General features: G+C 44.7%; 1 protein-coding gene across 2 annotated transcripts; it reads left to right on the forward strand.

Annotated features, from left to right (window-relative positions):
• Window positions 1-26,564: 26,564 nt before the first annotated feature.
• CXCL12 (C-X-C motif chemokine ligand 12) lies at window positions 26,565-44,486 on the forward strand. Of its 2 annotated transcripts, XM_041461239.1 has the most exons (5): window positions 26,565-26,692; window positions 31,702-31,819; window positions 35,163-35,249; window positions 38,677-38,774; window positions 40,594-44,486. In XM_041461239.1, exons 1-5 carry the CDS (start codon window positions 26,632-26,634, stop codon window positions 40,623-40,625), a joined length of 396 nt encoding a protein of 131 aa, XP_041317173.1. In that variant the 5' UTR covers window positions 26,565-26,631; the 3' UTR covers window positions 40,626-44,486. The 2 variants fall into 2 exon arrangements, with proteins under 2 accessions (XP_041317173.1, XP_041317174.1); XM_041461240.1 differs by lacking the exon at window positions 38,677-38,774.
• The last annotated feature ends 27,076 nt before the right edge of the window (window positions 44,487-71,562 follow it).

A 71,562-nucleotide genomic window follows, 5' to 3' on the forward strand; every position in this document is an offset into this window, starting at 1 on the left:
AACCATTTTCTAGTTAGTGGCACAATTGAGAAGAGGGAAATCATAGCTCCAGCTAAAATAGGGCAGTTCATAGAGGGAAAAAAATAGAAGTGCCACACTGGTATATCTAAGAGATTGAGACAGGCCTTTTGTAGAAATATGATTAGAGATTCAGTTTTAGTTACTAGCAACTGTTTCTCCTTTCTGTCCTGGAGTCTTTCTGTTCCTGTATCTGGTTTAGTTTCCCTTCCTGCAACACCTATTAGGTTCACCAATGACAATATAAAAGATTTGCTTGAATGAAAGAGTGAAGAAATTGGTGGACCTAAGAGAAGGGGTTGGGGCAAGGCAGGAAATGAATGATAGGAACAATCTGTGCTATTGTCATGTTAGATCAAAAAAAAAAAGTCACAGAGTGTTCTAATTTCTAACGAGAGATGCATATATAGGACAGTTTTTGAGGTAGGACTGGGTCCCAATGTAAGTGAAGCACTCTCCCATTGTTTCTTTGCATCTCCTGCCTCTCTTTATGGAAGAAGAAGAGAGCAGTACAGATGCCCACAGTGGGATAAGATAGGAGGATGGAGCAGCACAAAGAAGCAGCCAAAACTCTTCATGTTGTTGCTGAAGAGGTGTGTAAATGTATTTCTTATTTATCCTCAGCTTTATTGGTAGCAAACCCACTGGAGAGTACTGAGTTAAAGCCAGTCTGGGAGGAAAGGCCAAACAAAAGACCACTACTGCAGTTCTAAATTAATTCCTTACAAGAAACAAGATCCAGTCTGATCATGTTTTCTCAGGCCCTACAGGTTTGGTTTTTTTCAGAGTTTAGATCATAATTTGCTGCTACTTCAGGTGTTCTGAACTCAGTGAAGAATAAAATGCTACAATGAATCTCCTTGACCTTGTATTATGTGTTGTACACAGATATTGGCAAATCAATGTGTACATTAAGCTCCTCAATTTCTAGAATGCACACCAAGCCTTTTCTTCTATTTAGAGCTGTCTTGACTACAAGTTCCTTCAGGAAGGAGGAGATACAATTGGTTCCTTCCCTGTCCAGCCTTCTCTTCCCCATGGTAGAAAAACCCGGTTCCTTCAGCATCTCATGTTTCATGTGCTCTAGACTCCCAGCTGTCTTATCAGCTTTTCTTGGGACTCCCTACAGTTATCAGTATCTCTCATACAGGGTGGCACACAAGTGACCTTCAACATAATTCAGCTGTTGATCCAGACCAAATGATATCTGAATTTTGCAAAGTTTGCCCAGCACTTGCTGCATGAGGAATTCTGCCACACTATTGTCTTGCTTGTCTTATTTACCTTATGTTCTCCTGATAATAAAATGTTGAGGAAACCTAAAAAAGATAGATCTATGTGATTTTTTTCAAGCAACCACTGCCCTCTGCACTGATAGTGTCACTATCTTGCATATCTCTCCTCCCTGTGGAAGGGGATGAACCCTGGTGTTGCCCTGAGATAAGCAAGAAGATTATCAGGCCCATAAACTGCATGGGAGACCAGGAAGCTGTTTGGTCCAGGCATTCCTCTTCCCCCAGGCTACTTCTTTCTGGAGGAAGCCATTGATCTTTGGCAGGCAGACATGGTTGGGCATTCAGTCAATCTATCAGTGACAGACTAACATAAAACAGTGGCAAACAGCCTCCAGTGGTTTTGGGGAAGGGCTCCTTGGCTGGAGAAGCACAGATTCAGCATTCATTCAGACTAACTTTTAAGGAATTTTTTTTTTATTACAGGAAGCAACAATGATAATAATCTGGGGAATCTCTGTCAAGAAAGAGCCTTTGGATAATCTCAAGAAAAAGATATCTAGGCAGGAAGTCCCACTTGGTTTTGTTCATTTAACAAGATCTTATAGGTCTCCAGAAATATCTTCTCATTTTATTCTGAATGGAATTTATGGTGGAATACACAGTAGTAGCTCAATATTGTTTAATTCAACTTTGCATGAATTTGAATGAGCACTCCCAGGAGAGCCTGAAATTTCAGAGAAATCTGGAGATGATAGACAGCAAAGTCTTCCTGAGATCTTTGTCTTTCCACCCTTGGAAGCTGAGTCCAGAATGCTTTTATTGCTTTTTCTACTGTAGATTTTTTTTTAAGCATTTTATCTGGTTTAGTTTTATGTGTTTGAAGCAGGGAGATTATTCCTCTGAGTAATATCAGCAAATTCCTTCTGACAGCCATGATGTCTTGTTAATTTCCTTTCTTTATCCCTTTGTATTCATTTTTCTGGCACCTCAGTGAATTTGCCTGTCCTCCATGGTACTTGCACAAAGGCATTCAATATCTGCAGATGACTCCACACCTTCCCTAGATCACTTTGTTAAGCTAAGCAGCTCCAGCCTCAATCAATCTTGCTGCTCCACCACAACCACCCCTGAAGGATTACAAGATGAGTGGCTTTACTAGTTAACATCTTTTACTTCCTACAGTTCTGGATTGCTTTTACTGAAATTTAGGTCCATCCTTCAGAGGAAAGCGCTGGTCAAGTGTGCTGAGCTGTGTGTGGCCGTGGGTTGTCCCTGCTCCCACAGCTTTGGACAGACTGCACACACAGAGGCTTTAGGGAGCTGTGCTCAGGTCTGAGCTGGCAGGGTGAGGTTATGTGATGTGTCTCCAGATGATACAGCCCACGTCTCCCATCCTTGGGAAGAGTTGCAGGACAGTGACTTTGAACCACATTTGTGCCTTCCCAGCCTCAGACTGTTCCAGGACCTGGAGAAAACTGTGCTACAGCCCAGGCCAGAGTTGAGGCAGCCTGGCTGAACGCGATTTCCAGACTAGCACGTAGCTCAGAATCATCTCGGCGTTGTAACCAGAAGTTGCACACCAGAATTTGTCTGTCATCCCCAGGCTGAAACCCTCTGTGGCAGATCCTGGAGGCAGCAGGTGTCCTGGGACCACAGGCCTCCACCACTGGGATGGTTATTGGCCCAGCCACACTGTTGTGATCCTCTGTAGGGTGTAGAGTTTAGCACTGGAGAAAGATCTCAGAGTTATTCCTGCTTTGGGTAGATACTGTAAAACATCTGTATAAAACTCACCATACTGTAACCTGGCTAAAACTGGTATTAATTAACTTGATTTTCCCTCTCTCCCAATAGCAGATTTGCTGCTTTATTCCACTGAACTCCCCTTAGATCTTTAGATTATGACAAAAGGCTACAAACATTGTAAAGCCATGGCTGGCCCAGGACATTTAAGGAGATATTGCTGCCCAGCACGCATTTCTAATATCACCAAACTCATCTGAGAAGTCTCCGTTGCAGGAGCAAGGAGTTTTGGGGCTTAGCCTGATTGTATAAGCAAGAACACAGTAGAAATGTGTGTCTGGTGGGACTTTCTGGCTAGAAGGAGGCTGTGTTCTTGGGACCAGCTGAGGGGCCAGTAATGCAGCCCATAAGGCAGAGGGTGAGGGAAGCTGTAAGAATTTGAGCATGTTTTATGCTTGCTTTTCCCTCAGCAAGCAAAGGCAGGGGATCAGTAGGATGAAGGCTGAGGAATTCCCTCAGCTTTAATTTGTGACCTGAACAAAGACATTTGCTGGTAAATTGACAGGTTGAAGCACCCTCATATTTTTGGAAGCTTTGAGGAACTGGACTAATCCAGAAAGAAATTCCTAATTAACAAGCAAAATCCTGCATGTAATCGCAGTTTCAGCTGGTGGTACTGGGCAAACAGTAATTTTATGTCTTGGCATGTTTTTCAGCTTTTGACTGAGACAGACACTCATTTACATATTGATTAATGTTCTCTGCCTATGGACTGAGTGCCTGGTGGCTCTTCCCCATCAGGTCAGAAGCCAGTAAACTGCCTGTGCCTGTGATCTAACATCAGAAATAAAATGGTATCACATTCTCACTGCACATTTGCAGGAAAGAAACTGGCTACATTACATGGACCTATGGGATCAGACTCCTTGGAATATGAGATGTGTGTGGGTGAACTTGGCCAGTGAGGCAGCCAAGAAGACAATTTACTAGCCCACCCTTGAAGAACATGATGGGACTCCAGAGGATGGAATCAGGGGCCCATACATATACTTAGAGAAGTTATTAACTTTTTTGGGGTATTTTGGTGCTAGAATTTTAAGCCTCATATCAATTATCCTTCAGCAAAGAGCGTTTTACTATGGAAAAACAATTACATGCATAGTGGGAGCTCTCCTGACTCTAAACTGAGGCAGCAGGAGTGTTAAAATTTTAATGAAGACCTTTGTTTCATGCAGGGTTTCTCAGGTGTTGAGTTAAACCTCTACTAATAAAAAGCAAACAAAACCAAACACAAAGTAAAACTGTATGCCAAAACTTAAGTCCACCTAATTTCAGAGACTAACAGGGCCAAGAGACAATATAAGTCAAGTGACTTTGACTCTATTTGTTTTCAGTGAAGTTTAGGAAGAGTTGGCTGTCCACAATGCCTCAATACCACTCAGGATCTAGGACTGTAGCATCTACAAAAGTGTATATTAGGCCTTACAGTGTCTAGTGGAGACTTTAAACCTCTGGGCTGGTGTGCTCTGCTTGCCTGATCTTGAAATTCTTGTCCAAAATTCATATTTCTGATGTACCATCCCGGTCATCTTGAAGAAAAGATGTATTTTCCCTTTGGCTCTAGTGAGGTGTATATGACATTCCTTACACAGAAACAAACTGGAGAAATAACTCTAAGTCCAAATATATTTCAGGTCTAATGTATCCATAATAAGGAACAGGAAAAAAAAATAGCTATTATATGGTTAATTTGTTTGTATTGTTTTTCCTCAGTTATTTCCTCAGTTATTTATTTTCCTCAGTTATTATTTTCCTCAGTTATATTATTTGTAAGCAATAGGCTTCATTAGCATGCTTTAAAAACATTAGCTACTTCTGATAAGAGTCTGCAGAAAAGATTCAGAACTCTGAAAGCTGGGGCACTTTTGTCATATACTCTGGGTCATTGGCTCATTGAAGTGCCAAGGGAAAGAGCAGTGATTTTAAAAGGGTAATGCAGAAATAACTCATGGAAATAAGTGCTGAACTCACTTCACTGGGATTCAGACAGAGACATTTCCATTTCCGTTTCCTCCCTAATCCTAAATGATGATTCATCTAAAAGTGAGGCTGGAGCTGATGGTGGTATTTGTCAAACAAATCTCTGCAGTCTCTCCAGCCACTGTGTGCTCAATATTTTTAAGTTTTGCCATATCCAAAGAGAATTGGGCAATTAAATTAATCACACACCTCTGGGAAGTAATCTATACCTTGAGGCTTTTGAGGAAGGGAAAATTCCACAGTTGCACCTGGTCAAATGGTTACACATGAAGGAAATGACCCCTTGACCCTTTTAGGTGCTCTGAACATAAAACTTGTTTAACTCTCTCTTACCTGCAGAGCTATAAACAGTATTACTGCTCACTAATCTATGCAGCGCCATCCCCCCAAAAAAGGGCAGTATTTGACTGACCTTAAGCAGCAGGGATTCTTCTGGGTGGCATGAGAAAGAGCTGCAGACATTAAAATTGACATTATCTTGGCTGTACTATACAGTTAGAAAGTGCCTACTCTGTTTGTGGGTGCAGGATTTAGCAGGACCATTCGGGAGGTCTTTGGGGTGAACACAATACAAAGAGTGCAGAATCAGCAATGCTACAGCCATGCTCTTTGTCATGATGAGAGTTCTGTCTTACTGTGTTTTTCCTGTACCTTGTTGCCTTATTGTCAGGGTTTTTTGTCTTTATGTGACTGAAGACAGCAAGCCAAATGATTGTTCCATTCTGAATAATTTCATCAATAGGTTATAGCAGCACTATAACTATCTCAAAGCCTCTGCATGAAAAAGCATTGTCACACTTTTTTTATTGAGAAGATTTGCAATGGTAAAGGAAGGTCCCAGAGGGAGCTCAGATTTGTGTGTGTCACACCTTCCTTCTGGCTCCTGATTGTGCATGACATGGGAGAGGGTTCCTCTGCACTCTTCCATCATTACTTCCACTTTGATTCCTTTGTATGACCTCTGAATTTGACCTGAATTTTCTGTGAAGTTAAGGGTAAGAGTGGTATCATTCATAGCTCAGTGTAATTCACCACCTGAGTGTGAGAGAAGTAGAGAATAAAAATAAAAAATAAGTGAAGCATGCAAAAGATATCTGTCAGAGACAGGTTTTCTATCTGAAATGATGCTTTGCTTTGCTCTAGATATATAATGAAAGGTTTCCATATGTGCCTAGGACTGTAGATAGGTGATAAGAAAATCATAAGAAGTCGGTCTTATACTAGTTTGTACATCAGTCTTTGAATTTGGCCTACAGGAGGTATAGGAACTCTAATTACTGATTACTAAAAAGAAAAAAAAATGTAAAGAAAAAGCCCATGTTCTCCCACCCAGCCCAAACATATACCTCAGAATAAATATGACTAATGAGGTATGAAAGGGCAGCAGTGAGGCTGGGAAGTTGTGTCATCCCATCACAACCATCCGTAAGGCTGGGCACTTGCACATCGGGGTTACAGGTCTGCAGTTTCCCATGGGATGTGCCATGTTCTCAGGCTGCAGGGAAGAGCCTGCCACTCTGGCACCATCAGTCCTGCCTGCTAGATGAGGGCCCTGTCACTATGCCATTATTTCTATTTCAGAGCACATTCTGTCTGCTGAGATGACTTTTCCAGCACAGGCGATCTTGAGCCAAAGGCTAAACTTCCTGTCCAGGGGAATCTTTCATGGAACAGATTTTTTCAAAATCACCATCCATTCCCACTGCAAGGCTTTCCCCCTATAACCTGCAGTGACACCAGCTGTAGTACTGAGAAGAGCACTGGATTATAGGAAAGGCATCAAAGGTGAGGGGAAGCAAAGTGACCTTTTTTGTACATGGCAAGGCTTGCAGGGCAGATGGCACCTGCTGGGAGCTTCAGGCTTTAGCAGATCATTGCCAAACCTCCCCGGTGCTCTCTTCTAGCTGGGGATGAGATTACTGGCTGAATTTGGAATGGCCACAGGGTAATGGGCATGATGAGCAAAGCTGCAGCTGAGCACCAGAACAGTGTGGCTGGGCTGATCCTTACCAATTACAGAGTTCCCAATGCTCTAAAGATGTGTAGCCATTTCTTCCCTGGGCAGCCTGTTCCAATGCTTGACAGCCCCTTTGGTGAAGAAATTGTCTCATATCCAGTCCAAACCTCCCTGGCATAACTTGAAGCCGTTTCTGTCTGGGGCTGATACATCTTGATCAAAATCAAAGATCATTTTGTTGTAAAGCATTATAAAGTTATAGCTTGTTTCATACATACCTTTCAATTGCATCAGGGAGATGCAATTGAGCGAAGATGTGAAGATTGTGAGAGTGGTAGAGATTGTTGCATCTCAGGTGAGAACCAGCAATTTTGCCTGTCTCAGGGCTGAACAGTGTCAAATCATTTTACAAATCCTTGTGTGCCTCGGCACAACATTGTATAAGAGGGAACGAATACAATCAATTAGCCAGAGAAATCAAGAGCTGTGCAAAGAAGTGAGCACCTTTATGGAATGGCAACATCTTGGGTGCCTTCATGGATCTCCTGTTAGACAAACACCCCTTCTTCATTCCTAGGGTCAGCTGGGGTCACTGCCGGTCCTGCTTCAGCTGATGTGCACTGTCAGGCAGCAGAGAAATGGCGTCAACTAAATGGCTTGTCATCTAGTAACAGAGAGGAGAATGTGAGCTTTGCACAGCTCTCATTTGTTCAGCATTTCTATAGTCCAATATTGCGGACTTGGAGGGGTTTGGAAGATTTGGAAGGGTTTGAGAGGTGGTTTCCCAGAATTAATTCCTCTCTCAGTGGGAGGGAGGAAGATTGAACTCTATCTTGTGTTTGCTATTATTAAACATCTTTTCCCTTTGATATGCAGTTTCAGTTCAGAGGTGAGGGGGTATCTTTCATGTGATAACAAAAAAGAGCCCAAAAAGAGAGAAAAAGAGAAATCTGAAGACTGGCATTTTCTGCTTAAGTGAACCCAAAGCATCTCAGCTTTCATAATCCCCACTCTTAGTGCAAGGGGAAAAAAACCAGCAGCAGAATATTACATACCTGAAACCCATACCAGGTTCTGCTCTCATAAAAGCAAAATTTGAAAGCAAACACTCACATTTCCACCAGGAGACACTAGCTGTGGCAGAGACAGGCAGCCAGGCTTCTTCACAGCCCCTGTTTCAGTATCATTTTATTTTGCTGACCAGGGATCTTTCCCAGTTTGGAACACAGACACGCCAGCTGGCCGGGCTACCACTGTGAGTGAATACATTTGGAAATGGCTGTGCTATCTCAACGCCTTACGAATACATCAAAGTGTGCTACAAGCACAGCTGGGGTTTGTCTCCCTGCCTGCTGCCAGGAGAAGTTCCAGCTTCTTCTCCTCACTCCCTTCATCCATATATTCTCAGTCCTTCCTCCTCCCTTCAAAAACAAGCTAAATGGTGTATTATTAATGATCTTTGGTTTAATAGCCATGCTATTACAGAAAATCTGAAAAGAGATAATTCCACATGCCAATAATCTGTCCACTGATTCTTCTCTTTTAGTGTCAGACGAGCATGCAAACTATTACTATTCTGGTTAAATACGGTTCTCAGGAAAATAAGAGGCCCTGACTAGAGCTGAGGGATTGTGCTGGCAAGCAAAATGAGAAAGGACGAGGCATTTCAATCCCAAACTTCATACTTAGCAAGTGATATCACCTTGGGCTCCTGGCTGTATTAGGATTGGTTCAGCAGCCAGGCCTGGGGAGGAACAGGATAGCTGAGCATCAGGGGATTCTGTTCTGGAGCAGGCATGGAAATTTTCAGGTCCCCTGTAAAATCTGTTAGCACTACATTGCAGAAGATTTCCTGTAATCTTTGTGACACAGTTTGTGCTCCAGGCTCTGGAGAATCTTTGTCCAAAATGCTTCCCTTGGTGGATTTCCAGTGGTGCAGCTGGGAGGCAAACCCGGTCCATCTCACTGGTAACAAAGATAATTGCAGTCTCTCTTAATTCATGTTTCCTGTGTTAATGATTTCTTTCCGACAAAGTGCTCTGAGAATTTTTTCTTGTAGCATAAAGAGAGAAAAAATCACTCCCCCCACTGCCTTGGATCTGCTGCCGGTTTCTGCTGAGACAGAGTGAAGATGGAAGCAGAAGGTTTTTGTCATTCTGAATTTCTTGGACAGTGGTTTTTTAGTTTTGTTTTGCTGTTCTCTGTGTTGTTGTAGGATACCTTTTACCCATTTGGAATTCAAGTATCCCCGTTTCCTATGCTGGTGATCCTGCTGCCTCCAGCTGGGATTCTGCAACACAAACTATTTACAGAATTAAATACTGGAACCAGGAGTCTTTAATTGCCTGCAGATGCATCTTCACCCTCTCAGCAGCGCTAGACAGATGCCTGAACTATGTAAGCCAGTGCAAACTCTAAATTGATCTTAAGTGCCTACACAGACCTCCCTGACACTGATTTTTGTCTGGTTCTAAAGTAGTGAGAAAGTTTCTCTGCCCTCAGACATCACCTGTCTGACCAGGCATGGAGAGCTGTGCAGGCAAGCCCTGGGACAGAGACATGTGTCTTAGGAATTGGAGGGGGAACATCTCCAACCCCCAGCATACGCTGCTGACACTCATGAGGAGCTTTTGCCATCCATGACCATGGGCCATTCTGGCCCAAATCAGGCTGTCAGTTTGATTATAATCACTGCCATTAAGGGAAGTGTTCATAAATTTCCTATTCTTGTAACCAAGGCTGGCACTGATGTATAAGAACCAGAGCTTTGAAGTTAGGGCTGCCTTCAGAGCACTCTGAGAGTAGATAAAGAGATGTCAACACTGGATATGCTGTAGTAACATTGCTGTGGGTTGCTCAGAAACATCGTAAAGTTCATATTTCACAATCATTAGCCTCAGCAGTGCCCATCTGTTAAGCACTGGTAACAACTGAAGTGTTTCATAGCAGATGTTCTCCCAGAACAAGTGCCTGTGCAGACTTTGCTGACTTCCTGGATCACAACTGTTTATCCCAAATAATTCTGCAAATAATTGTCAGAGGTCAGTTCATAGTGAATGTCCTGTTTTCTGGGTTTACACTGGTAAGAGCAGTGCAGAACTGCACCCACTGCACTTCAGCCCTGCTCTCAAACACTGGTACAAATCAAGAAGGGAATAAGTGGAGTGTAAAACAGATGGAAGTGAGATCAAAATTAATCCTTCCACTTTTACCTCATAACACTTCAGATCACAGATGGGAGCACTGAGATGCAGACAAAATATGACAGGAGGTTACTTGAACATCTGGAGTCTAAACAAATGCTTCTTTATACAAAATAACATTTAGCAAAAAATGCCTAGAAAATGTGAAAACTGGACCCAATCCTGGTCCCATGGAAGTTGCTGCCAACACTCTTCTTTCACGTCAGCAATTCTGCTCTGATGACATTACAAATGTCATGTCTGAGTTACATCCGATGGCAAATGGAATTTTAAAAGCTTTCCCCCAACCTTTCTGGTAGAATTGTCTTTGCCAAAAAAAACTTTACAAGGATATTTAAGGCAGGAGCCAAATGTCCAGTATTTGGGTTCTCTCTTCAAAGCCACAAATATCTATGTGGTGTTCAACTTGCCATGAGAGCCACTTAGAAATTAATGGCACTTAATTCTGCTTTGTACCTTCAGAAATGTCCCATCTGATTTAGGTTTTGAGATAACCGCAAAAAGGCTGTGGCAGTTTAAGATAACACTGTTGTCCAAGCATTTGTCATTGAATCTCTTTCAGTGAGAAGAGATTCTCTCACAATTATGCATCTATGAAGCAGAGCTGGATGAGCACTTACCATGATTGAGCTGCAACACCAAGCTGCTGCTCAGGCATGGCATGAGCTGATCTGGTAGGCTTTGCATTGGAGTTGATGAATAGCATTGGATGAGCTGTTTGAGACTAAAATAAAAGACAATGTCACAGAATCAAGGCTGCTGAATCTCTGCAAGTAACACTTCTGTACTTCCCCAGATAAGAACGTCTACATGGAGAACCAGCTTCTTTGGGAAGCTGGTCTTTTCACTTTAGTTGGGAAACAATGAGAATAAGATGAGAACAGAAGTTGGTTTGTATAATTTTTTAGGAAAGGATGTTATAATAAAAAAATACTTGGATAACACAGGAGGAATCTGGATTCTTGATAGATGATTAGAGCGGACAAGCTCTGGGTGTACCAGTGTGTGTTTATGGTTTGTATAATGAAGGACAAATAGGCAGCCCTGCCTCTATCCAACTGGAAATCTGTGTGTGATTAAGGAAGGGAGATGTGCTCCCTTCACTACCATTAAGTAGAGTTCTCCCTTATATCACTGTCATGGGCCAGAATCTGATTTAAACCACGTGCTGTAGCCAGTAACCTCAGATAAATCAGCACTTTGTGTCTTTCTAAGGTATTGTCTGTCATTGCAAGGACATTTAACAAACTGCCTGTGTGGGAATTTCTTGTTTAATCTAAAGCAGAAATACAGACATCTTTGGGGTGGGAAGGCAGGAGTGAGACCAACAGGACTCATAACAAATATGTGAAAAGTATTAAAGTAGCCAAGACCTTGCACTGCAGGTGGTGGTCTGCATGCACATATAGGGGAGAAGTCCTCTGTGTGGAATGTCGGATGTACAGTGCAGGTGTACACGGCCAGACCACATCAGCTGGGCTCAGTGCTTTCTGCAGGGTGAGGGGCATGGTGACAGGGCTTCCTGCAGCTTCACACCACTGAGTGGCACTTTGCTGGCCCAGCTGGAAACTGGAGCCTAACCAGAACTACCCCAGCGTTGGTCATGGTCACACTGCTCTTTTGGGTGCTCCTGGTATTGTAGTAAGACTGTGCTGATCTTGTAGATCTTTCAGGCTCAGGTGGTTGTTTGATCTTTTGGTGGGATTGGCTGGAGGATTATATGCTTAAAATTCACAGATGTCTTTTTCATTTTGCTGCAGATTTAGATAAGAAATTTTATGAGATACAGATTTCAGACAACTTTAGATGAACATTATTCCAAGCTGAGATCTCAGTCAGCTCCTGAGAAGGGCAGGGATGGGGCATCATAGGATGTTAGAATGATTTTGTTTCAAAGGAACTTTAAAGGTCCTAGTCCAAACTCCCTGAAATAAGCAGGGACACCTTCAATTAGATCAGGTTGCTCAGAATCCCATCCAGCCTGACCCTGAGTGTTTCCATCAAGGGAGGAGTCATGTACCACTTCTCAGTAGAGTGAGAGTATATATATGTATGTATAGAAAATTAGTGTGGACAGCTGGGATTTTTTTTGTCTATTGCCTCTTCAAATGCAAAATCTTCAGCTGTGATCCAAGGGGAATAAGTGCTTTGTGTTCAGGTGCAGCACAGGGGAGACGTGTGCTGCTCCTTAGACCTTGGTTATTCATTCAGATACAACTGCATCTGTATTTTGCGTTTCGGCTGCTGAATATTTTAAGCAACCAAAATGAAGTGTGCCAAAGAGGACACTTCAGAGGGTGTCAGAGAGGGAATAGACATGTTATGTGCAGCGTGTGTCTCTTGTTAAATGCTGTTAATTGCCTAGGCTGGGCAGCCTGCTGTTCCCTGGTAGGTCTCTGCTGGGATCCCAGCCTTTGCTCCTCTTCTGCAATGGAAACATTTCTCCCTTATTTATTTTTGCGTGAGAAAACATGTTTCCATTCTGAGCCTCTAGATACCACTCAAGTGCCCCCCTGACCTCTCCTCGTGGGCCCAGCCCGTGTAAATGACCAGACGAAGGAATGTGGATGAAGGAAGTGCTATAAAGTAGAAATATTGCTGGCTCGTAAATTCCCTCCAGCACAGCAAGTTTTCAAAATAAACAGAGCTACAGTCGCATAGGACAGCATAACTCAGCGGTGCAAAATTCATCACTGGCTTTTGCAAAGGAGGGCAGCCTGAAACCAAAATTAAACTCCTCCAAGAGTGTTGTCTGCCCTGGCAACAGACCTACATTACATTTCCATATGGACTTCACCTGACTTTGTTCTCCAGGTTATTCCCCTCTTCGAAACTTGTACCAGGCTGAATTCAGGGTGGGAAGCTGAGCTGCAGTTCTTACTCTAGTCACTGGGATGTGGTGGTCTTCATATCCTCTGAGTGGCTTTTATAAAAATTCACAAGTTTTGGTATTCCTGTGTTCCTCCAGTCTGCAGCATGAATGTATCTGTAGCTCCAGCACCTGAGAGCCCAGCCATGAGCACTGCCTGCTGCTGGATGCCAGGATTGCCGAGGTGTGCTGGTGCCTCCCTGCTGCTGGATCTGCTCAGCTGCAGATCACTCTTGCTTCTGCTCCAGTGACACTTCTGTGTCTGTTTATGAGGGCTCAGGACCCCTAACTTCTGAAAAGATTGGCCAGGTGATTTCCAGGTGTTTGAAGAAGCAGCTTATGCACTGCACAGGTTGCTTCTAAGTGCAACATTCTGGTGTTTGCTATGCCATGAAAAGGAAGGTTTCTCCTTGGATTGGGAGCTTTTTGAAGAGAAATAAGTTTTCTCCTACCCCACTCTGACAAGTAGTGCACAAATGGACATCTGACAGCTTCCCAGAACCCATACCATGTCAAGAAGTGGGGTCAAACTGAGATTCCTCAAAACAAAATATTAATTTTGGAACATAAGTAAGAGCACATATCTCAGCTTCAGACACCAGTCCACTCAGAAGCCTGTCATAGGGTTCAAAGCAATGGAGTCAACATGACTAGCAAGCAGAGACAGACTTACTTTTCAACAATTTTTTGGCTTGACTTTGGAAATTTTCAGAAATTGAATTTAAGGAACTTTTGGTGAGCTTGCACTGCTTGTTGAAATATATTCCATTCTGACACAAAACATACTGCCTTTCCACTGAGACCCAGTATCCTCCTGCTCTTCTCCCCTGACTCTGCTTTTCTTATCTAAAAGAATTTCGTTTGTTTATTTAGTAAAAAATTGAATGTTTCCAAGGGCACTGAGACTTTTTTCTCTTCACCAAGAGCTCAAATATCTACTGAAAAAGCTTTGATGAGAATTTTTCAATCAGAGTCAATGAAAAAAGGGATGGAGGAGGAAATGATGATTTTTTTTTTTCCTTTTAAAGCGCACAAGAGAGTTCCTTGAGTTCAGTTGTGGGAATAAAGAAGAAAGTGACTGCCTTTGATCTGAAGGGAATCCTATAGTTTTCCTGAATTTTGCCAGCTGCTCCAATTCTGCACTTCCACTCAGACAAAACCCTACATTATGACTGAGCCTGAAACCAATGTAAACAATCATCTGCCCTTTTACCCCTGCTGTTAGAAGATGGAGTACCAGTGGAGCTGAGAATTTACTCAATACATCTAAATGAAGTGTAACCTTCCAGAGTTAGATAGCACCAGCTAGATAACCCTGTTCAAGTGGAAATGGATGAAGGATGACACTGAAGATTGCATGACGGGGCTGTAGCTGACAGTCCTACTTGTGACTTCTGTGCTAACTGCACTGGACATGTTAACACCAAAAGGTTTGTTATTACCAGATCTAGAAAAACTCCCCAAAAGACTAGCTGAAAGTTTTGTCTGTAAGTGAGGGAGAAGAGATTCATCATGCCATAGACCGTATCATGCAAGAACAAGTTATTGATAAATGGATGAAGAATAAATTGAGGCTGCAATTAAGAGAAAGTCCTTAACATTTCAAGCAGGCTTTGAAAGACTCTGTCAGCAGACTGGATTAAAGAGGTGTGGAATAAAAGGGTTATTTGTGTGATTATGGGATCTGACTCAGACCAGATCTTTCCTTGGAGTCCACAAACCCTGATGTACTTTTTAACCCACACAGTTTTATAGCTTTTAGAAATTAGATGTTTTCTATGGCAGTGAGAGAGAGTACCTAGTTTTGGCCACACAGGAATGCTGAAAGAGCAGTCTGATAGATCCCACAGAATAAAGCACACAGACAGCAGATATTTCTAAGCCCTCTTTACTGAGGATGAGATGTCTCGGGCAGTATCTTGCAAAGGTGCAGGTTCCACATGCCCAAGGACATTGCTAGTGCTTACATGTCTCTAAGGGCTGTGTGGGACCCAGTCTTCCAGCAGGTGCTTCCAGGGAAGTGGAGCATGTGGAAAGAGCGGGATGAGAAAAAGGAGAGGTAGAACAGAGGCAGAACAGGACGATGACGAGGGAAAAGGAAGGGAGAAGTAGGGAACTGGAGGAAAAAAATTAGAAAAATGTGGAAATGAACTAAGAGTAAATGTGCAAGGTGAGCAAAGAGAAGGATGAGAGGGTGGCAGAAATAAAAAATATAGGGAGATTAGATGGGCCAGCTGCAGAGCATGCCATAAACCACCTCTGGGCTTGCAGATAGTGGAAATTATGGAAGATGACTTCTCTGACTCAGGTCCTAGTGCAAGTACCATGTAACTCTTGCTCATCTGTCTGTGCCACTGCCTCACAGCAGTGTTCTGCTTTGGTTCTTGCTCTGGGCTGCTTTCCCTGATGAGCATGACCCTCTCTCTTCCAGCCTCACAGCCCTAGCAGAGTAAATGTTTGGGAAATTCCTATCCCTCTTGTTTTGTAGCATCTGGAGTTAGGGCTGAATAAAGCCCTTCAGGCTGGGAGGTTTTGGAAGGAAGCCCCAAACTCACTGGGCCCTTTGCCAGTGAGTTAATCCATTCAGTATTGACCCTTCTAGAAGCAGCAGTCCCAGGCCACCAAGGATCTGATAGCCTTGAACTCTCCATGCCTGGAACTGCGCTTGCTGCTTTTTAGCGCTGATCTCTTCCCAGCAACTTTCCCCCAAGGACCCAGAAGGCAAAGCAGGGGCAGTACAGACCAGCCACATCAGTTCTCATTCTCTCAGCCAGTGCAGCTGTCATTGTGTCAGTCAGGACAGAAGTGCTGTGCCATGTGCTTCAGACACTTTTGTTTCAGTTGCCCATGCCAGGAACTCCACACTTCCCTACAGATACACCAGGGTCTCTCCAGGGCCATTGGCTGTGAGCTGCACAGGTCACTGCAGCATCCCTGACCCCTTTGCCCCACGTGTGGGGCTGGATCAGGCTGGGCTGGGTGAGCTGAAGGCACAGAGCAGTAAGGGGCACTGGCTGAGCTCGTGTTCAGTGGGAGTGTGTTCGTGGAGGTTTCGGGCAGCACAAGCATGCCAGGGCAGATCACTGCAGTGTGCAAGAGCTGAGCTGTACGCATGGCTTGCGTCCCATGAGGGACTTGGGGTCAGTTCCATGGCTTGGAGTAGGTAAATGGAAGACAGGGAATTAATTATCTCTGGCAACATCCGAAAATCTCTCAGTTTTCACAAGGAGCCATTGTAGCTGAGGCTCACTGCAGCTACAGCGGTCATCCTCACCACTTGAGAGCCTGGGCTTAGCCTTGCCTTTAGTACAGTCTTCTGAGTAATCCCAAATTCTGTAAACAGCTCTCAGTGCCATAGTGCTTCTCCAGCAGCTGTTTTCCAAAGGCTGGAATGTTCACACCAGCCAGCAGGACCTGGCACCACTCATCCTGCAGCAAGCAAGACTTGGCCTTCCAGACACTGCTTCACCCAAATGAAAGGACACTCTTGCAGCCATTATTCAGAATAACACTCTGCTTTGGTTCTTCCATCCTTAAAATGGGAATTAAACACGAGGATAGAATCCTCTGTGTGGGATTTGGATTTCTAATGCTGTTTGGAACAGCTCACGTGCAGCGTGCCTGTCAGATGATAAGAAGCTTGAGACCCAAGTATTTCCGAGATGGCAGCTGGAGGCCAGGAGGCACCCCACAGACCTACAATGAACATTGCACAGCAATGTCTACACAGAGATATGTTTGATGCAGCCAACCCATCTGCTTTCTTCTTCACCTGTATTGTGGACAGCTCTCAGGCAGGCTCACTCTCATGGCACATGTTAGGAGGAGTGCAAAGAAGCATCTGCCACCTGGGTTTTTCTTCCACAAATAAAAGCTAAGCCCAAGGGTTTTTATGACCTTTAAACAACTTACACTTGCTCCTGCATCGCAGCTGCAGGCAGTCCACCTGGTCAGGGTGTTTGCTTGGGAGGAAAAAGCTACCTTCTGTGGGAGATCTGAAAAGCTTTTGTTTCCACATCAGATCTCCTGTTTGAGAGTGCATGCAACACCTCCAAGAAATGTAAAAGGGAAAACTACAGCCCCCATGGAACCAATGAGGCTGTAAATCCAGAGAAAATCTTCTTGTGTCATTTACGAGCCAGCACATCAGATACTGGCCTCTTGTGCAGAGTGGCTTGGTCCAGGCACATTCCTTCTCCTCTTTTCCTCGGTTACAAGAGAAGGAGACATTTGCTGTGGTGTTATTCTGGGAAAAGAGATTACAAAAAACCAGGATTTGTGTCCTTAGTTGGGCACACTGCACAAAGTAATTTTGTTCTTCTTCTCCTCAAGAAAAGCTAGTAGGCTATAATTTGCTAACTGGACATAGGGAGAAAGACCATTGTAACCTCACAGATGTAGTATTCTGGGACTGATCTTTCAAGCCTAAAGTCTCTCTTTCCTCTGAGTTCCCTTTCTGGTGCCTGCTGTCTTAGTAGCTCTACCATTTGGGCTTTTTCAGTGAGGTTATTGATAAGTATTTATTTATATTTATTGCACAGGGATATTGCCATGAGCTCCTGCTGGGCAAGGAAAGGACAATACTATTCTTGTTTCCAGGTGTTCTTGATTTTATCTTCAGGGCAGACATTTATAATTCTATAAATTCCAACTGCAGTTTTTCAGATATTGCAGGAGCTAAAAAAGGCTGTTTATAATCAGGGTGGGGTGGGGGAGGAAGTTGGATTTTGTTTTTTCAGGGAGAACAGTGCAAAATTTTTCAAAAACCAGAGTCAATATCCACAGTTCTTTCTTTCTACTGAAGTTTCTGATTCCCTGCTAAAATCAAATGATGCGAAACCTGCTTGAAACCGCTGAAATCAGTGGGATGTTAGGAGCTTCACATCCTTCTTGGAGCTGAGCCCAGACTCTGGGCCATGTGCTGGGAGGGCTTGCTGCAGGGAGCTTCAGCCATGCTTGCCCTCCACTCTTGAGCATCTGCTCTTGAGCATGGCTGGAGAGAGGATTCTGAGCTGCACAGACCTTTGATCTGAAATAATGTGGCCTTTGTACTGCTCCCATGCATCTTCCTTTGCATCCTCTGCATCTGTGACTGGCTCTGTCAGCTGTTTGTGCTCTGGCAGTGAGGTCTGCCTGCTCTGTGACACACCAGGCTCAGGAACCACACCAGACCTGCCCCCAGGCACCACTGAGGGAGCTGCACCAGGGCAGGGTGAGAGCACCAGGCAGACTTGTGCCGGGCACCTCACTGCACGTGGGGAATGTCCAGCTGTGAAGCTCTAACAGATGTTGACACCTCTGTGCTGTGTTTGCTCTGCAAAATGGGAGTGGGGCCAAGGATCAGTCCTTCCACCTGGGATACACTGTCAGAGCTTTGTGTACATGCTAAATTAACACACACCAAAAAAAGTTGTAGTAAACCGCGCTGCAGATGCTGGGGAATTGATTGTATGCATGTGTGAAGGGGGTGAGTATGCCAAGTTTAAACACCTACTTTATTCCCTTGTGGGAGACTGACTTTCTTAGAGCTTAACTTAATTTATATGTCATGTTCTTAGGGCTTAGCTTAATGGACATGTCACAAAACAAGAAGGTGGTGCAGGGGTTTGAATACATATACACGCATTTTGAGTTAGTTCTTTTTCCTGAAAATGTGAGCAATCACTGGAGATTAGAAGAAATGCAAAACTATCTCACAAATTTTCTTCTAAATTGGCTTGTTTAGATCTCAGTGTTTTTATGGAATGAAGCAAGTTCTGAGGAACCAATTCTTGCAGCCATATAGTTGTGAATATACTGATTTTTCTGAGGTTAGTAGTTTTGAGCAACTCCTTAAAATGAGATTACAAACCCTACACATATGCTTTTTTCAAATGTTTGCCATTTGCACATTTGTGTTCCAGTCTGGTCAATTAAAATCATGACTAAATTTGTTGACATGAAATTCAGTCTGTATGAATTCCTTACCTATACGGTCTTTGCCAGGTTGAAAATGGCATACAAACTGCTTTTGGTGAGCTAACAAATCCACAAAAGCTTAAAAGTATAAAATCATAGCAGCAAATCTCAGTGCCTTTTTGTGAACTGAGAGAGAGCAACAACAAGAGCAACATTTTTAGGACTCATTATATAGGAGAATGAAATAACATGGACATTTATCATTTGGTTGTGTGGGTCAAAGAGGAAACAGAAACCATCTCCAGAGAGGAATATTGTAAAGTAGTAAATTAGCATAAATAGATTTTTTACACTCCAGAAGAGAGGATTTAAAAGTAGAGACATTAGGAAGGAAAGATTTCTGATGGTAAGTCATATTGGACTATAGAAAGACCTCCTGAGGGAAGAAATAGAAGCTGAATCTCTAAAAACTTTTAAGCACCAATTGAACACAATGGCAATAAATCTTCAATCAGAAACAATCCTGCACTGTGAGAAAAAAGGGCTAGATGGCTTTACTGTACTTCTCCATGTCTGGTAACTGAACTACTCTGATGCTTTTTGTGGAAGGTTGAAGTTTTATAAGCAGCTGGGGATCCATTATGTTGAATGATACTGTAGGAGTACCAACTGGTCTTACTCCCTCAGTGTTTTGGTAGGAATGGTGATAATCTCCTGAAACATGTATTCTAACCCAAAATGCTGAAGCAGAAAGAGGAAGAGTAGCTACAGCCACAAGACCAGAGCTGCTCAAAGGAGGACAAATGACTAGCTGATATTTCTGCTAGCGTGCTGGGGGCGTGGCAGGTCATGGGTGTGTCCTTCAGGGCCTCATTTCTGGCTGAGTGTTTCCCTCTAAGTGAGCAAAAGTTTAGGAGCTGGCTTTGAAAACCGCAGTTATGCAAAAAAAAAAAAAAAAAAAAAAAAAAAAAAAACCTTAGCTATTGGTTTTAAGTTCCAGGAAAGTTCTGAGTAAAACTCCACTCCAGCAAGTGAGCAAATTATTGCATTCTGTGTTTCCCAATCTCCATACCCCAGTTAGGCCTGGACCTGAAAGACACATGTTCTTGTCGTGTGAGTGACATGCATCTTAAGTGATGTTAATGATTGTTTATTGCAAACGAAACATTTTTGCCATCTGGCAACTTTACACAATGAATGTCAGAACAGTTCCAGCAAATGAAATGTTTCCATCACCACAAACAATCCATTTGCTGGATCTTACTTCAATGTGAGAAAAATAAACCTGCCCACAGCCCAGAAACAAATCTCTAAACTAGATTTAATTTATCTGCCTCATCAGCAGGCAGGTATTTCCTGAATATGCTGCCCTAATGCCTGGCTCTGGGCACATAGCACACTAGCCTTTTCCTCACACATCCTTTTTTTCTTTGCTCAGTTTTTATCTTACCTATTATTCTGGGCTTTTATGTGATGTGGCTCTGTGGTTATCCTTGTGTGATGTAACTCTGTGGTTCCTCTTGCCCAAGATGACTATATTCATTTTATGTGATATAACTCTGTGGTTCCTCTTGCCCAAGATGACTATATTCAGAGTTTTAATTGTCTCTAGGACTTTTAAAAAGCAACACTACAAGAATGGAATTTTTTTTTTCAATCATAAAAAAGGCATTTATAAAAATTTAAATTTTCAGATTTTTCCTAAATATTTGCAGAAAGGAAAAAGTTAAGAAAGAGGGGAAAAGGGCGGGGGGGGGGGGAGGGGGAAAGGGGAAAAAAAAAAAGGAAAAGGAGCAAGAAGCAGCCTTTGAAAAGCCGGTGGAGGAGCGGCTGTGGCGGTGTTTCCCGGCCGGAGCGCTCTCCCGGCACTAGAGGGCCCCCGGGACACGCGGCCGGAGGCGCCCGCGCTGCGGAGCGGCTGCCGCGGCTCCGGGCTCGCACCTGCCCTTCGGTTTGAACAGGGATCCGGGATCTGCCTTTGGCCTGGACTTCCCGAAGCCCTATCCCTGTTTGCTTTGCATCGCAGAGCTGTCTCTGAATGTGTGAAGGAGATTGTTTTAGGATGCAAAAAAAGTCATAAAATTAACTCCAGAAGGGCACATAATCCTCTTGCTAAATAGCAATTGAGTTCTTACGGCAAGACTGCAGCTAGACTTAAAAAAAAAAAAAAAAAAAAAAAAAGGAAAAGAACCCTTAAAATGGAATGGAATGACTGCTTTGCTCTGTAGATCTGTTCTTATATTCACCTCGCAAGTTGTTAATACAGAAAAAAGCCTGGTCTTTGTTGAGGAAGAATGCAGCTGGGAAGTTTGTTTCAGAGTCTGAAAATCCCCAAAGTCTATAGATATTTGGTTTGTGGTGTTTTGTTCATGCCTATCTTAGATTAAAAGCAAATAATAACAGACGGAAAAAAAATCCCAAGAGGCACATGACTCGTATTTGATTAGTCAAATGAAAGCCTGAAAGAAATGAGATGGGTGTTGCAAGGACCCCAACTATTCTGACCTGAACACTGGGCTAAATCTTTTCCCTGCAGACTCTTAAACCGTTTCACTTCTAATGCTCTTGTTGTCTGTGCATCACTTTCCCATGGAGAGAGTGTAAAGGCAGAGCTGAGCTCGGCCCTGGCCAGACCTCCCAGGTACCTCCTCTTGCTGGGAATAGAGGACCTTTACTGCTGAGGTCCTCGTTCCTTGCAGTGGCCTGCAAGCTCAGTGAACCTGAACAGTCCAAGCGAAACCCAAGCAAAGCCACACAGTTTGAAACACTCTTGGAATAAAACCCCCTCCCTGGTGTCAGCGTGGTGCTCAGAGGGAGAGGCAGAGCACGGCAAACTTGGCTCTGCTTTTCCCCAAGCTTTCAGGAAACTCCTTGCAGTGAGGCCAAGAGCTATGTTCATAACAAAACTTAAACCCAAGCAAAATTTATCACGTTTTGAGTTTCTTCATGAAAGGTTAGACCAAGTTGTGATGCACTCTTCTGGGATAAAAGAAGAGATGGAGTCTGCCCTTAAGGGCTGATTTCATATCCACTGAAATCACATGCAAAACTCCCAGGAAAGCAAGCCTAAACTTTTAAATACTGCTACAAAAGCAGCTACCACAATTCTCTGTCATTCTAGTTAACCATCTATAAACAGTTACTCACTTGACCTCTATTTGATCTCTCCCTCTGCCCTCCAAGGAATCTTTCAGGGCCAACATACATTATGGATATGTCTGTGTACATGAATGTTGGAGGCTATTTTACTACTATGAGAACAGATCTCTTGCAATTCTATCTGAAATCTGGTTGTTTGGGGAAATTGTTTTTTCTTTCTACAGACAAATCCAACAAACGACTTCTCTTAGTTTATACTGGTCTGCTGAAAATACTTAATTGCTCTAAGTACACAGGATCTTTGTAAAGGATGATTTTGGAATCCTGCCATGGCAATAAGAAGGGAAAATAGTTGTAACACTTGAAACGAGAAGGTCAAAGACAGGAGTCAAGAAAGATCTCCAACCCACACTACAGTTGTCCTTTTCTAGCTGTTGCTTGAATGTGCAGCAAGATGACAAAGTCTTCAAGCTTTCACCTGATTAATAGTCTTGGGGGAAAAACATTCTGTAGGAATGCTGCAAGAGTAAGACTGCTATTTTAAAAAAAGAATTCTTAAGCAAAACAAAAATGACAGTAAGGTGAAAGTAAGTTAAGGTCATATAGTAGCTAAAGGAAGAATTTTATATGGATGCATTGGTTTGGTTGGGTTGATTTTGTAGGTTTTTTTCTTGGTTTTGATTTTTTTTTTATATGATAAAGAATTTCAGAGTTAAGTCATGAAATAATATAGATGCATAGAAATATTGAAGCACATAAAAGTACTCTTAACTCTGCACACTAAGGATAGAATGCACTAGCTAATATAAATTTTAACATTTTAGCATCTCTCCTTTCCTTCCTGTCACAGTATCATACAATAAGGAAATTAGCTGTATAAACATGCTTTAAAAAACATAGTCTTGAAAAAAAAAAAATCTGCATCTAGAGATTATACTAAACTGCTGTAGTCATTATCGTGTGGGCTAATAGATGCCCAAACAGAGAAATAAAGTTGATTTTTTATCTTTGTGGTGCAGTCTAATAACCTAATAAATACAGATTTCTAATGTAATTTTCCTTAACTCTAGAACCTAAAGTAATGTGTTGTAATGTATTTTACTTGAAATTGTCGAGAAGCACTGTTTACCTTAGTTCCACTTAAATACAGATTCTGTGTGAACACTATGGCCATCCAAAAAAGTGGTGCATTTAGTTACAGATAACAAGTTCAGGAAACTTTAAGGAAGATCTCAGTGAAATTGCATTAGTGAGAACAAGGTGAAAACAAGGTTACTATTTTCCAACTGAGGACATTCAATTTAATTCTTGACTCACACAAAAATTTCTTAGTTGTGCTGGCCAGAAATGGCTTGTTTTGGACATAATCTATGGGAGTTTAAAACAGCTTCAGATAATGATTTCATTGCTGTGTTATGCCAGTCTAAAATTATAAGTAACAGAAATGTTGCCATCTCCTCATTTAAGAGGAAATGTAATTTGATACAAACTCACTAAAAATTTGGAGTATTTTATTATTAAAAAAGGCTGTCTCAAGCTGTGTTGAAGTCAACAGTAGGTCTATTTAAGGTTTCTGAATTCATCCTTTCTTTGTTAGCATTCAGATAAAAGATTGAATTTACTGGCTATTAAGGAGTTCTGGCTGCAGCTGTTTGAGGGGAGAAGGGGGAGAGGGAGATATTCAGCCACCCAGATCATTGAGGGGTGTAGGCTGGATTTTTTGAGCATTCAGATAAACACTGGTCAATTCTGTGGGAATTAACATTAAGTTGAAACGAATTTTTCAAGGAATTTAACACTTGGCAAGTCATTTGACTTTCCTTTTAAATGTTCGATTCGTTCAGATCTCCCTGAGTTCCTAGTTCTAGTTTGGGGCGGGGGTAAACCACGAGACTCACATTGAGAAGGGGTTATGATGTTTTGTTTTTTTACTTTATGTTGCTTAAACCTTAAGCTCGTAAGTTGTTGTATCCTAGGCAGCAGTTTCTGCTTGACGGGAAGAAAAACCAAAAATCGTCGTTCATGAGAATCGCTCGGAGTTCATTCAGAAGGGCTCGATTGTTGCCTGGAGACCTCTTCTCCACCCAGGAGCAGGGTGACTGCGCGAAGCGGGCAGGCAGCGCCGGGCAGGGCTGGGGCGGTGCGGGCTCCGTCCCTCGCTGTCCCCGCTCCGCGGGCTCGGCTGCGCTCGCACCCAGCACCTCCCCTCCGCCCGGGGACACCGCCGGGACACGGCCTGTGCTGCTCCGGGAAACGGCCCTGCCCAAACAGCCCCGCTGTCCGCTCTCTGCCCGGCGGGGAGCGCCCCGGGCTGGGCACGCCGGGCGGGCAGGGACACACGGCGCGGAGCCCCCGCGGGTCGCCCGGCAGCCTGACAGGGGCTGGGTCAGCACGGCAGGGTGGCGGATCCACCAGGCTCCGGGGACTTTACCAAGTACCTGGACCCCCTTCCCTGCCCCTCCAGGATCCCCCTCCCGGGCTGGCTGCGGGGAGTCGGGAGGCTGTGGAGGGATGGTGCCGGGTGCGGTGTCCGGTCCTCCTGTCCCCCTCTCCTCGGGAGACTTGATGAGGGGGAGGAGGAGGACAGGCGAGGCTCAGGGGGACCGAGGCATCCTCCTGCCTTGTTGCTGGTTCACTCAGCTATCCCGAGGTGTAGAGGGAGCCCTTTCATCTGCGTGCTGTGACTCTTCGACTCAGCTCCGAAGGTGTGTGCAGACATTTCCTAGAACCCAACTAGTTTTCACCTTCAGTTACAACACGCCTGCATGTCTCGGGATGCCATGGGGGAGACTGCTACAAAGATTTGGCTCTGATTTCGTTCCACATTTATCCAGTCTCTTTGATTATATACTTGACATGTTTCTCTCTGTGGCAATAGCAACAGCAAAGACATGCTGTGTTTAAGTGTTATTACTCCAAGTAATTGTGACTCTAAGTGTGGTGTGGACATAACAGTGTCTCTGCTAAGTGCAGTGTGGATGTCCTCGTGTGCCAGTGGGAGCACTTGTGGGGACAGCAGCACTCCTAGCAGTGTTTGCAATTACAATGAGCTTCTCCCATCCCTGCAGAGTGTCACAACTGTCACGGCAGCAGTAGCCAGGCTCACGGCACTGGTTACAGTTATTGGTCCTTTCAGTGTATCAAGTTCGTGCACTACTGTGCTTCCTCACCTAAAAGAAAGGAGGGGATCTGGGAGCAAAATCAGCCTAAACAAATTCAGTGCTCTTTGGTAAGGAGGCGCTAAGAAATACAAATAACTAGATTTAGGGAGTTGGATGTGTGTCTTTGTCAGGCAGGGATCCTGTTCATCACCAAGCATCACTGGAAGCATTTCTCCTGCCCTTTAGAAACAATCTTTTCTCAGTGAAACTGCCACCGGTTAGCAAGATGCGACATTTGGACTCCAGTGTCCAGCCTTGTGCTCTGTGTCTGAGAGAACTAGTAGTTACCTAGGGTGCAAGACAACCATGCAGGTGCTTTTGGTGGCATCGTGTCCCTGTCCTTTAAGCACCTCCACACAAGGATTATCTGTACCCACTCAACCTGGCCCAGCCGAAGGCGCCTGTAATAAATGCAGCCAAGAGGAGTCCAAATTCAATCAAAGCTTCCGTGTTTATTTTAAATTTTTAATGGCAACAAACAGGGTCCAGTAGGCTTGGGCTGCAGACAGCGAGGACATGCTTAAGTTATTTACACTTGACAATACTGTAATAGCTGAGGGCAAGTGACACCCCTGGGCATCTGAGCTCTGCGGGGCAACTGGGGCTTTCAGCCCAGGTGCCAGGGAGTCCAGTGGCATCTGCAATACAAAGGAAGTGGAATGTTGGCAGCAAATGTACTACTGGGTTGATTTAATACAGTGAAGAGGTGGTGTTTAGGGCCAAACACGAAGAGGCAAAAAATAAAAGCTTCTCTCTCCTCTCTCTCTCCCTCTGCCTTTTCTCTCCTCAAACGCCCACATAAACTTCTGTGAAGATTCTTCATGCGAGGCACTGTACGCGATGTCCAGGGCGCCAGTGTAAACCTAAATTCTCGCCCACGAAAGTGAAGGGGAAGTTTTCTTCTCTCCCCGGTGTGAACTCTTAAGGGATGCATCCCATACCGCTATCCCGGTTCCAGCAGCTCTGCTTCAGGAGCCGCCGTGCCGGGGTGGCACAGTTTGGTGAGGAAACAACTTTCTTGCCCCGGCTGGGGCTGGATGGGTGGCGGTGATACCGGTCACCGCCGCAGCCCCGAGCCGCCGGTCCCGCGGGGGCTCGGAGCGCGGAGCTGGGGGGACAGACTGTGCCTGGCGAGAGGCTGACGGAGCGAAGCGAGAAGCCCTCGCTCTTTTGGTTTCTTTCCAACCATTTTTAGCAGAGGAAGGATGTAATAACATGCCACGGGCAATAAATCACAGTCTAGCTACTCCCCCTGGCTCTCCTCCCCCCGCCCCCGGCCCCTCTATAGCGGGAGGGGCGGAGGGGCCGCCAGCAGAGCACCGCGGCCGCCGGGACGAGCAGAGCAGAGCAGAGCAGAGCAGAGCAGAGCAGAGCAGAGGAGCGCCTGCCCGCCGCCTCCAGCCCCAGCATGGACCTCCGCGCCCTGGCGCTGCTCGCCTTCGCCCTGGCCGTCATCTCCCTCTCGGAGGGTAAGTGAGCTGCGGGGCCGCGCCGCTCCTGCGGGAGCCCGGCCGGGAGCGATGGTCCCGCGGAAATCTCCGCTCTTCCCCCCTCTCCCCGCAGCTGCACCTCTCTCCCGGCTCGGGCTCCGGCCGCGGCTCAGATGTGTCTGGTGAGCCAAAGCGATGTCTGTGCAAAGCTGGAAGCAGACAGGCTCCAGTTCCTCCCTCTCCTCCATCCCTCCCTGGCTTTTTTCAAAAAGCTGGCCAAAGCGGTCCTCTCTGCCAAACTCGCCCCAGATTGAAGTCGTCTGGGGGAAGACTTTCAACAGCGCTCGGTCTGCAGGGAGGTGGTTTGGCTGCTAAATATGCATATCGACTTTCCCTCTAACAAAAAAAAAAAAAAAAAAAAAAAAAAAAAAAAAAAAAAAAAAAAAAAAAAAAAAAAAAAAAAAAAAAAAAAAAAAAACCCATCCCTAAAAGTTACAAGGAATTAGAAACAGGCGGTTGTTCGGTACCTCTCCTGTCCCCTATCGTGATCTATCTTTTCTCAATCAGAGCAGAGCCAAAGTGGTCACGGCAGGAATTATCGCGCCCCCGGCGCGGTGCACGGGGAGGTTTGGGGGCGCAGGGAGCTGCAGTGACGGGAGGTCTGGGGGAGCAGTCACACCCGCCCGCCCCACGCCGCTCCCGCGCGTCGCGCCCGGAGCCCGGTGGCAGCTACAGCCGCCGCGCTTACTCTGCCAGCTGTGCTCTGTGGAAGCCTCCGCGTTCGGACAGCCCCGGAGACAGCGGACACCCGCGCTTCTTGCCCCGCGTGTCGCGGGGAGCCCTGTGCCCCGGGGCTCCGGGAGGGACGGGAGTTCTGCCCGCAACAGACCTGGGCATCCTCCTGACGCTTCTCCTGCGGCTGGCAGAGATTTGCCATCTCTTGTCCCCTCGTCGAATGTCCTCTGTCCGGGTTTTCAAACCTCCGCTCCCATTCTCATCTCCCGTTCTGGCCAACGAAACTTGGGTGTTCCCCACCCAGGGAGGTAGAGGATGCCCTCCGGTGCCCTCCTTGTTTAGCCTGAGAGAGTTAATTTTCCCCGGAGGTTTCCCGATGCCTTTCCGCACAGCAACCCCGTCCCGCTGGAACACGGAGCCGGCGCTGCCCTGGAGAGGCTCCAAAGTCCCGGGCAGGTGGGCTCCAGCCCCCGCCGCCTTCCCCGTACCCACCACCCGTACCTTGCGGGCTGGCAAGCGAGAGCGGCAGGTAGCGAAGGCAGAGCCGGGGCACCACGGGTGGCAGTGCCAGCTCCAGCCCCTGGCTGCCAACGTCACCAGCTGCCAGCGGCTGGGGCCGCCGGTGCCTGGGAGCCTGAGCGGGCTTCCCTCGCCTCTGGAGGCGAGTGCAGGTCTGGAGGAAGGGACAGGGGCTCTCCTCCCCCTTACCTCCCGCTGGCAGCCTTTGCTCAGGGCTGGGGGGCCGGCAGAGCTGCCCAGCTGCCCCTCGGCTCGCCCCCAGCGCCGCAGCTCTCCTTCGCTGGCAGCGGGATAACGTGTGTCGGGATAAGCGTGCGGGGACCTGGCTACCTGTGGAAGGAAATGGCTCGCAAGGGCTGGAGAAAAACTAGTGTAAGGAAAGTGACCCCACCGTCTTGGGTGTTTAGAGTGGAGGTTTTTGCCTACTTTGCATGTCATGAGGTGCTCTCAGCCCTGATCCAGATGAGGGCTCGCTGGGCTGCCTTGTGCTGGGGTGTAGGTGAGCTCTGAATTCTTCTTAGTTATCTGGTAAAGCTGTGTCTGTCTATCCCAGCTTTGCTTTCCAGGGAAATTGAGCTGTTCTACACTTAAAAAGTTATCAATCATCTCCTGATAATGACAAATACACCCTAGACTGAACAGAAGTAAAATTATTTCCTTGAATGTTTTGTCTGTTTATGTCCAGCCTGCTTTCCTGGATATAGCTTCCCTCTCTATTCAAGCACCCAGAGCTTCCTAGTCCACACAGCATGTTACTGATAACTGCAGCAGAGCTGGCAACTGACTTCTTCCCTTACTGTCCCGTTTCAGGGTAAAGAGAAGCAGATCCCTGTGGGATGAAATAGGTATTGTCCAGCACTGACAAGTGGCCACTCTGTGAGAGCACTTTGTGTGTGCTTTGTCTCTAGAGAGAATTTGTCAGCAAAAGTAGGTGTTCAGAGCCAACAAAACTCAGCTTGAGTTGGAAAACAATAAAACTGTTTATTCTTTAAAAAATTCCAAACCACAAACTTATAGTTGAGGCCAAAAGAGATGTTCTCTTTTTGTCTAAGTAAAATTAGGTTGAAGGAATGACATTGAGATGTCAAACTAGCATCTGGCTGTTCTGTAACTTTTGACTCTATTCATCCATTTGAACCAAATGTGCCAGACAGATAAAGGTCTCAAAAGCTTCGTGTGCCATCAGTTATATGTTTTCATGCAATAAGGCAATTAACAGATTATACTAATTTGTTGTACTGAGAGAATGGCTTCAGCACAGCTTGTGCTTGGTGTTTGGTAGATGTCAGAGAACTCACAGCACAAATTGGTAGATTAATTAATCAGCTCTAATGTACATGCAACAACATGTTTCGCATTTTGAAAAGAGTTACGGAATGTGTTTTGTCAGCCTCAGAGGAAGACCAGAAATGTTCTCTTCCTAAATTAAAGCCTCCAAATGGCCCTTCCCTCTCCTACTTTTGGAAGACAGAGGTTTATGTGTTGGAAGGTGCCACATGCTCCAGTTTTCCCTGGTTTTGAGCCTTGTTGATATATAGCATGGCAAGACAAGGAGCAGTGGCAGGAGTCAGTGACTCCCTGTTGGGGATACAGAGAGCTGACCCAGTGGGTGCAGCTCCCTCGTGCTCAGTGCCTGCTCCTGCTCGCCAAGAAAGGCACACAAAAATACCAAAGGGATTCTTGTGCTAGGAGGGGATTTGTCATTCCACTGCACGCAGGGGCAACAGCACACTGAATACTGGGGCTTCCCCTCTTCCGTGCTCTGCTAGATGCCTTTTCTTGGGCAGGAAACAACCTTGGGACTTACAGACATGTTTAGTCATGGTTAAACTTTCTCTGCTCCTGATTTCAAATGGTATGGGATTGAAAATCCCACCTCGCGTCTGAGAGAGGACAGGATTGCATTATCAAATCATGGATCAGAACAGTTCATCTCTTGCACGTTGTTTAAGTTAAAGCTGGCTTAAACTTGGTTGGGACAAGCTTGCAGAGACACTATCACTGCAGCTGTGCTGAGTTGTATGACTGTATTCAGTTTCAGCCTCCCTTTCCAATACAAATTCACAGATGTGTAGCTATCAGGCACAGATTTGCAGTGGGAAATCCTAGTGCCTTCCTCACTGCTTTCCACATTAGCACTAGGCAGTCTAATCCATGTTCTCGAGGCTCACACTGTAGCCCTTCTTCCTCCTCCCCCTGCAGATTATTAACTCATAGATGGAATCACTGTTTGCAGTGGCAGAAAACTGATAGAAAATTTCTTCAATTTTTTTAATTTATAGTCCAGATTCTGGTGTGAATCAGGAGAAGCTCTATTCCCACTGATTAATTCCTCTCCTGTGGGATCTGATTCTGCCTCATCTCTTGGTAGAGACACCGGAAAAAAAGGGGCTTCCTCCTCAGGACGGGCCAGTTTCACCCTGTTGTCTGTGGTTATGGTGCTAGAGACAGGCACTGATAAACGTGCAATATATGTAGATCTGCTGCACTTGAAGACCTGTCTCTTTTCTCACCTTCTTAGACAGCTGTTTAGGAATTCCAATTCCTTCCCGGCTCTTTATCTCCCCATTTGCCTTGAAAGGGAACTGGGTTTCGATGCTGCAACTATTCCTGTGTGGCTAAACAAACAGGATGGCAGATTGCCATATGGGATCTCAAGCCCTGCCAGATATATATCTGACCACCTACAGCATGAGCCAGATTTTAAGGGTTAGGTGTACAAACTTAATTCCTCCCAGAGGCTGAAAACTGCTCCACTGGGAAATTCTTTAAAATCTTAGGCATCTCTTGGACTTCCAGGCAAGGCTTCTGTGCTTGTATTTTATTGCGCATGGAGCTTTCAAACTTACGGTCCGGCTGAAGACCTTACTTAGGTGCACTTGATTGCCAATAATAAAGTTGTCCCATAGAGAAACGGGGCATCAGAGGCTGTGGTGGGCGCCAGGCTGCTTTTCTCAGTCCTGCATGCATATACATGGCGGATATTTAGCCTAAGGGGTTAAACTTAATTCTGTCCCTAGTGATGCCAGTGACAGAACTTTCATCCAGTCTGGTGGCCCCTGAATAGTGTATTGAGGATGCCCTGGCTGATAACTGTCTCCTCCATTGCCTTACTTAGCCGCAGGCTAGAAATTCAAAAGACTCCGGGTGTCTTATGTGAAGCCGCTGGGATGTCGCATCTCTGAGCCGCACCTCCTTGTGCGGGTACCTCTGCTGAGAGTCAGGGCTGGCTGCGGTGGGGAAAGGTCAGCTGGGCCCTGGGAACGCCTGCGAAACCAGAGCTTTTCTGTAGCCACTAAGTCCCCTGTGAAAAGCCTGCACCTGAGCCGCGCCGTTTTGATCTGAACACCCTGGAATTCATCTCTTTCTTCTGGCTACCTTCTAATTTGGCCTCGGGTCAAAATCGTTTGAGTAGAACAACACCGAGGACAAGTGCCCCCTCTTTTGGCCTTTATCTTGTCTAATTACGGGGAGCATCCCTGTACAATGGCGCGGCTCCTTATTCTAATCTCTTTCGATTTTACTTATCTCCATTTTCTCTCCCTCTTCTTTTGTTTTCCAAAATCCCACGCACCCGTGTTGAAAGGCTGGGCACTGAGCTGAATGGATTGTGCTCTGAGCTGTGGGCAAATGCACTCCCAAAGCTACAGCTTTTCTGCTGCTTTTTTTCCCCACCTGCATATTTGGAGGGCGTTTTTTTCTGTGAGACCTGATGCTGTGGGCCCTGACGGGTGTTTCTGTGCTGGTGACAGGAGCAAGGGGTAACGTGTCCTTTCCCTCCCTTTGTCCTGCAGAGAAACCCGTCAGCCTGACCTACCGATGTCCCTGTCGATTCTACGAGAGCAACGTGGCAAGAGCCAATATTAAGCACCTCAAAATCCTCTCCACACCCAACTGCTCACTTCAGATTGTGTAAGTCTCTTGCTCTTTTCAGCTGGGTGCAAATCTGGCGTGTCAAAAGGAAGGGTCACAGAGCTGGTGCCTGCTCTGGTGGTTGAATTTCAGTCTGCCTCCTGCCATGACTCCCAATTCATCTCTTCACCCCTATGTCAGAGACATCCGGACCCTGCTTTACCCCATGTAAAGGAGCCCAGCTGTTGTTTCCCAGTTGTGTTCTCTGTGATATCCCTATTACTGCGTGATCCCGTGTGCTGTTCCCCCATGGGTGTATGAGCAGGAATGTCAGACAGGCTGCGCATTGCCTTGGGTGTGGAGCTTCACACCTTGGGTCAAAACTTCATAGCGGTCTGAATCTTCTAATGGGTCATTTCTCCATGGAGTGGAGCTAAACAAGCAAAAGGAATCCCTGTGTTTCATGAATCCTCTGCAGGAGGTACAGACCCTAGAAATGTGATGGCTTAATCTAGGAATGCTTGCCAGGCAGGGACTGAGTCAGTAAACTGCAGCAGAACAGAAAAATGGGCTCCCAATGGAAAATAGAGTATTTTTTTTTCTGGAAAAGCAACTCTCATTTTTCAGGAAGCATTGGGATTTTGTTTGTTTGTCTTTGTAGATTTGTGTGTGTATGTTTTAGGAAAGTCTTTTTTGTTCACTTCTTCATGGCTGACTCTCTCTCAAAATTCAAAACCTTCTGAAGGAAAAAAAAAAAAAACCCAGCATTCACCTTTTCATTGCAAGCGAACCTTAATACTCTCAACTTCTGTTAACCTCTATACGAGGGTCTCAGGGACTAGGTTTGGTTTCTGTGCAGTGATCCCATTACTGGTTCTCTCTTTGACCCATATATTGAGCCCTTCCTATTGCAACTCAAATGCTGTAAAAATCAATTTTTGTCATCCAAAAGTTTATTGCACTCAGAAAACTGATGTGGTTTCATTAGATTGCTCAGGAATGTATGTGAACGTATATCCATTCATGAACCAATTTTTATTAGTATGGGGTTTTTTTCTGTCTTAAACCACTCTGTGTATATCATACATATTTTATCATGTGCTTCTGCCTTAGGATTTGGTGGAGGACAGTGAGAAAAATGTAAGCTTCAGCTGAGAAATAATTTCCTTTCAGAAAAATGGCAAAACCAGCTGTGACTAACTCCCATCTCTACCTACAAACAATTTTGGCAGCAAGCATGCACTAGTGCATGGATTTGTGGTCTGGGACTGTCAGTGATGTCATAAGAATCCCAGTGCTAAGGCTTTTTAGATGATTCGGAATTTTCTGGAGTATTTTCAAGAAAATGACAACAGTTAAGACTGGATAGAGTATATATATTTATCTCTTAACATAGGATTATCATAATTGGAGATAAATAAGAGCATGAAATGCAGAAACAGAAACATCTCACAGTCTTGCCCATTCCTGACCCAAATGTGTTTGTGTGGGGTACACAAACCCTGGTTTTTTTACTTTGACAAGTAAGGTACTTAATACATCCCTCCAAATACCCTTTAAACATGACTTTAAACTAAGTCTTTATCAAAACAGGAGATTAAATCAATCAAAACTAACACATGCATTTCTCATCTTGATTCATTTTAAGCATTAAACAACAAAGGCATAAATAAATTAAAAGCTGCCATTTTCAGGAACAGAGAACAAAGTGAAACATACAGTTGCTGGAAACAGTCCCTTATTGTTTGGGATTTTTTTGTTTTGGTTTAGGTTAGTTTTTGTTTCATGTTTGTTTTTTCACAAGTATATTTTCCTTTTTGGTTAAAGGCAGTTGTATTTAAACAAAAAACCTAAGAGCAGGTTTTTGTCTTTCATTCTCTTGGAACTCATCTCTCCAAATCCAGTGAACTCCTCTGTCAATGTCTACTTCTGCAAAGTCCACACTAAATTCCTTGCTTTTCAATACAGGGAAATTAGCATTTTTAGCAAGTAGACACCTAAACCAGTCCAGATTAAATAAACACTCCATACAATTTCCTATGTCTCTTCCTTGCACATGGAACAGGGGCTGACAGGCTCAGAAATGAATGTCTGAAGAAATCAGTGTCTCAGTATTAGGTGAGAGGAATTGTGTTGAATGTGGCTGGAGACTGGTTACGTGTGCTTTTGCTTCTGTACCCTGTGAGGTCAGCCTAAGAATTCCCAGGCATTGCTAACATCAGCAAATCCATTTTTACACACTGTTGGTATCACTTAACTGGAAATGCTCCAGCTTGGCACTGCTGTAAGGGAAATATGAATCAGGCCCATTCATCTCTGTGCTGGCTCAGGGGTTGCAAGACGGATCCTTGATGTGTTTATGTTACAACCATGTTGTTGCATAACTTCAGACCAAGGAGCCTTTTTGACCTCTTATTTCTTACACCATCGTTTTATATTCTGCAGATTTCGTTTTATAGAGGGAGGAACATTATGGCTTCCATCCAGCAAATGTTTAAACAAGTACTGAACTTATTCGTATGGGCACTTCCATAAAATTGCTGCTCTCTGCACTTTCCCAAGGCAGGCAGGCTGTTAAGCAGCTGGGGCAGAGGCAGGGTGCTGCAGGGAATGTGGGAGATAACAGCTCTTTCGAGGTCCTGAGATCCCTGGAGGGTGAAACCTGTTGATGAAAAGCTATTTGTCCTGTTTCTGAATGAAAGATTCTGAGAGCCCAAGTGTCAAATTCACAGATAATTCAAATTAGCTAGAAAGTTTGCTGTGGGAAGTGCAGCTTGGGCATCCAGGAGAAACCCCTCAGGAGGTTTCTGCCTTTGGTTCCAAATGCTGATGAATACATGAGGGGAAACTTGCCTCTGGCACTATGGCACTTTCAGTTGTCTTCCTCCCTGCAATCTGTTAATTCAGTCTTGTACAAAACAAAAAGCTAACAAGTGACCACACCCTTTCTTTCAGAATGTCCACGAGGTGTCTTTCCTCAAAACATGTGAAACTTCAGTTTTGGGTTGAATTTAAAAGCTGTTCTTAATCAATTACTTGCAAAAATTACATACATTTACCATGTCAGTATTTCCAAATGAAATTTTTGTGTTGTTGGCAGTGAGCTCGTTCACGGTCCAGGTATGAATTGGAAGCCTTAGATTCAAATTTTATGTCTGTTGCACTCTCACATGATTCCCAGTACAGACCACAAGAGCCTGTCAAAGGAGACAGATGGTTTCCAAGCCAGGGATATATGTAATGGGTGAGGGAGGTCAAGGATGGGAGAAATAACTCATCCTCTTCATGGGTTAACCAAAAGCAGCACTGGCACCCAAGGAAAATAAGGCACAGTGGGGGCTGGGGGGGGTTGTGGGCTGGGAATTTGCACACCAGACTCACTCTGGCTTTTCTCCTTTGGCAGTGCAAGGCTCAAGAGCAACAGCAAGCAAGTGTGCATTGATCCCAAGTTAAAGTGGATCCAGGAATATCTGGAGAAAGCTTTAAACAAGTAAGGCAAGAGACAAATGGACTTAACAGCTAACATCCTGAATTATTAAAGGGTAGAACATTAAGGGCTGGCTTTTACCATGTGGACAAAGTACACACTTGTGGAATCAGATATTGTTTCAAAGAAGGGTTTGGAGTTGACATAATTTGTATTAAAACAACAATTTCTAATATATCCTAGATGTTAAACTAAGAATTTTGCCAGGGTTTGAGGCAAAAATTGTGCTAATGAGTATGTTCTGGGGTCCCGAACTCATCCTCTTCAAAGAAAAAAAGCTGTTCTCCCAAGGAAAATTCTCCCTTTAATGTCCTTTCTTCCCCAGCCAAACTACAATTACTTCAGAATCTATATAATTCCGGTGTCTTTGGAGCCCCTTCTCCATGTTACACTGGGTGTCTGCTTGCACAGGCAGCTGAGGCCTTGGGATCCTTGGTGCTAAAAATTGTTTCTCTGCTGCCCAGTGTGGAATGCTGTTAATGTTGGCCAAGGCACGATGAGCTACCATGAATAAGTCTTTCCCACAATACCAGGGGAAAAGCAGCCACACTTGGCCAATTCAGACTTTATAAATCTGTCTTTATTCCCCTTGAAAATGGTTGATCATGTCTACTTTGAGGTGGACTCATCCCATCTCTGCTCAAGTTTGTGCTGAGAAAAGCAGCACCGAGCACATTTTTGTGCTGAGCTGCAGGGGAGGGCTCCAGCCTTCCAGCACTGAAAGATGGTACATACCAAATGATGGTACAAAGCATTCCCTTGCTTGCCCAGAGCCCTGGGCTGAGGTTGATCCAGCAGCAACATTTTGGCCAGCTAGCCTACCTGTGCTCTCAGTACCCCTGCCACCCTTGCCATCACATTCCCACCCACAGTAACTGCGCTGTAACCCTGCTGAACCTTGTCCCCCCTGCATCTGTAGGGTGAAGGCAGGGCTGGAATCCAATCATTTGCCAAAACAATGTATTATTGGGGAAGGTATGGCCCCAGGGCAGATGAGTGGCACAGGTACCTGAATGGTCTCCACTGTTTCCTTTGTAAATGCATCTGCCAAACAAGGGTCAGAGTTAAAAAAAGAAAAAAATTCTTTGTCCCCCTGTGTTTTCACAACAAGCAAGGGGGAAAATGCCACCAGAAGTAAGAGATTCCTCCGTGTGTCCCTTTTGGGGACTGCAGTGGGGCCAAGAATGAGGAGGAAGAAGGAAGATAGCTAACTAAGTCAATGTGATTCCAGCCCTGACAGCTCCTCCCATCTCATCTGATGCTCAGTGCCTTCTTTGCTGCCAGCACTCAGCCCTTTTGTCCTCTGGACAAATTCTCTGCAGTTGTAATCCAGGTTAATGCTGCCAGAATGGCTTTGGGTTTAGGCACAACTGAACCTAAGAGCAGGATGTGGCCCATGCTGAATATCCTAGGGACCTGAGCCACTTGGTTTTACAAACTGGGAAAACCTGCTTCAGTTTCTGTTTGCTATCATCCCCAACCTGAGACTTAGGAGGCATTTTAGACATCTGCAAGGTTGGGCAAATATGAAAATGTGCCTGCCTGACTTAGGGGAGCAACTCAGCTGGAACCTGTTCTGCTCTCACTACACTAGTGAAGATCTGAGACCAGCTCTACTGAAACCAGTGAGTCTGCCTGATCTCCAGCCAGATTCTGGGTTTTGTTTACCAAATGCTAATACAGAAGCGATTCTGCCAATTTGGTGGATTCATCCTGGTTTACGTTGAGTAACAAGGGAGAATTTGGTCCCAGCTCTATGAAATAAGATGATAGAAAGCATATATCTCCATCACCTAATCCTGTAATCATGGCATTGTGTTCATTTTCCAACTAGCAATGCTAGCACCAGTGGCATTTTCATGCTCCACAGACAGTCAGGGCTCTGTCTGTAGCATTTTCACAAGGCATGTTTTTGATATGTTTTAGTGCACAGCTTTGACTTCTGCAATGAAATGTACTTTGGAATATATTTATAGCGCATCAAACAATTCATATATTTGAATTGGAGCCATATGAATGTTGGTAGTTTAAAACACCGATATCCCTCTAAACTACTAACAGCTTGTAAAATGAATCTATATAGATCTATAAATGTTAATGTAGCTATCAGTTTCAATCAGCCATATATTATATTTTTCACTTGTACCGAAATTGTATGAAATGTGACATTACCCTATATGCACTAGCAATAAAATGGCTAATTGTTTCATGTTATGAAAACCCAATTGTACATGGGAATTTATTTTTTCTGGAATAAAATCAATACGTTTTGTAGAAAGGGCTCTTGTAGTTGCTTAAGTAGAATCCAAACTGTGAAGACATCTTAATCTATACCAGTACTTCAATATGAAAATATCTTCAGTGCCATAATCTGCAGCTAAGGGCAAGGAAAAGTTCTTAAAATAGCAGTCCAATACAGTTAAATATGAAACCAGAATGTTTTTTACTAGGGAATTATTTTGCTCACTAATTCTGCTTAGCATTTATTATTGCTTTATATTCATCACATCTCCATGTAATTTACACATGAGACATCAGTAAAACACATTCAGGCTGTCAGGGATCCAAATTCCTTAAGTGGCTTTAAAAATCATTGTGCAGCTGCTGTGGCCAACATCATTCAGCATTCATCCACTGTCATGTTAATATAGTCCCACTTCAGAGCTTCCCTCGCTTCAGGATGCCGGAGTCCATTAAGCTCAGTGGCTACTGCAGACATGCAGGAGAGATTGGATGGATCTGGAGAAGATAAAGTCACATGGGAAAAATCTTTCCATTAAGCCAGCTGGGAGAAAGGAAAAGAAACTTTGAATGCGTAGGGCTGGCTGTGTTGGCAGCCAAGCCCTGCTGCTGCCTTCCAAACCCTGGTGTGGCAGCTCTTCCTAATTTCTAACCTAATTTGTAAGTAGAAATACAAGATGCCAGAAGAGCAACCTCCCAGTATTCCACCAAGCATGTGCTGGGTTAAGGCCCCACAGGAAGGGGGACAATGTGGATGATTATTTTTACAGCCTTGTTTTAAGGCACCAAATGCCTTAAACCCCCTCAGAGTAGCCACTGGTTCTTGCTGATGTCAGCAGGAATACTGGGTGGGAAGGCAGAAATCCAGCTCCCCTTCTGCTTCCTCAGTACCTCAGGGGGAACTTTTCAGATGGTGAGGCTCCTGACTGAGAAGTTCTGGAAGGCATTTGAGGAGGCTTTGGCATTTTGGGTAAAAGGATTGTTCTGGCCTCAGGGCTTGCAAATGTTCTTCCACCAGGACACTTTCACTTGTCTGGCATTTCTCTCAGACAGAGGTTATATGAAAGGGGATGTCATTACATTGCACCCTGCCAGCAAGATATGAAGGGGCCATAGGATAAATGTGAATGAGGCCTTTGTATATGAATAATTTATGGCAGTCTTTTTTTGTATTTTTCTTTTAATTTAGACCACGTCATCGCACTCATAAAAAAAAGCAACAGAAGAAACGGGGCCCACTCTGCCCTTCCCGTGCAACACCACTAAAGTCTCCAGGGAGAAAGAATGGTAGGAGGCATTAGTTTCTGAGCTGGGACACCTCAGGTTGAAGTCCCTGCTCTTCCACTGACCACGTTATGGGACCTTGGGCAAATATATTAGCCTATCCAGATCCCCATTTCCCCCCCATATTTGTTGAGGATAACATCTCTCCCCTTCCAGCAAAAGAGTATTATATAGATGAAACTTTCAAAACAGGGGGAAAGCTTAGCTACAACAGATGTGGGATGATTTTCCCATTTTACAAATGGGAATTATAAAATTTACAACATTTTACAAATGGGAAAATGGACACACAAATAGACCAAAATAAACCTGAAGCAAAGACAAAGTCAAAAACAGGATAAAGGTTTGGGAGTCCTATTTATTTTAGCTCCAGTATCAAACTGACAGAGTTAAACTCCAACAGCTGTGAATTTGCCACTGGTGTTTTTTAATGAGAAATGCAGCACCGCGTGGTGACAACATGATGTGGTGCATGGGTGACTGGTTGATGCCTTTCCTATGGGAGATGCTGGGCAAGTCCCAGAGAATGGTGCTATATATGCCAATGCTCTGGATGTCCCAGGTTTTTCTTCCTCACAAGGGTGGTTAGTCCTGCCTTTCTGCACCAAAGGTTACTGCTGTGGGATACTGGAAAAGATATCTTCGGAGGAAAAATTTTCCTCATGGTTTAGTCATTCTTTGTGCCTAGATGAGTTTTCTGAGACTGCCTTTACTGGGAGTCACAGTCTCTAGCTGTGGGCACAGAGCCCTAGTTGTCCAGCAGGCATTGGAAGAGGTGTTCGTCAAGACGTGCTGAGACATCAGTTTTTGAATAATAGAATCAGTTTTTGAAGGTGTTTACCCTCTAACGCTTGTAACTCAGTGACCTCATCTAGGTTGCAAAAGGCCAACCAGCCCGGAGTAGGAAGAGGGGTCACTTCAGACAAAACCTGGAGGCCACCAGCACAAACTGGCTCCTTGTTCTGGGTGAACCATACACACGAGACACTTGCACTTTGCTGTGATGCCTAACCCACACTCTCCTGGGTACCATGCTCACACTGAGCATGGGACACTCCATTTGTCTGCACCCCACCTGAGCTCCCTACCTCAGCCCTCCAGGCCTCACAGGCTTACTGTGCAGCGCCTGCCTGCCTGTCACCTCACCCTCACTGGGCAGCTGGTCGCCACAAGCTCTGCTGTGGTCCCCAGCTGCTCACACCAGGTGAGGTGCCAGGGCAGGGAGGCTCAGGGGTGGCTCCTGGCTGGCAGAACGTTGGCTGCCTCTACTTTCCAGCCACCCCATGGTGGAAGCCAAGCAAGAGCAGAGCATGGGCTGCCCTCTACGTTCCTCCATCCTCACAGAGACCTGGCACTCTCTGGAGCTGCAGCCCACGATCTCCATCAGAGATGTGGGATAGGAGCAGATAGAGGAGGCATTCCCAGGGCCACTTGCTCTGCTACTGGGGCTGCTCACAAATGATTAACCTCCTTTCCCTGCTGTATTTTTTGCCGAGTTTCTTTGCCCACCAACAATTCTCTGCTCTGGCTTTCAAGTCCAGAGTAAGCTTTCTAGTCAGCCTTCCTACTGTATTAGTTCTGAACACCTTACTAACTGTGATGAGCACAACCTGCCCAAAATAACACTTATTGCTGGGTTTGCCCTGCTGGGTCCCAGTAGCTCCTTGTGGAGAACTTCTCCCAAAATGCCCAGCAATTACTGGTTGGAGGGGCTGCCTTTGGGTTAGGCCAGACACAGATTTGTGTCTGACTAGGCCTGATAGCAAAGCTTTTGCAACTGAAATAAACCTTAATAGTGTTTCACTTTCTTCTTCATCAACAGGAGGTTCAAGATGTAAGAGGCAAGCATTGTAAGCCGTCTACAGGATTTCTTACTGTAGGACCCAGAGAGCAGATAACCAGTATTAGGGAATGAATACATTTCACTGCTAACATGCAGCACAAAAGCAACGCTTCACGCATTTCCAAAGGTTTTTTTCTTGGTTATTTTTGATGGGTTTTTTTTTTTGGGTTTTTTTCCCCTTGCACAAATTGGCTTGCTTTCATAGTGCTATTTTTATATAGTAAGATGTAACTATTTGAGAAAAAATATGAATTTATACAGGTTGGTTTATTACCTAGCACTGGGGGCAAATACCAATTTAAACTAACCCTGTTATATGACATTTTATTTCCTTTGTTGTATAGAGGTCCTGCTTTATTTAACTTTCTTTTGGTTCATGCAAGTCTCCTGGAGTTTTAAACCTAGAAGGACATGAACTGTACAGTGCAATGATGTTGTGTAAGTAGAGGTGGAACTCCTTGCCTCCAGAAGTCATAGAGGCCAAGAACATAGGAAGGCTCAAAAGCATCAGACTGATGACAATAGACAACATTACCCTGAGTGGCATTTACAGATGTTTTGGGTGAGTGATTATACTCAGGGCTACAGGGCTAAAGCCCTTCTCTGAAGATCAGAACCCTTGCTGACAGCTGTGAGCAGCTGGATCAATGCACATCTGGTACTGCAAGGTGCTAATACTTGGTTTGTAGTAGTGTGTGTTATGAGCCACAACACAGTTCTGATGTCATCTGGCATTTCCTATGTTCCTGTGCTTCTAATGATAAATTTAGCAAAAAAAAAAAAAAAAGGAATGGGTTGTTACAGCTCTGACCGCACGATCGTGTTGAGAGTTGCTGGAGGAGTCAGCTAGGCTGCCATGCACCAGGCATTCCAACCCATCCACAGGAGGCAACTTCAGCTTGCCTGTCTGGCTTTGCACCGAAGTAAGCTGAGATTTATTCGCCCTTCACCAACGATGAACTGCCTGAGGGCAATCACATCCCTGGTTGCTCTGGAGATACCCAGAAGAGGATATCTGGCCACATCTTGGAGAAAAGAGATGCCTGGGGCAAGAAAGGGTCTGTGCAGTCTGTGGAAGGAGAGGTGTTTTACAGGTGTGGAAATGAAGGCCAACACTCCCAGTTCACCAGCTATCACGGGTTTGCTGGTGAACAGGATAGCCTCTGGAATTCCCTTTGCAAAGCACAGCCTGGGACAGGCACCACTCCTTGCACCGATCCCCTAAGCCAGAAGTTTCTTTCTCCTTATTCCTTCCTGTATACACAATATCTGCTACATGGTATGGAAAGACATCTGCAGCACTGCAATAATCATGTCACGCTGTGCACTGAGATCTGGGAGGAAGCACATTTGTGCAGCACAATGCTTGTGTTTGTATGTATCTGTGTTTGTATTGTAAGCAAAAAAATGTCGTGAGATTGTCTTTTTTAAGCTGGTTGATTCAAAAGAAATCTTCCCTCTTCCCTGCAGCATGTGTCAGGAATACTGAGAGGAGTGTTTCACACTCCTTTTTGTGGTAGGCATCTTTAGTGCCAAAGAGGTGCTTTGGCTATCCAGGGAGTCCATTATTTCCATGTGGATTCAGGTAAAAATCTTTCCTTTCTGCAAAACAGGGCTATTGCAGAGAGGCCTTGAGCTGGGAACACCTCACCTCATTTGCTTTAAAGCAGAAACAAACTGCTGTGCCTAAAATATTTGTGTTTGTGATTTTAACATTCCTTTTGTTATCATTACCAGCCTGGTGCTTTAAGTATATTGTGTCTGTGTTTTGAAAGGTCTGGTACCACTGTACTTGATGAGATTGGAGTTTTGATTTCATATTAGTAGGATCAGATCCTCTCCTGGAAGGGGAAGGAAAGAAAGAAATTGTAAGAGAAAAAGTGAGTTTTTTCTACGTATTTGGTATCCTAGGCTCCATTCCCCATCCCACACATGCACCTGCATTTGCCAGTGGTTTGCCAGAGGTGGACATGTGCGTGTCCAAGTCAAGAATGACTGCAGAAAAAGTCACCCAGGAAAGTGCATCCTTCACACGTAACTTCTGTCAAAGGACAGCCTGAGGTCTGATTGATTCCCATTGCAGAAAATGGAGAATTAAATAATCCTCTGATTTTGATTCAGCAGCATGCCCTGCTCATGATGATATGGGCCATGATAGTTTTGTGTCCAGGGGATACTTTAGCATTCTGGTGAGAAGGTGGGCTAGGTAGATGTGACTGCACAGCCCTGCCTGTGCTCTGCTGCAGTCCTCATTAACAGGAACACTGAGATGGGCAGTGCTGGAACACCCCTGCCAAGCCCAGGCACCCTGCTCGGGATGGTATAGCCAGGTAGTGCAGGTACTGCAGGAAAGGGGGGCTCCTGTCAGCCTTCTCCTCTAGGGGCTGCAGGGCTAGACTCTGCTAAAGCAAGGCCATTTGTTCCTGGGACAAACGCATGAGTAGCAGCAGGAGGAAAATTCACTCCATGAAAGAAAAGGGAGCTTGTAGAGCCAGGTGTTTGTGTGGTACTTTGGGGGCTGCCTGCCCCAGCCCACACAGAGACTGGGCCCTGACACCTCTGTGCTGGTGATGCTTCTCTTCACTTCTGTATCTGAGACCACCCAGGGCACGGGCTGCTCTCAGGGGCCAGCAGCGTGACCCTCCCTCACCTGGATTAGGCTGAGCACATCGTGAATGCAGAGGTGACACAGACCTGGCCAGAGGCTTAAGTGAGAACCTTTTGAAAGCTTTCTCTTGCTTTGGACCAAATTCAACAAAAGTGGGAAGCTTTGCTGTTAGCCTGGCTTTATTTGCATGATGCACTGCGGAGAGCAGCCTTGCTCTTCGCACCAGAGGGACCAGTGTCTGGGCTGCCCCAGTGCACCACAAGTTTGTCCCTTTCATGCCACAACCAGAGCAGGCTGAGAAGCAGCACTGGCAGCATCTCACCTGGGGAGAGCACCTGGTTTTCCCTCCTGCCTTAAACTGTTGACCAAAGACAGAGTCAGGGGAAGGAAGTGTGAGGAGATGGGAGCGAGGTAGGGACCACATGTGAACAGGAGGAACAAGAGATAACACTGAACCATGCTGAAAAAGCAGCTTCCATGAATGTGAAATCATCATGTGGGTATTTTCAATGTGCAGCTGTCAAATCCCAGTTTTAAGAGTAGATGGTATTTATTGCTGTGTCCATTTTTTATTTATACTAGCTTTATACTTTCATGTATTAATATCTTATCTGAATTCTGCCTGAGGAAGAATGAAATGAAGGGTGACTTTGATGTGTTTTTTATTAAGGTGTTTGAGCAAAGGTGACTTGTTTATTTTGCAATGAAAGTTTTTTTCAAAGTCAAATATACACATTTTGTTGAAAATGCAGTTCCTATAGGAGTTTTTGTTGCCAATTTCCCTTTATTAACCTCTACAAGGTCCTTTTCTCTGGCAACTTGTTTTGAGTGATGTGATTTATAGCAGTCAAGGTTCTTTGTGAACTTACCACCTAAAATTAGATTGTTTTTTCTTAATCAACATCCCACCAAGATAATCGTTGTCTGAAAACATGAAACTTTGGTTGCCACAGAGAAGAAAACATGTATCATGGTAAAAGGGCTGCATGAACCTCCCATCTTTCATTCCTTAAGAACTCTGTGTTGTCAGAATGTGGTAAATACTGTACTTTATATTTTTATTAAGTAAAAAGAAGTATCTTCCCAAATAATGTGAAAAGGGTTTTGTATTTGTGTTCCTGTAAGGCAGCTTTTATGGAGGAGTTATATTATGCTTTTGAAATTACTCCTTTCATAGAAAATTTTGAAAATAAACACTTTTATATTGTTGTAATTTCTCACATAAATGTGTATGCACTTCAAATTTTCTTAATAAAAATATGTCTGAATAAAGTTTTTGCTTGATTATATATATATTTTTTTTAATCCTTACAAACAAACAGCTACAATCTTCACTCAGAAAAACATTCAGATGTAGTATGTGTCCAGTTTCAAGGATGCCGCCATACAGTCCCAATGCCCAGACTCTCTGCAGGGAACCTGAGGTGAAGGGTCCATGGGTCTGCCAGGGAGCAGCAGCTTAGCAGATTGAAATGTGTCATCTTCAAAAGGAAACCCTTAGCCATTTGCTCCCAAAACAGAAACCCAAACTTCTTTTTTTAAATTATTTTTTACTCTTTTCTTCCCTAAACTTGTGTCCTGCAGCAGTTGGACTCCAATGAAACTGAGAGCTGTGAGCTGGTTTTGTTCCAGCAACAGAGATGCCATCATCATCATCTGTGCTGAGGGGGGGATGAAGGTTTCCCTGAAAGCATGACGGGTAACAGGGATGCATTTGACAAGAGCAGATGTGTACAACACCGTCCTTGGGGCTGCTTTTCCCAGGGCACAGCAGGGTCAATATTCAGTTTGGAGAGGGTTAAAAATTTGAGGCTTGTAGAACTGACCTGCAGGAGCTGCAGGTATAATCCTAACTTGGAAGATGTTGTAGGGAAAGTGCTGTGAGTTTCAAAACCACGAGCTGAAAACTGGTCTTGGTTCAGTGCATCTCCCCATCTGCAAGTTCTCATGGCAAGGGGAAACTGTTTCCTGGGGTCACCCTGCCCCTCCACCCTGCCCTGCTCAGCAGCTCTGTACACCTACTGCAAGACAGGTGAATCCCAGCCCCATGTACAGCTCTGGATGGAGCAAAGCTCAGGGAGAGCTTAATACAGCAGTGGAACAGTGCTTGAGCTTTTTCCAGCTTCTTGCTTAATAAAGATTTCTTGTTCAAATTGATGCAAGGCAAAAGGCAAAAAAGGGAAAAAGGAAACTCAGATGACTGATGACCCCTTTGCAAATCCATCAATTATTTACTAAGACATTTATGAAAAACTAGTAGGTAATTGTGAGTGCAGATGGTCAGTGAGAGATTCCAATGCGAAATGCAATGGAAGTAATTAGCTACAAAATTCCACATTAATATTAAGCATAGGCCCCATGTTCTGTGGAGCACTTTGCTGTGCCTTTCATCAGGTCTTTTCTCTCAAATGTGAAAGTTTTGGTTCTTACTCCCTCAGCGAAGCATCGCTGCAATGTGAACTGCCTAGGAATTGGAGGTGAGCCCACCTTATTAGCACATCTGGCTCTCTTCACAGGCAGCTTTCCAATATTAGCAAGCTGAAGGAAATCAGCTGCATTCATGGCCTCAGCCATCCTGACACTAATTATGGGCTGGATTGATAGGTCCTGGCATGGTATAGGTCAGAGGACAGCCTGGTAAATGCTTCTGCTTCCTAGGACCACTGAGGATGTTACCACTGAGGGTGCTACCTTGGATGCTACATGATAAGGGTAACACCCAGCTTCTAGTGAGCATTTCCCTGTTTTATAAAGCTCCTTGCTCTCCAGTTGTCCCAAGAGTCTTTCAGACAAAACAAATATGTAGCATTGAGACTAGCAAAGGCAAAATGAAGAAAAAAAAAAAACAAACCAAAAAACAAACAAACAAAATCCCCAAGATCTAGAAGCTGAAGCAAGAGAAATTCAAACTGAAAACAGATTTTTAAGTGTGGAATTGATTAGCCTTTGGAACACATTCCCCAATAGAGGGGGAAGGAAAGCCCTGATCCTTCTTTCCTATGCCTTCCTGGCAGGGCTGAAGGCCATTGTGGTGTTAGCCATACATACCTTGCTGTGCTCTCAGGGGACACAGGGTGAAGATCTCTTGCCCCTGTTACCAGTAGGGTCAGACACGGTGAGCTGAAGATCCCTCTGGCCTCAGAAATCTGTATGCAGGAAGCCCCAATTCCAGGGCAGCATTCCTCAGCCTGTGTTATTAATAACACCTGCATATGATCAGCCATCCCAGCTCCTTGGACCAGGGCTGAGGATGACTCCAGCTGTTACACAGGAGACAGATTTGGGGTAAGAGGCTTCTATTTCTGGTCATGAAGGTTGCCCTCCAGCTGCAGGGGAAGAGGTATGGCAGTGAAAAGTCTGCAGCCCTGTCCTGGGTCCATGCATCCACCAACTTTGGGAGGAGAGGTTTGCTCACAAAGGTGCACTCTGGATCACACTGCTTACACTGGTGATCTTTCTTGTAGGAACTCCCTGAGTTTCTGTCTTTGTCCTTTCTGCCTCTTGCCCTTATTTGTCCTTCATTCTCTCCTCTAGCTCTTTTGGGGACCTTCTCTTTCCTCTCAAACCCAGTTTTCCCAGCTGAAGGGAAAAACCTTGGTGATTTAAAGCCATTCTCTGCACCTTCCTCCTGCTTTCTAATCACTGCATTTCACATCTCTCATGTGCTCCCTGGCTAGGGCCAGCCATCCATTTCTAGTTTCTGAAAGAGGTGGAAGGACATTTCCATTCTTTGCAGCCACTGTATCAGAGCAGGATGGAGGATCCTCCAGGATCCTTTTGGAGAGGAGCTGCATGACTGCTGCTGTGGAGCTGTGTGTCTTTTATGCTCTTGGGATCATTCCCAGCTGTGAAAACCAATCTGTCTTCCCTGCCTGCACCAGCAACACCCTTTGGCTCATCAGCACGTCTTTAGCTCACATTGTTCCCAGGTCCTGCTTCCACAGCCAGCCATTCCTCACAGTAGCTGCCAAAGAAAAATGGTGACCTGTGACTGCTTCCAAGGAAAAATGACCTGTGACTGCTGCCTTTGCACTGCCAGCACACAGAGCCAATCCTGGGCACACCAGCTTTGTGAGCTGGCAGAACCAGCGTGCTGTCTGAGGCTTTCAGCAGACCCAAGCCAGACCACCATGGCTGGAACAGAAGGTGAAGTCTAGCCCAGTCTGCTGAGAGGTGGAAGAGCACAACCTAAGAACAGAAGGACAGAGGTTTAAAATGCTGCTGTAGCTCACTGAAATCTCCAGAATGTGTGTGATTCTTCCACCCCAAAAATCCACAATCAATTCCAGCTGCCTAGCGTGCTGCGTGATTTATTGCCGTGCCTGCAAGGTTTTGGCTGTGGTGAAACATGTTTGTATGTTGCCTATAAAACAGCAAATCTGAAGAAAGGGCTTTCTGGATGTGGTTCAGAGTGTGTAACAAAACCCAGATCGCCAACTCCTTCCATACAGTACCACAGCAACGCAAACAGCCAATACAAGTTTAATATCTAGCACACTCTATCTATTTTGCCTCTGAGCACCAGAGAGAGAGACTTAAAACACTGCAGACTATACTATTCCTACACAAAGGGTAGAGTACTTAAGGCAGCAAATGCCAAGCCCCATTACATAGCCTAGTGCATCTTTTCTAAATTAAAGCCTTTCCACAGGGCAGAGCAATAGCAAAATAGTTCTGCACAAAATATGTGGAAAAGGAGAAAAAAGAGAGGAAATACGTATTTCTTTCAAAAAATAAATACTATGAATGCAAATATAAATCCAACTGTCTATGCCAAATCACAAAAGCAGCTGGCTGACTACCATTCATGCTAAGTGTCCATATTCAAAATTAAGGTCCTCATAGCTTTCAGTGCTTTCTGCAGCCTGGTTGTTCCAACGATTCTCCTACTGGCATTATTGCCTGTTAAGCAGTCTACCCCAGCCCAGTTATTGAGGGATTGGTACCATGCTCCCCACCCCCTGGGATCTCCAGAGCAGACACCTGGTCTTGCTAAGAATGGGGGAGGGAGATTCCAAGGGCATTTCCAGAATATATGTGTTGTACAAGCCTGCAAATTCCTACTCTTGCATGTCATCTCCCAGTCTGATTTTCTTTCAGTCCAGGATTATTTTAATTCAGACAAGGCCATATTATGCAGGAGTTGCACAAACACAGAAGGATAAAGACAGTCCCTACCTGATAGATTTCATGGTCGAAGATCTGCTCTGCCAGGCTCTTAATCAAGCATTTTTGTTGCAAAAAATGCAAGGCTCTATCTCTTTGTTGGGTGTTGGAGAAGAATCACACCAGATGTATGATGGCTTGTCAAGCAAGCAAAGAACTACAGATCATCTAATTTCACATTCCCCTCTTTCAACATATGCAAGATTTGGTTAACAGGAAGTTTTTCAGTTCCTTGGAGGGGTGGAATATTGTGAAAAGATAATGGAGAAGTGACAAGGAGAAACAAAGCTTCCCAGTCATTCAGTTCCTGGAGATAAAGCCCGGAGAGAGATGCTCTGCAGGCAGGAGCTGAGAAGGTCTGAGCTGCGCAGCTCGCTCCACAGTCCCCACGTGCCTTGCTCCCATGTGTGCCTTAGCAGCGCTCACCCCGTGCATCACTGCTTTGGGCACCCAGCCGTCCTGGCTCCTCCCCTCCTCTCCCTTCTCTTGCCCTCCCTCCTTCCTACTTTAAGATTTCTCTTTCCTGCTGCCATGTTATTTGCTGCTGACTTGGGACATTCTTTATGGCCTTTCATCAGGCTTCCCATCGCTCACACACTCTGCGTTGGTTTGGCCTGCTCTGCCTTTTGTCTGTGCAAAAACAAAAGCTTTATCTGTTGCCCAGAGACCATGGTGACTTCAGGGCTTTCCCAGTGCCAGCACCTAATTGCAAACAAATGGAAGTCCCCAGCTACATTGCCAGCAATACTGGGTCTTGGGTGGGAGGGCCTGATTCTGCTCACTCTGCGCTGTGGGACTGGTGAAAGGCTCGTGATTTACAGCAGTGTATCTCACATTGCCATCTGGCCTTCAGCAATCTTGCTGGCTCGGGAGAGAACGCAGAAAAGCCACACAATTCTCGTGACATGGATATCTCTCATGTCTGGTTTTCCTTAATGTCAGTGTGTAAAGGGGAGTTGACTGCAATGAACAACCTGTACACTCAGAAAATCCTCACAGAGCACAGAAGCAAATGGCACAACATTTCCACTCCATTTCCACCTCTCTTTGAAATCCCTCAAAGGGATCATCCCTCCATGGTGATGACTGCCAGAGAGAGGCATATGGAGCAGGGCACCTGGAAGCGTGTGGCTCCCATGCTGTGCACAGGCACGTGCTGCCCAGTGCCCAGAGCTGCTTCAAAACTAGATTTTCATTCAGAAGAAAGAGGGAGAGGTATTCCCAATACCCTCACATTTGTTAGTATTCCAAAGCAGGACAGAAGAAGTCTGAATATCATGTTTGCTAGTGGAATGGACAGTTTGGAAAGAAAAAGGGAATTGTCAGGAAATGACAAAGTAATTTGTTCTGCTCAAACCGACAGAGAGTTGGCTTTGCTTACATGTCACAGTGACTGATAGGAGTTGAAGTTCCAGCAATCCACCCAAGCCTGGCTTTCCCAGGCTAGCCTACATCTCCTACACCACACTTCTTCATGGCCCATCTATGACTTATTGGAACATGTCAGCCAAAGGGGTTTCAAGGGGTTTATAGTTTCTCCACAGCACCAAGCTCATAAAAGATACCGAGAGCACGAAGCAGAGTTTGGGAGTAGGTCAATTTAATCTATCTTTCTATTATGATTTGATGCCCAGCAGAGAGTATATAAATTTCTGCAAACTTTTGAGAGCACGAAGCAGAGTCTGGGAGTAGGTCAATTTAATCTATTATGATTTGATGCCCAGCAGAGAGTATATAAATTTCTGCAAACTTTCATGAAAAACTTCAATTTTATGAAAATTATTTTGAATTGCTCCAACAGAAAATTCTCAATCGCTTCTAAGTTTTCTAAAGAGTTATCAATTATCTACTGTTCATTGTTTTGTTTGTACTCTTCAGCATATTTGACTCAGCTGGGGAATCATTCTCTGGCATTGATCAGCAGACAAACAATGCCAAATCTTGCCAGCATTATTTCTTCCTCCTGCATCAAATGCCTCCTTTCCCTTGGAGGGCTTCCCAGCTTTCATGTGAAGTACATTTCACATGAACAAATCACTCCTAGGGCCTGTTCCACTCCTCCACCTGTGCCCCACAGCACCTGCATGGGCTTATTCTGGGGGTCTGCACAGGCTCACCCCAAGCAGCAGTCCCACCACCCCGTGTGAGGGCAGGTAGCAGAGAGAATAAAGGAAGGATTGTTCTTGCCTGCTGTCTCACAAACAGATCTGGATACAATTTTTTTTTGTCAAGTTGATTTTCTTGGAATCCAAACATTCAGTGGGAACATGGCCATGTTGGTTAAACTTCAGTGGGAAAGTCCAAGTGCTCTGAGGTAACTTTTTCATTTTCTCTCAATAGTTCTCAATTGTTTCATTTTCATAATATTGAAACCTGTAGTTCTGATGAGGTAGAATTTCTTGTTTTGACTTCACTATTTCAAATATGATCTAATAATATAACAGAGCAATGCAACATCAAAAGTAGATGTTTTTATCCTTTAGAAATTAAATATATTCCCAAATAATTTTTTTTTGTGGAAATAGTCTTCCTGCAATAAGTTATGATGACTGACTTCCCCTGAGTCAATTAGTAATGGAAACAAAAGGCAAAACATCAGCAGTACTCAGGAAAAATTATTTCTTTTTTTGATCACTTCTAGCAGCCATGGTTTGGGAGAGAGGAACTTCAGAGGAACAGAAGACCAGTTTTTCCCTGCAGCCATAGCAAAGCTCTGAGGGACCCCTGCAGTGCTGCTGGAATGTGTCCCTAGCAGCAGGGAGCCTTGGTGGTTAGAAGGTGAAGGTATGAGAGTGCCCCAAACCATGCTCTGGCAACATCAGTGCCTGGAAACCATGGAAAGTAATATGTGCAGCAGCCAACCTGGACGAGCCTTTCATGTACATTCCCCTTCAGGGGCTGTTCTGTGATGGGTTTGAATTAGACTGAAGTTATGAATCCATAAATGTGGTATTTTTTGTCATTATGCCTGTTTTGTATTAAACTTCTGCAGCCTTTTTCTTCCCTTGCCTCCTCCCTCCAGACCCCCCTTTTCTTTCTGTGTGTCTCTTTCTTATCATTTTGGCAGCTGTGCTCTGCTTTGACAGCATCAGAAATAAAAGGTAGGAGAGTCAGGAGAATAGGGGAAGGAAGAGATGTTCTACCACCACAATATTTGGGGTTTCAGTGGTGAGTGAACTGAAAGAGTGGAGAGATTTAACCAGGGGAAAAAGGCAAAACCTAAGATTACAAATCTCGTCCATGTTAGAGATAAGGAAGAACATCTACAGGCAAAAAATAGCAGAGATGTCTTCAGATTTCCTGTGGGGAAGGAGCCCATGCTCAGATGTGTGCTGTACATCCATGACCTGTAGTTCTTACTGGTCTGTAAAGTCAGGACCCAGACACCACAGAACATGTTCTGTGCAGGATGGGCACGTGGGTCACCCATGGGCGAGGGTTTTTCCCATTTCATTGCATTCCGAATAAATAGTTTTTAATGTAATTTTATTCCAAACTGAGAAAAGGATATTCTTTTGTTTTACCTGTCTCCTGAAATTGCTGTATCTGTGAAACTGCTTTGAAAACACTATATCTGTATAAGAAATCTTATACAGGATCTAATTCTTGGGGTTTTCTAACACGGAGAATTTATCTCTAGCACAACTGCATGTGTTTTCTCATCTTACACACCAGGTTCTATAAAAGCAAAATCAGATCCAAGTACCTGCTAGCCTTTTTGTCCATCTAGGAAAAAAGGCTTAAAAAAAAGGACACCTAAATAGTTTCAAGTATGTGGATTTACTGACATGGAGAACAAAGCCTGTGGACTTATTTTGGATTATACTCTATAACCAAGACTAGAACTTTGCCAAGTATCCTCCCCCTGGACTTTTCATCACTTTGTTTTACTTGTTACTTAGGACTTGTGGATCCTAACTCTTTGAACACTTGCCTTCAGAGGAATTAAATTAGATTATTAGTATCTTTCATCCTGCAGTCCCAGTTGTTCAGACTTCGGCAAATGTCCTTCCACAGAGGAGCAACCTTTGTGACCTGCAGGGTAAAATGCAGGGAAGGCTGATGAGACAAAGCCCACACTAATTTACCACGATGAGTAACTAAACAAACCATTAAAAAGGAAAGGTTTGCTGTTTCTTGAGCCCAGAGATGTGCCTGATCTCCAGGGTGGATGGGTGTCATCACCCTTCTCCACAGCCCTGGGAGCAGTGCTCGGCACTGGATCATTCTCAGCAGATTGTGCAGCAAAATATCCCAGACCATGGATGGCTCTAAGGGAGGAGGTTGAGTGGCTTTAGTGTTTGTTTTTTCTACTGTTTTGTTTGGTTGGTTGGTTTGGATCTTTATTTATTTATAAGGGAGAGTTGTGCTATAGAAAAGAGGCATTTCTAGGTAGGTGTTGGTGGGTTGCAGTTAGGGAAGACTTTCACTTCATAGAGGATGGGATTTGCTTAGGTGGATGCCACAAACCAGCTGGGATGTATAAGAACAGTTTGCTCCCATCCCGTCTTTCAGGAGCTGCATCTTCAGCAGACTGTCAGATCAGGTCCTAAATGCCTCTCTGCATTGTTTCATCATTTCAATTAACCTTAGTTGCTCTGCTCACATGAGTTACTAGTGAAGATGGGATCTGCTTTTCTAATACATTGTCCAAACTTGCATAAGCAAATCACTTTAAAGAATTATTTGAGGAAGTAATTTAGGAAAACTCCTACAAAAATGAAGTGCCTCATTTCCTACAGAAATGAAATGCTGCACTCCACAGTGCTGCAGGGCAGTGGAAGCCTGTGCTCCCTCAGAGATGTCTTCTCCTGGAAGCTGTCCCAGAAGCAGGTAGGAGCATCCAGGGTTGTCTGGCAAAGGTTTCTTCCAATTCTTCATGATTCTGCAGGCATAAATCACCAAAGGCCCCTTTGGTAGAGTCCAAACCACTCTGCTTCAGACAGGTCGGTTTGCAGGCACGATCTGAGTGACATCTCCCATGGCAGACTCACCCAGCAGCTCCTTCTGGACCTTCCCAGATGCTGGGAGGTGATGCTTGCAAGGCTGGGGTGCTGCAGGAGAGCCAGTCAGCTCAGATGGTTGGAAGGCAAGGTGAGCTGATCAGACTCCTTGCTTTGCTGAGTCACCACACAAATGTTAAGCTCTTACAATCTCCTTTATGTATTTCCAATGGGCTGGGACACCACCTCTCATTCCTTTTGAAGAACTACCCAAATGCTCATGTTACAAAGAGGTTGTTAAGTATGATATGAGACAGAAACTGACACAGCACAAACCATCAGCTGGGGACAGCCCAATTCCTATTCACTGAAATCCAGGGGGTATTTACTATGGCTTCTCTTCACCTCCCCCAAGAAGAAGAAAAAGAGAAACATTGCAATATCATGTCTGGTTGTTCTAAAATGTATTTGTAAAGTCACCTGCCTGCGAGGGCTGCCATGCCAGAAAGGGTGCAGACAAACCAGTGGGCAAATGAAAGGCAGAGGATTGGGTCTTGGGGACAAAAATGGAGACCAGCCCTTCCCTTTGTTTTCACAAGTGCCAGTGTCCCTTCAGGGTGTCTGAACTAAACACTGCGGAGCAAAGGACACAGCAGCCCAAGGACAGCAGCACAGCAGCATTGTAGATATGAAAAATAGACTTGCATCCAACTTAAATGTGCTGGTGTCTCTCCCTGGTCATGCCCAGGTCTCTGTTCCCATTTCAGCACAGACCCAGGTGTCTCAGTTTCTTGCAACAAGCATCTCCCTCCAAGCTGGGATGAAGAGACACCCAGAACTCTCCTTCTGTCCCTCCTTCTGCACGGTCACAGCCCATGCAGCAGTGAGGCACGTGCAGAGCAGAGGCAGCAGTCTACAGGTGCTGCACCACGAGTGGGAGATGGTGAGACAGGGCAGCGAGAGCCAGGAGCTGAGTGGGCTGCAAGTGGCACAGGAACTGATTTTCCATTTGGCACGTTGGTTTTCAAGTCACCCTGCAGCTTCAGTTCAGTTTCCTCTGGACTCAGCCAAATATTATGAACATTAAAAAAACAAACCAAATAAAGAAGCCATTCTGAGTTCATTACTCTGAAATTTGCATACATACATATAAATTTTAGCAGGGCCACTGTACAATTCAACACTCGCTGCCCATTCAGTTGTAAAGAAACAGGAAACTATAATTCATTCACTTTATTTATCATTTCACTTTTCTAAGTGAAATGTATGTATAAAAGTCATAGGTGTATTTGTACATACATAAACGTGCTTGTATCTATATATTTGTATGTATATATGGCATATAATCCATTTTACCTGTGTATAAAGAGGGTGTAAAAGGCATCCAGCAACCTAACAGGCCAATAAAATCACACCCAAGGTGTTCCAGCTAGGAAGCATAGGGAATTTTATTAAATCTGTTATTGAGCTTGGCATGTAAATCACCCCTTACACGGTGCTACCTATAATATTAATCAAGAAACAGCACTGCAAAGAATTTGAGATAGTTTAGTCCTTGTAAGGGACACATGAGAAGTATAGGAGCCCTTCCAGTGGTGGCACAGGGGACACTGCAAACACCCAGGCAGAGCTATGCTAGAGGTCTGCTGGAAATGTAAGTGTTTTCTCACTGGAAAATTGAAGCTGTGTGAAGATCAAAGCCTTTTCATGAAACAGATTGATTTTGACAGCATCTTCCCTTTGGGAAAAGTGAAGTGAAATGGTTTGCTTGGAATCCTCAGTCATGTCTCACTCATGCCAGTCATTCAGTGCCTCACATAGTTTTCTTTCTTGAAAGACATTGCATCAAGGCTGTGGCCAGAAATTACACTGCAGACTGGGATGGGGAGACTATCTGGGACTGGATTCAGTACAGCAGGACTGCAGAACTGCAAAACAACACCAGGTTTGCTGCAGAACAGGCCGAGAGCATTGTGTCAGCCAACAGCAAACAGCTCCCCTTTGCTGAAAAGGGCTCCATAATTGAATTCTCACTCTCCATCACTGTTATTCCTCACAGTGATGCATGAAACTGTACAAAATACCAGAGCTGCCTGAGGGAGACTGCATTTCTCAGCTATGCTCTAGCTGATAAGGCATTTGAAGAATTGTGCTATTCACATTTTTTTAAAGCTCACTTAGCTTAGAAGTAAACACATGATGTAGGAGGCCATTATTTTACAAACCCATAAGCACCACTGCTAGCAAATGGATTAATTATGCTCTAAGACAGTTTACATGTGCATAAGGAGCAAGCAACATCTACTAGCAGAATCCTGTGTGGGCAGAGAAATACTGAGTTATTGCAATATTTTGGCTAAGCTGCACTCAGCTGTTGTTTCTCAGGTTAATCTAATCATTCTCATGAAGTTCACACAGAAGAATTAGATTCAGGCACAACCTCGTACAGCCAGGCCAAAGAGATGTTCTCAGACTATATTCTATTTCCAGTTCTGGTCTGCCCTGCACATGTGCTAAGCAGCAATCCTTCTCAGCTTTTTTTACCATTCCTTTATCCTTCCTACATTACAGGTTTGACAAAATTACTGTAAAGGCCCTTAATGTCCCCAACATTGCTCTTCCATTTTGGACTGTAGACTGGCATGCAGAGAAAGGAAGAGAGGAGCTGTAGAGAGAGTTACAGCATGAGACACTCACTTGCAAACCTGCTCCTGTACCGATGCTGCCAGCTGGGCTGGGGCCAACTGGGTGAGGTGTGACTGCCAGGGCTCTGCTGTGTCACTCCCAGCCACTGGCTGTAATTTCTTCTCCTCTGGGGTAAGCATGTGCTGGCAACAGCCTCTCCACATCTGTCCCTCACTGCTGCAGGGTGTCAGTTGTCCTTTTTTCAATGAACACTGCTAAAGCACGGGGGATTGAAATTATCTGCATGTTTGGCTGGATCCAAGTTTCAGATGAAAAAAAAGCAAAGCAAATATCAAAAATACTTCAGTGCTTCAGGTTGCCATTTTAAAATTAAAATACTTTCCTTTTTCCTTCTAAAGGAGCCTTGTCTAAAATACTTTCCTTGTCTAAAAGGTAATTGAAACAGTAAGATAATTTGAGAAAAAGCAAATGGTTCTGTGATGATTCTTTTTTTTTTTTTTTTTACTGTTCTATTACAGTTCAGTTCAGTCCAAATCAATTATCTCATCCCTTCCCTAAGTTTCCTAAATCAGCTGCCAAAGCCTCAGTCACTTTCCAGTTACTTTCCATCCATACTCAGTCAAAATCCTCTTCCTGTTCTCACCACTTACTGTTTATTGAGACTGGATCACTTTGCTCCTCCTGTGATCTATGTGTCCCTTCACCACCAACCTCCCCAGTTTCCTCAAATGGTTGTTCCTGAGGCTGAGGTGTTTTAGCATCCCTGCTCCAATTTGGATATAAAGCTAGGGCAGAGTGTGTCTTCAGGAAAGGCCATTCACAGGAGATCCTTTCACTTGTGAGTAGGATGATGGCCAATGTTCCAGCTGCTGTAACCTGGAACAGCCCCAGATACCTTCACATGGGTCTGTGGTGTTTTACACGCCTCTGAAGGGGTGGTTCATCCAGAAAGAGCACAGGATACTCTACAGGGGGAGAGGTGAGCATTGCCTTGCCTGTGGCTGATGTGTAGCCAGCTTTGTTCTGTCTATCACTTTTATTAGACTTGCTTTCCTCGCAGGCAAACCTCTTGCAAGCCTTGTATTTGGGTAATCTGCTCTTCATCACCCTGCGTATTTCAATGCACATATTTACACGGCTGAGACTGTGTGAGAAATTAGATCCACTCACCCCACATCTGTACTCCCACTCTGGAAAGTATTTCACTGCTGGGCTGTCAGGAATCATTACAAACCTGAGCAGCAAATACCCTCATACGAATGCCTTCAACTCGCCTCCAGGACCAGAGATGATGTATGAGCTGCGATAGGCTCTCTGCTTCCCCTGATGCTCAGAAACACAACTCCTCTCTGCAAGGAGGATGCTTATTGCTTAAACACATCTGCACTCAAGGATCAGAGAGCGATAAAGCCCTGAGCTTCCCATTGCTGTGAGGAACTCCATGGCCTGTGCAACCCGAAGCACTCCAACAGAGGCAAAACCAGCGCTCCTGTTGGGGAGGAACGGGGGCTTGTGAGATACTGCAGCAGTAACTCCTGGCCCTGGCTGGCCTGATGGATGGCACCTTGCTTTGCAGAGTGACCCTGTGGGCTGGGGGACTGTGCTCCCCTGCCAGCTGCTGCACTCTGCTAAGTCTAAGGGCACGTGTGAGTCTAAGGGCACGTGTGATGGTGTCATCTGGCAGGGCCAGCTGGTGTCCAGCACACACTCACTCCACAGCTACTGCTGCCCTCAGGATGCTTCCCAGGCCTTCCTGCAGGCCTTCTCCTCACCTCCAGGGTTAAATATGGATGACAGAACGTCCTCACCTCACAAAGGTATTAGGAGAATAAATGCCTTAATGTAAGAATCCTAAAGCATCTGAGTGTTTCAGACAGATGCAATTTCTGTTGAGACCCAGCTAAGCAAGGCATGAAAATTATGTGTGTGTCTTTTAAATACACAAAAGCAATCCTTTATCTTTTACTTTTGTTCTTCCAGTTAATTTTTGATGGGTAAAATCCATCTCAACATTTTTTTCTTCTGATAACTGTGTTTAAAAAAGAAGCAGTTGGAAAAGGGTAAATAACAGTGAGAGGAGACCCTGCTTGATTAGTCCTCAGTGTCCACTTCTTCAACATTAAGAAACTGTGGAAAGGAATTTTCAAAGCAAGTAGTATTTTTAATAGAATTTAAATCATTACTTTCTTGGGAGAAGGGCAAAAATCCATAAAAGCAAGAAACAAACATCCATCAAAGTGCTTCTTCAGAAGATGAGTGCTGGTCACAAGAGCTCCTCAGGGATCCCAGGGCTGCGGTGGCTGCATGGTCCCCTCAGCCTTGGTGGCCTGGGTGGCTCCCTGGCAGGCCCTGTGGTGGGACAGCTCTGGCTGGGTGGCTGCACAGACATCCCAGCAAGAGCTCTTCCCTCTGCTGAGCCCCACAGCCCAGCACACCTCTGCCCTGACCCCTCCCTCCTCCTCACCTGACTCTGAAAGGAAAGGAGGGCGTTTAGGAACGACCGGGAGGGCTTTGTGTACAGTGACTCTTGCTTTCCCATCACCTCCTGAAATCCAAGCCCTCTTTTTCTGTCGCTGCCCTTTGAAGAGTTTCCGTGGTTTATGTCAGCTCATGGGTGACACAATGTCACATTCAGAATTAATGAGGCCAGGGAGGCCAGGAGAATGTCATTAGACTGAATGCAAATGCAGTGCTCAGAGCCAGCCCAGACCTTTGCCCCAGCACCAAATGAATTCAAGGCTAAATCTTGGAGCAAATAGCCCAGGGCATGACCCAGTTATGGTTCACACTAAATCCAGGCCTTGAACTTGGGAAAACCTTGTTATTTTTTACTTTTAATTTTCATGCACTACTTATTTTCTGTCTGAATGCCAGATATGAAAGAAGAAATGCAGAAATCTTGCAAAGGAGGTCATTCTTCAGCTCCCACCAGTCAGACCAGAAGGGAAAACAGCTAAAAAGTCTAGATGTATTTGAAAAATTTCCAGTATTCATTTGCTGAGTCTTCAAATCTGGATCAATTCCCAGTGATCATCCAATCTGCTAGGTCTTTCATGCAAATTGGTCTCAGCAAGGTCTACTCCATCACAAAAAAAGACACCCTGTCCCTAGGGCTGAAACAAAAGAGGATGGAAATAAATATTCACAGAGAACCTATGCACATGGTCTTTAAGTAGCTTATTGCCTCTGAAATGAATTCAGAGTGGTCATAGCCTCCAGCCAGCCCACAGGTTCTTGTATTGGGTAGGTGGGCAGTTTAATCTTTATTCTGAAATGGAGCAAAAGCCAAAATAAATAAGCAAAAGAGAAGAAATACTGAAAAGCAAAGATGAAAGGGGAAGACAATCCAATGCAATTTTTCTAGATGCGAAAATTCCTGGTGACAAACTTTGGCCAAAGGCTTCACTTTCAAAATGTATTAAAAAAACCCAAATTGCCATATCTCCTGTGACTTTTTATTTGCTATAAAAGCACCAGGGTTAAGCTTACTTTTCATTTCTGGTTGGTGATGTAATTTGATTTCTTCCATTTCAATACTTTCTATGATGAAATTCTTGTCTTTTCCTTCCCAGTATAATTTCTTTCCTTCCCCACTTAGAGGGGTCCACTGCTGACCCAGAGATGAGCATATGTTCCCAGAGCATCCACAGCTCCTACTGACTACAGCATCCTCACTGAAACTAAACTGCAAAATTGAGAATTAAAATGAGGTTCAGGTTACAGCTCTGCTGTTTGGAAGCTGGGCTGACTTTTAAAAGTGCACAAAATGAGGACTGGGCCATAGTGCTCCCAGCTGGCAGATACCAGGCTGTAACAGCTTTGCCTAGCACTGCCCTCCATAAAGAAATCCTGTGTCCAGAGACCTGTTAGGTGAATAACTCACTGCACAATGAAGCAGGTTCTCTCTGTAAGCTCTGCATAAAGCTTGCATCTGCACATATCTTTCTTTTTCTTGGGTCGGTTTTATTCCTGATGGCTTATTGCCAGTGCAGGGTTTGCTAGTGAAATTCACACGGGAGTAGTTTTGAAAGCCTAAAAATCAATCATGAATTTAAGCTTCCCCCATGGCCCCACTCTTTCTGTAGGAATAACACCCCTTCACCACCCTCCCTTCTCCTCAGTTTGCATTGCTCTGGTAAGTTATTTATCAATAAAAATTCCACAGCCAACACATAATTGGATTTCTATAAGAGCTTTCAAAACTGAGCTGCACTGAGTTGCAAGAGGCAGACAATTAACTTGACAGAGGAGTTAGCACTCCAGCCTTGCATCTGTTTTCACTGCCTGCTTCTTTCAGAGCAATCATTTTCTCATTTTATTCTGGTTGTGGAAGGAGCAGGTGAAAACAAGCCAATTTCTTTAGCAGCCAGTTCTGGGGGCTGGCTGATACTCATCGGAGGACCAGTCAAGTAAAATGCTGGAAACCTCTTCTGGCAAGGGGTTTCAAACTGGTCATTAATGGGAAGGGCTCATGTAAGAGAAGAACATATACGAGGCTGCAGACTTATTTAAGGTTACACCTCACCTGGAAAATCCAGTGTCACAGGTGAGATGGGAAGAACAAATAGTTTGGGCTTTACCCCCAGCAATAACACCTATCTGGACCAGAGCAGCTTCCTTCTGATGAATGGTGTCAAACACAAACTCAGAGCACTGCATCCTCCATCTGCCACCACAGTTTCCCACAGCATAGGACAGACATCCAAACTGCTCAAACCAGCTAGGCAGAGAAAGCAGCTCAGTAAAGCAGCATACATGAGTCCTTCCCAGGTTGCTTTCTACTCCTTTCCTTTGCTTCGTTTTTTCAAGCCTTTGTTTTAGAGGGGCAGAGGAGGCTGCACTCTTCCCTGAGGCAGGTAAGTGATGCAGATGGAGATGGGGATGCAGATGGAGATGCAGATACCGATGCAGATGCAGATAGATGGCACCAGGAGTCTGACTGCTCTCCCCTCCCTCAGTCCCTCTCACAATGTTGTCATGCCTCCCAAAGGGCCGTGCATAGCCCAGGGGCAGAGGTTACCAAGCAGATGGATTTTTAGCTGTAAGGAGCACAGGCAATCCAGGCTACAGCACGGCTGGTGAAAGGCCGGTGTCACTGGCAGCACTTCTCATCAGCATCACAGCTGCAGTGTGACCAGGCATCAATGTCACCCTTGCACAGTGTCCAGCAGAAGACCAAGGTCCTGCCCTGCTAAGCTGTGCAATGAGCTTCCTGACTTCACTACATGTTTGCAAGAGAGCAGAAGCAAAGCCGGGAGTTACTTTGTGCCCCTGGGTCAATCCCTCTGGGCTCACAAGGTGATCTCTCCCTTAACCCACAAGTGCAGTTCTCCCACCCAAAGCAGTTCCTGCCCTGCTGGGGCTGGGCTGGGCTCCATTCCAGAGAAGCCCCAGCAATGTCTCTATTCTCTTGCAGTTTGTTCCACCTCTGCCCCACCATGGCTGTCAGCTGCTCCCCTCTCCAGCACCTTTTCCAATAGTTGTTCTTTGTCAATCCAGGAATGAAGGTAACATAAGTCCTCCTTTACTAAAAGCTCTTCCTAAATCCTCCAGGCATTTACTTCTCTCTGCCTGTCAGCTGCCATTCTCCCAGACCTCTTTTCCACCTTCACATAGCAAGCCCATTCATGAAGCCCTGACAAGGGCTGGGGCTGAGTTTGATTTCCCAGCTGGCAGCACAAAGGAGTGGAGTGCCTTGGGGCTGTGGGGATGTGCAGGCATTTCTGATGAAGCAGACCAGGGTACAGATTAGATTCAGGTCTAAACCAAACTTTCAACTCCAAGCAGTTCTGAAATGAAACTCAGGACACTGAATTGGACTTAAAGCTTTGTTTGGTTCCTACCGTGAAAAGGAGCCAGAGCTAAGCACCATGAGCACCTTTGGTGCTGGGCTGCCTTAAACCCTTTAAATGAAAGGGTTCCACCTCAGAGCTTGAGGAGGATGGTCTGCAAGCCACTGTCTTGGCCTGGGCCACCCACCTCTGTGTCCTTCTGCTAGCAGTGACCAAGGGGAAGGCCAATTCTGTTGCAGAAAACGTAATTGCTTTACAATTTGCTTCCTGTTTGAACAAAACCAGCAGAGCAAATTACTAAACCATTTTAAAAAGAAAGAATTGAATTAGGGATATGGAAACAACATTTTTGAGGCATTCTCAACAAAGATTAAAAAAAAAAATCCCAAAACTGATGAGAGCAGCTTTTTCCATCTCAAATGAATGTTTTGAAACAAAATAACTTTATTTTGGTCCAAAGCTCAAGTGGAGGCAAGTTTTCTTTTTGCTTCATTTCATCTCTCTGGAATATTGAAAAACATCTGTCACAATGGGCAGGTCCTTTTTTCCTCTCCACAAATAGTACTTTCACTTGAAACCACATTTCTGATAGAAAAACTTCTCAGGCAAAAAAGCAGTCTTTGTGAGAGTGGACACGGAGCTGTCTGAAAATGAGCCATAACTCAGCGCAGCGCCTCCATTCATGGAGAACTTCTCCAGCCATTCGAGCTCCCCTCAGCACACAGGCTTGTAAAGAGAACACAAAGCCTCCTGCTCCCTCCTGCCCCAGCAGATGGAAATAATCTGTGCTGTTTACATATCATTTTACAACCTGGGGAAATCAAGCAGGTGGTGACACCGTTACCCTTACCCAGACTTTAAAGCAGTTGTGGTCCCCACGGTGCCCAAGGCAGCTTTCCCCTCCGGCAGAGCCAGACAGAGGTAGCAGTGAGTGGCTGGGTGACACAGACACGCTGTGGTTGTGCAGCCCCTGCTCCCCGCTGGCCCTGCAGGGACCCCCGGCTTCCTGCGCTGCTGGAAAGGAGCTGGCTGCCCACAGCAGGGACAGCCCTGCCCCAGTGTGTGCCTTCCAGGGGCTGGGAACAGCCTGCACTGCCCTTTCACCATCCACAGCAAAACTGCCCCCAGTGTGTGCCTTGCCTGCCTTCCAGGGGCTGGGAACAGCCTGCACTGCCCTTTCACCATCCACAGCAAACCTGCCCCAGTGTGTGCCTTCCAGGGGCTGGGAACAGCCTGCACTGCCTTTCCACCATCCACAGCAAAACCTAGAGCCAAGGCTAGAACACAAATGCTGCTCCCAGTCTCTAACCACTTCTCTTTTTTGACTGATTTCAGCGTGGCAATTTGCAGTCTAGAATTGTTATTTTTCTTACTGCAAGATTCTGCTTAGATATAAGACTGTTCCTTCTTCCCTTGCAAATGATTTTGTTTTACTTATTCATGTATTTCTGGCAGGTCAGAAGGCACGGGTTAAGTTATACAGTGATTTTCAAGTGAGGCCACTCAGCTTTGGCAGGGTATGTGCTCCTCAGCCCTGGTCCCTGTGTTTGATGAGGTTCAGGTCAGGCATGACTTGTGCAGAGAGGATGTATAGATGAGGTGATCTGGGCCCTGCTTATTCCTTTACTAAGTGATCAGAAATTATTTCAAAGGTCCCTCATCTCTGCCTTGCCTTTGTTTCTGAAATGTCCCTTGAGATCTGGAGGGAGAAGTGTTTCATAAAAGTATCACTTGGCTTTGTGAAATGAAAAAAATCTTGTCATTTTCTTCTTCTGTTTTTCAAGAAGATTCATGGAAAGGGAAAGAAAAAAAGTGAGTGGGCTTTTAAAAAAGTGTTTTAAATAAAAGTCTCAGGTTTGTATTTCCATTTTCAAGAAAACCCCCATATCTGAAGCAGAAAAATAAAAAAGAAAGAAATATAGGGGAGGGAGGATACGGGGGAGAAGAAAAGTCATGTTTGTCACTGTCCAAAGTGAAGATCTAGTTTGAACAGCAAACATCATACAATCAATCCATCTGTTTGTCATTCCCTTCCCAAACACATCAAAAAATGAAACCTCTGTTGGCACAGGATTTGCCTACACACATTATGCTGCTTTAAGGGAACATGGAAGTGAGACATATCTCACACAACAGCTAAACATTGTTTTCCTTGTAGAAATGCACCTTCAAGCTGGATTGTTCATTCCAGGAGCCATCTGGGGACATGTTGTGCCAAAGTAAGACATCTTTATTTTGATATAATCTCATTCACAAGGGTTGCATATCTCATCCATAATTAAAAACCCCACATACCTGACCAAAGCTGTTGTGGGGTTACAGAGCTGGCCTTAAAAAGAGTTAGCCTTGCTACAGAAAAAGTGACCCCATCATGAGGGCCCAGTTTCCAAGCTCCCCTCCAGGCCCTTCAAACCATTTCTGAATGCAGCAAGGCTGCCAAAGAAGAAAGTGCTCTTTTAGTCTATGATTCTATCAGTACCAGGGTGCTTGCTGCACTGGCCTCGTACTCCTATCTCACATAGCTCCGACAGAAAAGCATTAGGCCAAAGAGTATTGCCTTGTAGTGAAAGGAAAGCTGTCAGGCAGAGCACCAACACAGTGCCAAGAACGGGCTGTGCACAGCCTGCAGGACTGCTCCTTTCAGCACTGCTGATAGGATGGACAATAATCCACTCAAGAGCATGAAGCTATCGCATCTATCACTGGGGACACTGTCCCAAAAGGAAGCTCTGGAATCAGAAGTGTGATTAGAGGCAGGAAGAGAGATTACAGCCGAGGAAAATATGCTGAGCAAGAAGACACTGAAATTAGTGGGACTTGCTTTAGAGCAGAGATAAAAAGACAGGAATGTTATAGAAGTAGACAGGACTATCAGATCAGAGCTGTATAGAAGCCAGATCATCACAGAGCTTCTGTTGCTGTGTCTCTTAACACAGGAACATCCTGCATGTGCACAAATACACTGTGGAATTGAGTCATAACATTTGATTGTATCTAGAGGAATGGCTTCTCCACATGTTGCATTTGATGCCTGGAGATAGAGAGGTTCAGAGCAAAATAGGATGCTCCTCAAAGCTATGGGAATATTCACTATTATATTAATGTATTTTCATAAACAAGAGTTTAGGGACAGTTATAATGTTGGCAGACAACTGCTAATAAAGTAAATTAGTAAGCAGGTTCCCCAGCGGGCAGTTTCCCTCTTCCTTAGGAGCACCTGGTTCTGAATATAACCAGAGTTAGGATATTGATGCAGATGTCCCAGGCAATTTGGCAAGCCTGAGGTTTTCCCCTTCTGAAATTACTCCTTGAAGTCAACTAAGGTTCAAAATGCTCAGTTTTCTGTCTTCTCTCCTCTGAATTTTCTCAATATCTACTGCTGATTTCCTTACACAGGGCTGGTGTTAGAACGCCAGGGTCCTCTAACCTCCATCCATGCTCCTATAAACTGCAAAGCCTGAGGTTAGGGAGAGTATTTTTATACAGATTTTTGTTTCTAACCAGGGCTTCATTTGCGGCATTTCCAGACCAGTCACAAACCTCTGGAGGAAGTTTGGGCTTGAGAGATTTAGCAGCTTCATTTTGCTCACTGCAGAAGTCAGAATAATTTGAATAAACACTGGCTAACCAATACAACTCCTTGTGCTTATCTGCCACAAACCCACGCTGCCTACTCACTACAATTTTTTCCAGCACCAGTGTTCACAAGACATAATCACAAACATTTCTATTTCCTGATAACTTGCAGAGGAGCAAAGTTGATTCAGAAAAGTTTTTTCATGCATAAGAGCACAGGCAGCTGGGGCTGCTGCTTGTGCCCACAGCTGATGTTTCAAGGGGCTTGCCAGAGTCAGCTTGAATTCCAGCCCAGCTGGAGAGATAGGGAGCTGAGGAAGTGTGACTTCTGAAGAGCAGAGATAGCCTGGGATAAGCACTTGTAAGCCACTGAAGTAGATCTCTTGAATTTCTCTTCCCAAAAGCACTGTGAAGTGTGTGCGTGAGATGGTGACATGAGAGAAATGAAGAACTGGCTGGAGGAGGTGCTGAACAGATGCTGGATTGTAGTGGATTTTTGGTGAGCCTGGTAAATTCAGCAAATTATAGGTTTGTAGAGGGAGCAGAATTATTTTAGGAGTTTTCTTCTGCTGAGGGAAAGATCCCTGATCTCTGGTGGGCTTTCCCCACAGCAGCTGTAGATCCAGGTCTCTGCTGACCCGGCTGGGTGGGCACTCTCACCTCCCCTCCTTCTTACTTCCCTGTCTCCACCTGGAGCTGCCTTGCAGTGCTGTCAGCCCACCCTGACTCCCTCTGACCCAGGGACTGGGCTGGGGAAACCCGGGCTCCTGCAGGCACAAGTCAGAAATCCTGGATCAGCAAAGTGCAAGGCTGGCATTCCCAGGATGCTGCTCAGGCTGCCTTGGGCCAGACCTGCCAGCTGCACATCAGATGGACACCCTTGGACATGGAGAACACTGGAGAATAAATCCTAGAGTGCAGGAGATAAGATTGCATGTTCACATGCTTTAATTTACATCCATTTCCAGTTCTCCTAGCTGTTTTGAAGACATTTCTGTTTATTTCTTTTCTCATGTTACCAGTGACATTAATAGTTTAGCAGCAGCTGCTGCCAAAAGAATGATCCAGTTTATAGGCCCAGTGAAGAATGACCTTTTACATTATTGGAGATAAATAAATCTTTGTTCCCCAAGCAGAAGAAATTATTTCATTCAGTAAAGTAACTAAGCAAAGAAACGTCTTCTCTCAAAAGTATTCAAGAAGTGCTAGTAATGTAGAATGCAATCACCACAACAGATTTATTTAGCCCTTTTCCCTCCATCACTTGTCATATACTTTTAAAAATAAAATGACTCCCAAAGGGACCAATTCACAAGACATTTATACAAAAGTTATGTCCAGCCAAAGCAGATGGAATGCAGATAGTGCAGGATATGACAGGGAAGCAGATGTTTTCTAATAATTCCTGCATCATTTCTGGTCACTAGCCAGCTGTATTGGGATTACCCAGTCCCCACACACAAGCAACATGGCTTTGCACTCTGCAGACATACTTGGTAATCCAGATGCCTGCTTGGGAGAAAAATTAGGAGTTTCAGCACTGGTATTTTTATGATACTTTGCTGTTGTACGTCATTTAATTGGTAAAAAAGGGAATTAATATTGGAACTTAAATCACATTTTTCACAGCCATCTCCAGCCCTGGTATGGCTGCTCTGGAGCCCTCTCCATCTCCAAGAGAGGTGAGCAGCCCTGCAGGGATGTGTGTGGTTCCCAGCTGTCTCCTGGCCATTGTATCTCAATTCTGTCGTGGGATAATATCATTTTTGCATGCTCACTGGAACTTCTAAGTCACTCTTTGAATTGTATTAAATTGTTTGGGTTTTTTTTTTTTTTTGGGTTTTTTTGCCCCTGAAAACTCAATAGTTCTTTTACCCAAATTCAGAGAAAAAAAAAATCTTTACTTTTATCTTCATTTAGACAGTGGATAAGATCCAAATGGTTTCTAAAAGAAAAAGATTTATTCCAGACAGACCTGCTGTGAAATCTCCCCATTCATTTACATACATACATACATACATATGTGGAGACAGGCACACAGAGATGCCCATATGCATCATCCATCTCTGCATCTATATACCTTCACAGGTAATGCACTGCAAAGATATACAGAGACAGCTCCATGGTGCTTTAGCCCATGCTGTCATGGAATCAAACCACAATGACATTTCCTGAGTTAAGGCAAAGCTGCTTTCATTCAAGATGTTTTATGGATTAGACATCCCACTTTCTGACCTGCATTTTACTGTATGAAGGTTCCTGTTTATTTGCAGTAAAGTGGCACCTGAAGTGGGCAAACAGATTTGTGTTTTGTCACAAGCTCCTGGGCAGGTTTGTGCCTCCTGGGCAGGTTTGTGCCTCCTGGGCAGGTTTGTGCCTCCTGGGTTTAAGGCTTTGTGCTGTGCCTTCCCTACACCAGTCCCTCTGGCAACAGTGCCAGCAGGTATTGCACTCAAACCTCAAGGCTGCAGAGCTGGTACAGGTTTAGGGCTGTAACCAGTTTAGGTACATTTGAGAACAGTCCTAAATTCTTTATAGTACGCTCCATATACATACATCCCTGTGCGTAGGCACAAATATTTTTTCTACTGTCTATATAGGTACAACCTTTCCAGGAACCAGCAGACAAAGTTCAGCCTCTAAAATAAATCCAGAATTTTTTATAAAGCTTCATGTGTGAAGGACTGTGATTTTAGTGTAGACAAGGACCAGTCTGGGAAGTAACACTGAAAGGGTTTGCTGTATTAAGGGTATTGCTGTACAGAAAGGAGGTGATGGCCCTGTGGATGCTTTCATACTGAGAGATAACAGAGTGCAGCTATTTTCTTCTTTGGCTTTCTTGCCTTCAGCAGTAAGGAAAGGACTTAAGTAATGAACATGATTTGTTGGAGACTTTTCACTATCTCCAGGTAGATGAGAATTACAGGGCAAACAGGTGATAGAGAGGCCATTAGCCAGCTTGAGGCGCTGCTTGGGAAGAAGCAGGAAGGCAAAATCCTGATACTCAGGAGTTGAGTAATGTTATCACTGCTGATAGATGAACACCTCAGACCAGCTGGATTTAGTCTGTGAGACCTCAAGTTAGGGCTTCATAGGTCTAAAAGTTTCCATCCCTTTGCTGGACTTGTGAAGGACTTGGCTTTCAGTCAGGCATGGTCAACACGTGATCCTTTCCATTGTCTTTCTAGGAAGCAGTGGGACTGGCATGCTCCACTGCCTTGGCCAGCCTTGGTAGGAAACACTTCCAGAGCAAAAGGTGTTTAATTGCTCTCACATACCCCGGGAGGAGAGTAGAGATGCCTCTTGGCAGGGCTGAGTATGCCTGGAGGCAGCTGCAGAATCAGGTTTTGTTACTGCCCCGTGTCAGGCCCCTCCTGGTGTCCAGACAGCTTTGCTCTTCAGATCCCCTCAGCCAAGCCCTGCTCATGAGGGTGCAATTTACAGCAGACTTTGTGTGGGTGGGTCAGCTCGCAGCAGAGTGATGCTAACCCAAGAACAGAGCCAACAGCTTTGCTTTCCCAAGGATGATGAAAAGATAAAACAAATTGTAGCTAAAAATATTTTTCAATGTGAAATCTGGAAGTTGTCGGGAACACGGAATTGCAGTTACAATTCTGTCCTGCTCTCAGCCACACACACCATAAAAAGAAGGTCACCAGGATCCTTCTATTGATGACAGCAGACATGACTATTGCTCTAGGTGTGGCAGCTGCAAGAAGGTCATTAGACAGAGGAACTTCTTTAAAGAAAATTGTTTCATTTTTCCAACCTGGAAAATATTGCCTGTCTTGAGAGCAGGACAAATCAGGATGCATAAACTCTGCAAGGGCAATAGACCTAGCTTGAAAAATTCATATCCACACCCGACCTTTCTGTTTTCACCTCTGAGAGAGCATTTCCAGGGAATAAATAACCCGGTCATTTGTGGATCCATTGTGCAAACATAACCATTTCATGGTCTTCTTGTAAGCTTCAGACATCCACAAGAGATGAACAGCATCAGGGTCAGGGGTTACAGTGGGTGCAGCAGAGGTCAAATGCAAAAGTCTGCTAAGTGTTGTCTGTGACTTTAATTCAGTGAAACACTGAAGCACGTGCTTGGCCTGAAATTGTAACACAAGCAGAAGTGACTTGTCTGCTTAAAGCTGGGCATGTGGTTAAGGACTTCGCTGGCTTGAGGCCAGCACATCCAGCATGAGGCTGCTGGAGCAGTAAGCAGCACTGGGGGCTGAACGCGCACACATGAGGAATGAAGGCATCCTCCCACCCCTCAACTGAGCTCTGCAGGCAGCCTTTGAGGAATGGCCTGCCACAATAACCTCTGGAAGGAGGCAGCAGACTGACAGCCCAGGTTTAGCCTGGCAGTGCCCCCTGGCACGAGGACGTAACCCCCTGTGTAATTTACGGGGCTTGGCAGCCTTACCATCAAGGGGGTTGCGCCCTCCTGCCCCTCTTAGCTGTGACACAGGTGAGCACAGAATGGAGGGAGAAGTTGTGAGCTGCCAAAACAAGGAATACAACAGCTAAGCTTTGGGTCACAGCCCGAAGAGCAGCTGCGAAGGCAGGGCTGCTTGGAAAGAGAGCAGAGCTTCGCCCTGCCGTGTTTAGCAAAAGGCGGTTTGCTTTTCTTTGCAAATGCGCAAATCGCAGCAAAAATAGCGACTCACAACAGCACCGGACTTTCTTCCCTCCTGCCAGAAATAGGACTTGACACTTCGAGGAATGGCAAATGCTCAGGGCAGGAGGGCTGCAGTAACTGGGGCGCTGCGGGTTGTTGTGCTGTCTCCAGGCAGTTCTCTGAGGTGAGGATGTGCTTGAGGCTGCGCTCGGAGCGGGGCACCCCTGGAGGCTTTGCTGGGTCAGGACCCATCCAGCAGCAGTGAAGCTGTGCAAAACAGAGAGCTTAGCTCTGGGTATCCTGATTTTCTCCTGTTCAAATGTCAATCCCGCTCTGAAATCATGGCAAACAGTCACACAAGGATTCTTTTAGTGATGAATTTAAGGTGGGTTTTAATTGCTGTACCAGATCAAGTGGCAGAAAAAAATATCTTTTGTTAATTAAGAAAATGAGATTCATTTTGCCCATTTAAACCTGTATGAGATTAGACAAATATGCATTGCATTAGAAGAGGTTGTCTTTGAGGAAAATACCTAATGCTAGTGGAGAAAAAACTAGCTTAAGGAAGTAACTTCTAGTATTACACATGTCACTTGTGTATTCCTGGGAATTGGTGCCAAAAGCTAGATTTCATTCATTAGAAACCATATACTCCTCAATCTGAGGCTATGACTGAGCTAGGATCTGGCTTTTGTGTCTTGTGGGAAACTCAGATGAGATGTCAAAAATATTTCTATTCTAAAATGAAACACATAAAGACAAATTGCTTAAGGACAATGCATGAAAAAGATTCAGAACTCTTCATTTTCCTTTCAATTTGTAAGCCTTGAAATGCTTTTATATGTTAAAAATTATTTTTAAAAAGACATGCTGAAAATTTTTTTTCAAAAAGAAACATGAACTGAGTTCATTAAATAGGTTGTGTCAATACTTTTGAAACTGTTTCACTTTGGAGCTACCCCCTAAACAAAATATTAAAATTGGCTTCTGTAATTTTTCCATTTGGAAGGAACTGCCTTTTCTTAGTCAACAATTCTCTCATAAAGAATATGAAATGTTCTCTGAAAAACTGCTTCATGAAAGATGGGTTTATTTCACAGATCACTGGAAAGCAGTCAGCTTTAGCAAGGGCAGTGTGGAGGTTTTCAATGGCTCAGGAATTCATAATGATTAGACATTTAAGCTAAGATGATTCCCAAAAGGGATTTGGAGTGTGGAGCTCTCGGTAATATTTGGCCATAAATATAATTCAGATTTTAATACCATGTGTGGTAAGCAATAGACTGCAATGAAATTCAGAAAGATTGCCTTATGTGTCTAAAATGGACCTTTATTGCCAAATACTATGTCTTAAAAATGTATTTCAGAGTATCTGTACCTTGGATTTAGCTGGGTGTACTGGGATACATCTTGCCCAACAATAAAGATATATTGCACCAAGAGATTTGAAACTGGTCCATTTTTTTTTTGTTTGTATGTGCAAACTTCTTTGTGTGGAAAAGCAATATATAAAGCAAAGGTGAAAGAACAGAAAAATGTAAGTTTCCAGAACAAATATTTCATCTAAATTTGTTTTGATGAATGATATCCAAAATCAGT

Source organism: Pyrgilauda ruficollis, unplaced genomic scaffold, assembly GCF_017590135.1.
Source record: "Pyrgilauda ruficollis isolate IOZ18807 unplaced genomic scaffold, ASM1759013v1 scaffold15, whole genome shotgun sequence".
In the NCBI taxonomy this organism is placed as follows: Eukaryota; Metazoa; Chordata; class Aves; order Passeriformes; family Passeridae; genus Pyrgilauda; species Pyrgilauda ruficollis.

Excerpts from the sequence above, each read along its gene's own strand:
- CXCL12 (XM_041461239.1), top strand. The coding sequence starts at position 26,632 with ATGGACCTCCGCGCCCTGGCGCTGCTCGCCTTCGCCCTGGCCGTCATC. Across the intron at positions 31,820-35,162 it reads AACTGCTCACTTCAGATTGT|TGCAAGGCTCAAGAGCAACA; the intron begins GTAAGTCTCTTG and ends CTCCTTTGGCAG. Across the intron at positions 38,775-40,593 it reads GTCTCCAGGGAGAAAGAATG|GAGGTTCAAGATGTAAGAGG; the intron begins GTAGGAGGCATT and ends CTTCATCAACAG.